Source organism: Triticum urartu, chromosome 6, assembly GCF_003073215.2.
Source record: "Triticum urartu cultivar G1812 chromosome 6, Tu2.1, whole genome shotgun sequence".
Lineage (NCBI taxonomy): Eukaryota > Viridiplantae > Streptophyta > Magnoliopsida > Poales > Poaceae > Triticum > Triticum urartu.
The window spans coordinates 132,194,284-132,266,372 of NC_053027.1; the positions used below are offsets into that span (position 1 = coordinate 132,194,284).

A 72,089-nucleotide genomic window follows, 5' to 3' on the forward strand; every position below is an offset into this window, starting at 1 on the left:
GAAACGTGGGGGTCGTGGGGTCGTGGGCGCAGTAAATCCCACGACCGCCCCCTCGGCTTCGCAGCCCATGAGGCTATAAGTAGGGGGGAGGGGGCGCGGCAGAGCATGCGCGCCCCTCATTCCCACTACTCCTTGCTCTTCTCCTTCTTCTTCCTCGCTCCACCGCGCGCCCAAGCTTTGCCGAACGCCGCGGCAATCAGCTCGCGATGAGTTCTTCTTCTGCCTCCGCGCCTCCCTTGGTGCATTCCGGCACCTGGGACGGCTCAGGAGTTCACGACGACCACATCGAGTTCCTCCGCAAGACTCGTCGGCTCCCCGGCGAAGATTACGTGCGGGTGCGTCTTGCGCCGAGGGGGAGATTTCCCCAGCGCCGGAGGAGGGTGAGCGGGTCATCTTCCGCTCGCACTGCCTGCGCGGATTGGGGCTGCCGGCAAGCAGCTTCTTCTGCTCTTTTCTAGAGTTTTACGGCCTCCAGCCGCACCACCTCACGCCCAACACGGTGGTGCTGTTGTCCGCCTTCGTGGCCTTGTGTGAAGGCTTCCTCGGAGTCCTCCCCACCCTCAAGCTCTGGGGGGAGTTCTTCTTCTCCAAGCTCGGCACCCAGGCTGCAGGCGTGCCGGCTCAATGCGGCGCGTTCATCGCCGTGCGGAGATTGGGGGCCGACAACCCCTTCCCCACCATCAAGCTGATAAAGTCGGTGAAGATGTGGCAGCGATCGTACTTCTACGTCAAGAGCGTCTTTGCGAGGGGCGATTGGGTCAACCTGTCGGCTTTCGAAGCCGGCCCGCTGGCTGGGAGACTGCCCAACTGGTCGTACCGGGCCAAGTCGCTGACGCCTACGGGAGCCGATGCCGTCGCGCGACTCCGAGTGCTGGCGCAGTCGGAGGGCTTGACTGGTCCAGACCTGCTGGCCGCCTTCGTGGCGCGCCGAGTTCTCTCGCTCCAAGGTCTCCCCCACATGATATGCCAAATGAGCGGGACCGTGACCCGAGTCGGATGTGCACCAAGGACATGCCTCACGAGGAGGTGGCCTACATGGTGAACTACCTCTCGGACAGCAAGCTCCTGGAGGACTGGCGGTTTGGCAAGGAGCCGTACTCCCGCGCCAACCCCCCACCCACAGTGAGTTGCCTTTTCTTTCTTTCTTTGGATTGTCTTCTTTCTTGCCGAGTTTGTTTTCTGCGGCCTGACCAGTCGGCTTTGGTCAGAATCCCCTCCTCCATCCACCAGCCGGCACCACGGGGCTGGCCCGTGAGTTCCTTGCCGACCGGGTAGAGAGCAACGTCGACGACCCCAATCTGGGGGCGGCGGCTTTGGAAGACGACGCGAAGGGAGGCAGCGGCCCGCGGCTCGGGGCCAGCCCAGAGGACTGGCCTGATGATGAGGAGGAGGTCGCCCCCTGCCATCGGCTAGGAGCCAGCCACCCCGGCGCGGGCCCTTCTGCCGCGTCGGGTGCTCCAGGCGGTGGAAAGAAGCGTAGGGCTGTGCCGACCTTGTTCGGCAGTCGGCTGAAGAAGCCCAAGAGTTCGGCTGCGGCGACCCGGCGGGACGAGGCGGCTGCAAAGGCCAACCGCTTCCGTAAGGAAGTGAAGAAGCCGCCACTGGTCTCCACGTGAGTATTTCGTCTCAACGCTTTATTCTTTCTTTGTGGCTTTGTCTGAGTCTTTTACTTGCTTCCCTTGCTTCAGGGCTCCCCTCACTCTTGAGAGGGTCGTCGCCGCCTCCGTCATGGGGTCAGCGGAGACGTCCGCCTCCACTCGGCGGATTGACCACGCCGCCGACCTCCGGGAGGCGATGGAGCGGAATGCGCAGGAGAAGCGCAACGAGGAAGAGGCCGTCCGCCTGGAGAAGGTGGAGGCCGATAAGGCGTCGGCCTCCGCCAAGAATAAACTGGCCGAGGCCGAAGCCGTCGCCGCGACGAAGCGGCAGGCTGAGGAGGCCGCGCACCGCCAATCGGTGGTGTTCGTCACCCCGCTGAATTCTGCGCCGCCGCCTCCGGAGTTCACGGGGCAGACTGGGGAAGCCGGTGGCGAGAACCCCATCCTAGAGAGGGAAGGCGGCGGCTCCTCCACGCCGGATGTGATCGTTCCGCCGCCACCTCCGCCGCCGTCTGGGAGCGGGCAAGGCGAACAGCCGGCAGATCCGCTGGTGCCACCGACTGAAGACGAGGCCGTGGCAAGGCTACTCCTTCAAGTCAGCTCGCCAACGCGCCGCCATCTTGAGAAGGAGACTTCGGCGCCACGCCCCTTGGAGACCGGCACCGCCAGCTCGGCGATCCCAGACGCCGAAGCGACGAGCGCCGCGCCCATTGGGTGGGTGCGAGGAGGCGGCACGGGGCCGCTGAACCAGGCGCTTCTGGACGTCCAGACGAAGCTGCGAGCTGAGGGTGACGCGATCCAGAATTGCACCAAGGCATACCTGGCGTCGCGAGCGGCTGTCCGGGTATGCTTTCTCTTTGGTCCTCTTTTTTTCTTGTTTTTTGTTCCTCTTTGTGGGGGCGCGCCAGCGCACCCACTGGGTGTAGTCCCCGAGTTTCGGGTCGGGTGCTGAGCAGGCGGCCCGGAACTCCAATTGGTGAGTTCCGGGTACTTACTTTTGTCTGAAATATTTTGTCGGAGGACTACCACAACCTCCGTGTTACTGCCTTCAACCGCAACGTTGAAGAGCTGGGCAAGCGGACCGCCGACTTGTCGGAGAGCCGGAGTGAGTCCTTTTTCTTCTTTGCGGGGGCGCGCTGGCGCACCCGCGGGCTGTAGTCCCCGAGATTCGGGCCGACTGCTGAGCAGTCGGGCCGGATCTCCCCGACGACTTTCTTTACTGATGACTTAACGCCTTCTTTCTTCCTTCTCTTCAGAAGCCAACGCTGTTCTTCAACAGCAGCTGAGCGAAGCCAACTCCGTGTTGCGCGCCAAGGGGGAGGAGTGTAGCAAGCTCGCCACAGAGCGCGATCTGCTGGCCACTCAATTGGCAGAGCAGAGGGAGCTACTTGCGAAGACGCAGAAGGAGGCGGAAGAGGCAGAAACCGCCCTCCTGGCCGAGTTCGCGAGCGAGCGCTCCTCCTGGACTGACAGAGAGGCAATGCTGGCCTCCGGCTTCCATGAGACTGAAGACATTGTTGATGGTGAGTTTCTTTACTTTCTTTCTTTGAGCTGCCGATTATAAATCATGCCGACTCCCGGTTTTTGACTTGTTTCTTCGTTTCTTCCGTCTTGGCAGACTTCTTCCCCGGGCACTCGCAGGCCGCCATCCAAGCCATCGAGGCTGACCATGAAGGTTGGAGGGCGGAAGGTGCAGAGATCGCCGCCGACGCCCCCCGAACCCTTGATGAGCATATCCTGAGCATCGAGGCTCGCCTTCGGCCGACTCACCGGATGCTGCGCCGGCTTCAACGTGTCGGTGCCCAGGCGATTCCTGCCCTGTGGCCGGACATGCAGGCTCTGTGCACCCCCAGTCGGACTACCGACTGGCTGGAGGTCGCAGCTAGTCGTCTTGAAGCCTACAAAGGTTCCTCGGCCCGAGCTGGAGCGCGCCGGGCCTTGGAGTTCGTCAAGGCATGGTATCCGGGGCTGGACCTAGACCGGCTGGCCACACTCTGGTCAGAGGCCCAGCCGGAGCTGGCAGCTGCGGAAGACGCCCTCGTCAAGCGTGCTGCGGCGATCGCCGAGTACACCGACACCAGCATCTTCGTCCCCGAGTGGTCTGAAGACGGCGAGGAGGTATCGCCGGAGTGGTTTGGGATGAACCCAGACTACGGCAAGGACTCGGCGGAGGTGATCGGTTCCAGCACCGAGGAGGAAGGCGAGGCGGAGGATGGAGGCGAGATGGAAGAACCAGAAGACGGAGCGAACGGCCAGCCTCAGCTCGACCGTGCCTCCAGCAATGAGCCGCGTGCGACCGAGCCGACTGCCGTCGGGGGCGATCGAGCCGAGACTGCCCAGCCGGCCGCCCCAACGCCTGACGCTGCCGTCTCCTCCGACCCTTCGAATCCGTCTGCCGCATCTTAGGCTGCCGCCTATTTTATCTGCTTTAGTAGTCTTTGAAGAACTTGTTAATTTGCACAATTCCACCCGCGGGGTGTATTTTGAACTTCTGCTCAAAGATTCGGCCAAGGGCCTATACTATGTAAATATTTATTCGAATTCTATCTTTTCTTGCTCATTGCTCTTTTGGCTTTTTCCTTGCCGCTTTCCCTTTCTAGGTCTAGAAATTTTTCCTTTCCAGAGCATTGTTTGATCCGAAATAATATTTGCAATCCGTGAAACCTGTTTGCTCTACACTTAGCCAAAAACGGCGTTTGTTGACTCTATTTCAGTCATAGTAGTTTGTGTAACCGGTTTAAGATAACACCGGCTGTCGGCACTGCCTGCTTTTGGCGACTTAAGACAATTTTCATCATCGTTAATACTTGTAGCTGTTTAAACATTATCACACAACCACCTGTAGGTCATTAGGCCCCTACTTAAACCGCCATCTCAGACAACCCAATAATATTTATTCTCCGGGTTATAATAAACCGGAAAATTTCCTTTATCTTGTTGTAGGCTTCAATTTACTCAATGGCACCCAAAGCTGTTAAACCTCCGATTACCTGCAACTAGGTCCCATCCATTGTTACGGAGAGCAAACTGTCAGAGTTTGTGAAGTCCGGCCATCTGCCCAAGAAGGACGTCATGTCTTATCGTGCTCCTGACCCGTCTGAAGAGAAACCTCAAACCAATGAAGGGGAGGTGATCATTTTTACCAATCACATGAGCCGGGGATTTGCTCCTCCCGGTTCAAAATTCTTTCGAGACGTTTTGCACTTCTTTGACTTAAGACCTCAAGACATCAGGCGCAACTCCGTGTCAAATATCTGCAACTTTCAAGTTTTCTGTGAGGTTTACCTTTAAGAAGAACCCAGCCTACTCCTGTTCAGGGAATTGTTCTATTTGAACCGGCAGAATGAACGGGCCAGCGGGCCCAGTCTGGAGCTTGGGGCATATCAATTCAAAGGCGGAGAGACTGCCTGTTCCCTTACGCTGAATTGCCGAGTCATCCAAAGGACTGGAACCAGACATGGTTCTACTACCAAGATACTTCTCCGGCTGGCGAAAATCCACTGCCCGGCTTCCGCGCATTGCGCCTTGAACCTACTCACCCGCTGCCGGATAAGTTGACAGCTATTGAACGCCTTCCACTCACCCCCAAAATCAAGAGGATTAAATCTCTTTTAGGGAACGGCTTAGATGGCATTGACTTGGTCCGAGTCTGGATTGCTTGGAGAATAATTCCGTTAAGCCGCCGCCCTGGCTTAATGTGTAATTATTCAGGCGAGAAGAATGACCCTCAACGTCATAACCCTGACGACTTACCAGATGACGTAGTGGAAGCTACAACTCAGTCCTTGTTGAAAGAGGGCACAGTGAATAGTAATGCCTTCGGCTTACTACCTTTTTACCAGAAGAACCCAGCCCCTGCAGTAAGTTTCCAGCCATCGGGTTATGTTTCATCATGTTAGGCTGTATTCTTACGCATAACTAGTTATAACCTTTTACAGGCAAATGATAACTTCTGGAACACGCAATATGATCATGAGGCGGCCAAGAAAACCAGGGTGGCCAAGAGAGCCGAAAAGAAAACCACCAAACCCTCCACCTCAAGGAAAAGGAAGCCAAGCGCCTCTGAGCTGTTTCAGCTTGATGATACTGATGATAACGAGGAAGAGCTAACCTTTGAATTTCCCTTTCTCCTTTATTTCTACCTTACTGATGCTAACCTTCTTTCAGGAAGACACGGGCAACAGCCAACCCGTTGAGGAAGAGGTAATTGTAATCTCCTCCGACTCCGAGCTTCAGCCGCGTCAGAAAATTCAAAGAGTAACCCGGAAAGTAAGATTTTCACATCCTTTGGCTTACCAAGATCCTGACTTTCTTTTGAAGCGACAGATTTATGAGAGCCGGAGGCAGACCCGGACCAGCAAAGATGCGGAGCTCTCCTCCGGCTTACCTGATGTGACCAGGAAATGCCAGACTGAGGTTATCTCTGATTTACACCTTCTTTTTCCTTTGGCGGGTTTCATTTGTCAGCCCTCAATTATTCTGACTCCAACTATCAGGATATTTCACCTTCCTCCGGTGAGTCTATGCCAACATGCCAGCCTTCAAAACTGCTCCCGGGTAATATAAACTTGTTGTACCTTATGCTTTATTTCACTCATATCTGATGTATTTAACTTGTCTACCTTTTCCACAGTGTGCAAGTAAAGCCCAGCAAAAGGGCAAAAAAGAATAAGCCGCCTCAAGAGCCGGTTGTGACTGAACCAGAGCTGGGCACAGCTGCTCCTGACGCCTCTGCTCACAAGCCGCTGCCTCAACCGTCTCATGATGTTCCTATATCTTCCTTTGACCCGCCTACTGAACAAACCTTCAACGATTCTGGTAACCCGGAGGCTCCTAGCCCCGCCAAGGCAAATGATCAGGAAGTTGAGATTCTTAAGACTCAGTTTGTTGAGCCGGCACAGCCGTCTGTACTTGCCAAGTGTTCTAAAGAGGAATTGGTGGAACACCGGAAGTCCAAGCTGGACGTCACTGACTATACTCATTTGAGTATTGGAGAGATTGTCTCCGACTATATCAATCAAGTACAAAGTAGCCGTGACCTGGAAATTGACATGGTGAAGCAGATACAGCAGAAATCTGAGGTATGACTTATGCTAGCTTACTTTCAATCACACTTACTGTACCAGCCCCCAAGTCTATTGCTTATGAATAAATATGCTGTAGATTTAGAAAAATTGTTAGAGCTACTTTCCCAGCTTAAAGAAAAAATAGTTGAACCGGATGTAACACAATACCTTTAACTTGCAATATACATTAGCCCCCAAGTGCCAAAAATCTTTGCTTGCAAGGTATTTGGGACTTAACATCCAGGACCGGCTTAATAATTTAGAAAGCTTCGGTATACATTAGCCCCCAAGTGTCAAGTATCTTTGCTTGCAAAGTGCTTGGGACTTAATAGTACTTACCGTAACTTTGACTACTATCCGGTGCAACGCAGGCCACCATAAGTAAATTTGAATTGGAGATTGCTGATTTGAAGAATCGCCTGGCAACCCAGGAAAGTGAAATTGAAAAGGCCAACTCCAAATTTGAATTCAGCATCTCTGAACAAGAGAAGTTGAAGCAAAATTTTGAATCGGAGAAGGCCGCACTGATAACCCGGGCCGAGACAGCAGAGGCATCGCTTGCGGAAGCAACGGCCGAACTGTCCGACTTAAAGCGCCAGATATCTCGAATGGTTTCGGCAATCTTTGGTGAGTGACTTACTCAGACCTTAAACACTGCAAAACTCCTTGAATGACCATTCTAATTGTCTCCTCTGACTCACCTTATATTTAATAACGCAGGCCCCAAGAGCACAAATCTGAAGCAGAACATGGTGATCAAGCTGAAGGCGGTTTATACTCTGGCAGAACAACTCTACACCGGGTCACAACATGCTCTGGCCGTTGTGGCTTTATCAAACGATGTTCCTTATCTCCTGCAAGATGTACTGAAGCGGCTTGCTGTGCTACCTCAGTGAACCCAAGAGTTAAGACGGGTATCTGCAAGAGCCGGAGCTATAGCCGCATTGAGCCGGGCCAAGGCGTGGCTTCCAGAACTAGACCTCGCTGATATTGCTCTTGGGTATCCAAGTTTAAAGGAAGATGGCACCGTGTTTAATGATAAGGATTTCACCGCCTGTGTGAAGGATATACGTCTGGTGGCCACTCTTATTGGGAACGATACTGACCTCACCAAGTGTCAGCCGGGTTATGACAAGGAGAATCGGAGAATCCCCGCGCCGCATTATGATGCTGTCAGCTTGATCCCTCCAACCCGTAAGCACACCTTTGCTCCTGAAGTCGACCCAACCGGTTTAATAGATGATGAAGCTGAGTTTGAAGCCTTGAGTGGCATTGACTGGGCCTCATCATCCTTCCAGGACAAAGCAGCCGGCGGAGAGACGAAGAAGGATAACCCAGAGGCTTCAAGTCAACCCCAAGAGTAGCTTGTCAGGTGCCGCCTGTTTATGTCATCATAGAAAACAATGCCGCATCATTCAGACTCGGGGAGTCTTGTAACAAAGTAGAAGATACCTTGAGTTTTGCTATGCCTTTGCGCATGCTTATGGCCCTTAATTCTTGCATAAGCTGCCACCATTATTCTCTTTGTAGTTTGAATGAATTGGTTATGTCCTTTGCGAAAATACCTTGCATTGCCCTGTAGTGCTCACAGCTGTTTTTTCCGGCTTATATAAACCAACCCCTGAGGGTAAACTTAACTCCTGAAAATTGGCACATATAAGTTCACCTAGTTCTTAACAACCTGATGTAACTAACATTAATTCTAGAAGACTGTAATATATTCCATTGTATTTTCAAGAGGGTCACAAGATACCTAATGTTGGCACTTGTAAAATATGATGAACAAAATTCAAGGGTTTCTGATTCGAACACGATCAGTGACCCGTTCCAAAGGGGTTGAGCTAAGATTCGGATATGATCTGTTAGCCCCCAGTGGCTGTGGCGATGCCGATCAAGTGGGTATCGACAGCTATGTTCTCTTTGGTTCGAATACGACCTATGTTTGAACAGGAAGCCCCCAAGTGACCATAAGAGTTGTTTAATGACGCTGATTCGAATACGATCCACGTCAGACCCAAAAGGAGTTAAGCTATGATTCAGATATGATCAAGAAGCCCCCAAGTGGGTTTGGCGGTATGCCGATCAAGTGGGTATCGACAGCTATGTTATCTTTGGTTCGAATACGACCCATGTTTGAACAGGAAGCCCCCAAGTGATCAACGGCTAGATTCAGATATGATCATAAGCCGGACCAAAGGAAAGCCGGATTCAGATATGATCCGCTTCTCCTTGGTTATCTCCACCACCTGTCAAGGAAAAACACATAAACCTTTTTTGGGAGTGGAAAAAGGACAGAGGTCCTGCTTTATTGCTTTATGTAATATACATAGTATAAGTATATACACATTAGAGCTGACGGCTCAAGTATAATAAGGCCGAAGATGGGTGATATTCCACGGCCGACGGGTCTCCTCCTCCGACTTACGTGAGTCTTTATGCTCTCGAACGTCGATAAGGTAGTATGATCCATTGTTCAGATTCTTCCTGACCACAAAGGGTCCTTCCCAAGGAGGGGATAGTTTATGTATGTTAGATTGATCCTGGATGAGTCGGAGCACTAAGTCGCCTTCCTGAAAGGTTCTGGTTTTAACCCGGCGGCTGTGGTAGCGACGCAGGTCTTGTTGGTAAATCGCCGAGCGGGCTATTGCCAAGTCTCGCTCTTCATCCAACAGGTCAAGTGCATCTTGCCGAGCTTTTTCATTGTCTTCCTCAACATAAGCCGCCACACGGGGTGAATCGTGACGGATGTCACTTGGCAGGACCGCCTCTGCTCCATACACCATAAAGAAAGGCGTGTAACCCGTAGATCTGTTAGGGGTAGTATTGATGCTCCAGAGTACAGAAGATAACTCCTCCACCCAACAACCCGGCGTCCGCTGTAAAGGGACCAAGAGCCGAGGCTTGATACCCTTCAAGATTTCTTGATTGGCTCGTTCTTCTTGGCCATTTGATTGAGGGTGAGCTACAGCTGAAACGTCAAGCCGGATATGCTCTCGTTGATAGAACTCTTCCATAGCTCCTTTGGAAAGGTTAGTACCATTATCAGTTATGATGCTGTGTGGAAAACCAAAGCGAAAAATCACCTTTTTCATAAACTGGACTGTTGTGGCTGCATCACACTTACTGACTGGCTCTGCCTCCACCCACTTTGTGAACTTGTCAACTGCCACCAAGAGGTGAGTCTTTTTATCCTTAGATCTCTTGAAAGGCTCGACCATATCAAGCCCCCAGACTGCAAACGGCCAGGTAATTGGAATTATCCTTAACTCTTGAGCCGGCACATGGGCTCGTCGTGAGAATTTCTGACATCCGTCACATTTACTGACCAGGTCTTCCGCATCAGCATGAGCCGTCAGCCAATAGAACCCATGACGGAAGGCTTTGGCCACAAGAGATTTTGAGCCGGCGTGATGACCACAATCACCTTCATGAATTTCACGAAGGATCTCCTGACCCTCTGCAGGTGACACGCAACGTTGAATCACTCCAGTGACGCTGTAATGATGTAACTCGCCATTGACAATTGTCATGGACTTGGACCGCCGGATGATTTGTCTTGCCAAGGTCTCGTCCTCTGGCAACTCTCCCCGGGTCATGTAAGCCAAATAAGGCACTGTCCAATCCGGGGTAACGTGAAGAGCCGCCACCAGCTGTGCCTCCGGGTCTGGTATTGCCAGATCTTCTTCTGTAGGTAACTTAACGGAAGGATTATGCAAAACATCAAGAAAGGTGTTAGGCGGCACCGGCTTACGCTGAGACCCCAACCGGCTTAAGGCATCTGCCGCCTCATTCTTCCTTCGATCAACGTGTTCCACTACGTAACCCTTGAAATATCCGGCCACAGCATCGACTTCACAACGGTAAGCCGCCATGAGGGGATCTTTAGAGTCCCACTTGCCTGACACCTGTTGAACCACAAGGTCTGAGTCTCCTAAACATCTTACCCGGCTCAAGTTCATCTCTTTGGCCATCCGGAGACCATGGAGCAGGGCCTCATACTCAGCTGCATTATTAGTGCAAGGAAACATAAGCCGGAGCACATAACAAAATTTGTCACCTCGGGGGGAAGTTAATACAACTCCAGCCCCCGAGCCTTCCAACTGTCTGGACCCATCAAAGTGAATAATCCAATAAGTGTTATCGGGCTTCTCCTCCGGTGCCTGTAGCTCTGTCCAGTCGTTGATGAAATCCACCAAAGCTTGAGACTTAATGGCAGTGCGCGGTACGTATTTCAGACCATGAGGCCCGAGCTCGATGGCCCATTTGGCGACTCGTCCTGTAGCTTCTCTGTTCTGAATAATGTCTCCCAAGGGGGCAGAACTTACCACAGTGATAGGGTGACCTTGGAAGTATTGCTTCAGCTTCCGGCTTGCCATGAACACCCCGTAAACAAGTTTCTGCCAATGAGGATATCTTTGCTTTGACTCGATGAGTACCTCACTGACATAATAAACTGGCCGTTGAACCGGATGTTCCTTACCAGCCTCCTTGCGCTCTACCACAATCGCCACACTGACGGCTCGTGAATTAGCAGCCACATATAACATCAAAGGCTCTTTGTCAATGGGATCCACAAGAACCGGCGGCTCGGATAACTGCTTCTTCAAATCCTCGAAAGCAGCATTAGCAGCATCACTCCAGACAAAGGTGTCTGCCTTCTTCATTAATTGGTACAGCGGTAGGGCCTTCTCACCTAACCGGCTTATGAATCGGCTCAAAGCGGCAACATGACCCGCCAATCGTTGAACATCATTAATACATGCCGGTTTAGCCAAAGAAGTGATTGCCTTAATCTTCTCCGGATTAGCCTCGATGCCCCTGTTTGAAACCAAGAATCCCAAAAGCTTGCCTGCAGGCACACCAAATACACACTTCTCCGGGTTAAGCATCATTTTGTAAACCCGGAGATTGTCAAAGGTTTCTTTGAGATCAGATATCAAGGTTTCCGCTTCTCTGGATTTCACTACTATGTCATCCACATAAGCATGAACATTGCGCCCGATCTGATCATGAAGACAATTCTGTACACACCGTTGATAAGTTGCCTGGGCACTCTTGAGCCCAAACGGCATAGACACATAGCAGAAGGCTCCAAACGGGGTAATGAAAGCCGTTTTCTCCTGGTCTTTAACTGCCATCTTGATCTGATGATAGCCAGAATAAGCATCCAAAAAGCTCAAACGTGCACAACCTACCGTAGCATCAATGATTTGATCAATACGGGGAAGAGCAAAAGGATCAGCCGGACAAGCCTTATTTAGGTCCGTGTAATCCACACACATCCGCCAGGTACCGTTTTTCTTGAGTACAAGCACCGGGTTAGCCAACCACTCCGGGTGAAAATCTTCAATAATAAACCCAGCCGCCAAGAGCCGGGCGACCTCTTCTCCTATAGCTTTTCGTCGCTCTTCATTGAATCGCCGCAGAAACTGCCTGACCGGCTTATACTTCGGATCAATATTAAGAGTGTGCTCAGCGAGTTCTCTCGGTACACCCGGCATGTCAGAAGGTTTCCATGCAAAGATGTCCCGGTTCTCACGGATGAACTCGATGAGCGCGCTTTCCTATTTAGGATCCAAGTTGGCATTGATGCTGAATTGCTTAGATGAATCGCCCGGAGTGAAATCAACAAGCTTAGTATCTGCAGCCGATTTAAACTTCATGGCCGGGTCATGCTCCATAGTCGGCTTCTTGAGAGAAGTCATATCCGCCGGGTCAACGTTATCTTGATAAAATTTGAGCTCCTCTGCTGCACAGACAGACTCGACGTAAGCCGCATCGCCTTCTTCACACTCCAGGGCCACCTTTCGGCTTCCATGCACAGTGATGGTACCCTTGTAACCCGGCATCTTGAGCTATAGATAAACATAACACGGCTGTGCCATGAATTTGGCATAGGCCGGCCGCCTGAACAAAGCGTGATATGGACTCTTGATTTTGACCACCTCAAAAGTTAACTTTTCCGCCCTAGAATCATGCTCGTCTCCGAAGGCCACCTCTAGCTCAATCTTCCCCACAGGATACGCCGACTTACCGGGCACCACTCCATGGAAGACGGTGTTGGAAGTCTTTAAATTCTTGTCAGTTAAGCCCATGCGCCGAAAGGTCTCGTAATAGAGGATGTTGATGCTGCTACCTCCATCCATGAGCACCTTAGTAAATTTATAACCACCAACCTGCGGTGCCACCACTAGGGCCAGTTGACCCGGATTATCGACCCGGGGAGGGTGATCGTCCCTGCTCCAGACAATAGGCTATTCCGACCACCTCAAGTAACGAGGGACTGTCGGTTCAATAGAATTCACAGCCCTCTTATGAACTTTCTGATCACGTTTACACAAACTTGTGGTGAACACGTGATACTGCCCACTGCTTAACTGTTTCGGATGGCTCTGATAACCCGACTACTGCTGCTGCTGACCTCCTTGACCAGACTGTTGTTGATTATAACCACCCTGTCTTCCCTGAAAACCAGATCCTGAACCACCGCCCGGGCCATGAAAGCCGCCGGCTCCTGAGCCGCCGCCTGGGCCTTGATTGCCATCAAACGTATTAGAATTCTTGAAAGCTTTCATGATTGCGCAATCCTTCCATAAATGAGTCGTTGGTCGTTCCCGGGTGCCGTGTTTCGGGCAGGGTTCATTGAGTAGTTGCTCGAGAGACGGACCTGATCCACCAAAACGGGGTGGCTTTCCTTTGCGCTTCTGATTGTTACCCTGCGCGTTGGCCACAAATTCCGGGTTACCGTCCGCTTTTTGCTTATTACCTCCTTGACTCGCCGGGTTATGCTGCTGACCCTTTCCATGACCGTTCTTCTTTCCCTTCCCTGTCTTTTCCTCATCAGACGCGGGATCCTTGGTACTATCAGAATCGGCATACTTGACTAAAGCCGCCATCAGCGTCCCCATATCGTTGCAATCACGCTTAAGGCGCCCCAGCTTCTGTCTCAGAGGCTCAAAGCGGCAATTCTTCTCTAGCATGAGAACTGTTGAGCCGGCATCCATCTTGTCAGACGAATGTATTATATCCTTGACCCGGCGCACCCAATGAGTCGTAGATTCACCTTCTTCCTGCTTACAATTTGTCAGATCCACAATTGACATAGACTGCTTGCAAGTATCTTTGAAGTTCTGGATGAAACGGGCCTTTAGCTCCGCCCATGAACTAATGGAGTTGGGTGGCAAACCCTTTAACAAAGAATGGGCCGTTCCGTCCAGCATCATGGTGAAGTATTTAGCCATCGCTTCATCACTAACCTCCAGCAGCTCCATAGCCATCTCGTAACTTTCAATCCATGCCCCAGGCTGTAAATCGGTCGTATAGTTCGGCACCTTCCGAGGTCCCTTGAAATCCTTGGGCAGACGTACATTACGTAAAGCCGGTACCAGACAAGGAACTCCTCCGGTTCTAGTAGCAACCCCCGCTTCAACGGAAGTCGTCGGCTAAGCCGGTGAGTTCTGTTGGGCTGCTAGTTGAGCCGCTTGGTGAGCCGCCCGCTCGTCCTCCTGACGTATCCGATCCTGAACCGGGTTATACCCGCCGGGCTGGTTCCGGCGCTGAGCGTTACTTGACAAGGCTTCTGACTCCATGTGTCTACTGTAACTCGGGCTCCGATTTTGACGAGGTGGAGCTAACCAGGGCGGAGGAGTCGAGTGAATCCTATCCCGTCTATAGGAGTAGGTTTCTTGCTGAGCCAGGGCTGTTTGGACAAGTTCCCTGATCTTCCGGGTTTCCACCGCTGTCGGATCATCCCCATCTACTGGGAGAGCCGCCAAACGTGCTGATGTTGTGATTAAGTTCTCCGTGGGGTTGGAGAAGTGACCCTGTGGTATTGGTACATAATTGGGCGGTGCCATATTGCCGTGAGGAGGGGCGAAGTAGTAGATCAGTCCCGGCAGCACGACGGCGTGGTGACGGTGTTGGTGAAGAACAATCTCCGTAGGGCTTCGCCTAAGCACTACGAAAACTATGATGGAGGATAAACTAGAGGGCACGGGGTTGCTGGCACATGGCTTGGTGTTTCTTGATGTGTCTTTGGTGCTAGCCTTGCCCCTCTATTTATAGGTTGAGCCCTGGGGTCGAAACTTGGAGCAAAAACCTCCTCAAAGTCGATTTTGCCCGAAAGGCAAGAGTCCCACTCGGACTCCAGGACCAAACGCCACAATCCTTGGCCTCTGGACGCCATGGGCCTCGGCATCTGGCCCAGGGCCAGACGCCAGGGTCTCCGGTGTTTGGCCCCCTGGCCTCCGAAAAAATCCTTTTGCACCGACTTATAGCCCCGTGGGCTTGACCCCTTGGCCTAACCATATCATCCAATATATGAATCTTTACCTCCGGACCATTCCGGAGCTCCTCGTCATGTCCGTGATCTCATCCGGGACTCCGAACAACATTCCGTTACCAACATACATAACTCATAAATACTATATCGTCAACGAACGTTAAGCGTGCGGACCCTACGGGTTTGAGAACTATGTACACATGACCGAGACACCTCTCTGGTCAATAACCAATAGCTGGACCTGGATGCCCATATTGGCTCCTACATATTCTACGAAGATCTTTATCGGTCAGACCGCATAACAACATACGTTGTTCCCTTTGTCATCGGTATGTTACTTGCCCGGGATTCGATCGTCGGTATCTCAATACCTAGTTCAATATCGTTACCGGCAAGTCTCTTTACTCGTTCCGTAATACATCATCCCGCAACTAACTCATTAGTTGCAATGCTTGCAAGGCTTATAGTGATGTGCATTACCGAGTGGGCCCAGAGATACCTCTCCGACAATCGGAGTGACAAATCCTAATCTCGAAATACGCCAACCCAACGAGTACCTTCGGAGACACCTGCAGAGCACCTTTATAATCACCCAGTTACGTTGTGACGTTTGGTGGCACACAAAGTGTTCCTCCGGTAAACGGGAGTTGCATAATCTCAGTCATAGGAACATGTATAAGTCATGAAGAAAGCAATAGAACAAACTAAACGATCAAGTGCTAAGCTAACGAAATGGGTCAAGTCAATCACATCATTCTCCTAATGATGTGATCCCGTTAATCAAATGACAACTCATGTCTATGGTTAGGAAACTTAACCATCTTTGATCAACGAGCTAGTCAAGTAGAGGCATACTAGTGACACTCTGTTTGTCTATGTATTCACACAAGTATTATGTTTCCGGTTAATACAATTCTAGCATGAATAATAAACATTTATCATGATATAAGGAAATAAATAATAACTTTATTATTGCCTCTAGGGCATATTTCCTTCATAAACATTTGACGAACAAGCGGATTATGAAAGTTCAGATCATGGTTAGGATAAATAGGATGTTTGTCAAGGAATCCTAGGATGAAATACATAGTAAGACCATTTTGGCATTTTATCGTGCATCCCACAAGATGTTTTAGGTCCCCAACATAAGCATCAGAAGCTTTTGAATTTCAGCTGGAGACCATTTCCTGCAAAAGAGAGTTAATTCTTCTTAACCACCCACACCTTATGGGGTGTCTTAGAAGCAATGAGTCTAAGTGCAGCATCTGAGAATTTAGGTTGTGGAGCCCTAGCAAATAGCCTTGCAAGAGGTGAATAATACTCATAAGAATAAGCAGAATAGTTCTCGGTCTTATGAACATAGCGGTTTGATGAAACACGCTCATATTCATACGTCTGAGTATGGTTTCCCTACAAAAAATTGGCGTTAGGGTGACTCTGATGAGTCCACTTTTTGTATGAAGCCTTTGGACCATATGAAGCCTTTGGTCTGGGGTTTGTCTTCTTCCCAGGTGGGGTCATGATGACATTCACAGGAAGCTTCTCAAGACAACTTTTGGGCACCCATATCTTCTTCAAAGGTGGTCCATTCCTGCAGTTAGTACCAATATACCTGGCAAACACTTCACCATTCTGATTCTTAAACATTTTATAGTTTGCATCAAAGGATTCATCAATGATAATCAGGTTAGCACAAGTGAAACCAGATAAGGTAGATGGATCCACTGAAGGACCCTTTGCATCAACCCATGTGGTTTTGGGGTACTGCTCAGGCTTCCAGTATGAACCATCAACGTTCATTTTCCTCTCGAACCCAACACCCTCTTTCCTAGGGTTTTGGTTCAGAATATGTTCCTTGAGGACATCACAAAGAGTCTGATGCCCTTTGAGGCTTTTGTACATCCCTGTTTCGAGCAATGTCTTCAACCTAGCATTCTCATCGGCAATAGTAGTGGTATCCTCAGAAGAGGGGTTAGTTTCCACATCAGCAGTTGAAGACATAGCAACAGTAGCAGTAGTAGAACATTCAGCAACAGAGATAGCATTATCACGCTCAAGACATTTTAAATATGGTGGCTCAAAGTCTTCCTGAGCGGTATTGATCTGTTGAGCGCGAAGTGACTCATTCTCCTTTTGAATATCTTCATGAGATGCTCTCAGGTTCTCAAGTTCTTGCTTCCTTTGAAGATAATCATAGGAAAGCTTCTCATGAGTGGCTGAGAGGGTTTCATGACGACCTTCAAGTTCTTCGTACTTAACATGAAGATTTTTAATGTCTTCAATTAAGGACTGAGTTTGAGTCATTTCTGTGTCCAACAGGTCATCGCTTTTGTCTAGCAACATTTGAATGTGTTCCATAGCATTTTTGTTCTGTTGCAATTTTAGCAAGTGTTTTGTAGCTAGGTTTAGATCCACATTCAGAGTCATCTTCACCGGATGTTTGAAAGTAAGCATCGCGTGAGTTTACCTTGGCACCACGTGCCATGAAGCAGTAGGTAGGAGCAGAGTCATCCTCATCATCAGCATCAGCGTTGGCAACGATGTCATTGTCTTCAGTGTTGAAGATGGACTTGGCGACATATGTTGAAGCTAGAGCCAAGCTTGCCATGCCTGAATCTGACTCCTCCTCTGACTCCACCTCTGCCTCCTCAGAAGTAGACTCCTCTAAATCCATTTCCTTGCCAACAAACGCACGAGCCTTGCTTGATGAGCTCTTCTTGTATGATGAAGGCTTCGATGAAGACTTTGAAGAAGACTCTGAGGATTTCTTCTTGTTGTTGTCATCATAATCATATTCTTTGATCTTCTTATTCTTGGTCTCATTGTCCCACTGTGGACACTCAGAGATGTAGTGACCAGGTTTCTTGCATTTGTGGCATGTTCTCTTCTTGTAGTCACGAGAGGAAGCTTCATCATTTCTTGAGCTGGATCTTGAAGACTTTCTGAAGCCTTTCTTCTTGGAGAACTTTTGGAACTTCTTCACGAGCATAGCTAGCCCCCTTCCAATGTCTTCGGGATCACCAGAACTGCAGTCAGATTCTTCTTCAGATTAGGAAACAACATTTTTCTTCAAAGCATGAGTTCGGCCATAGTTGGGACCATAGATATCTCTTTTCTCAGATAACCGGAACTCATGTGTGTTGAGCCTCTCAGGTATGTCAGACGGATCGAGAGTCTTGAAGTCAGGACATTCTTGAATCATCAGGGCTAGGGTGTCGAATGAGCTATCAAGTGATCTCACGAGCTTCTTGACGATTTCGTGCTTGGTGATCTCAGTGGTGCCAAGCGCGCGAAGCTCATTTGTGATATCAGTGAGGCGATCAAACATGAGATGGACATTCTCATTGTCAGTTCTCTTGAAGTGGTTGAAGAGGTTGCGAAGAGCATCAATCCTTGAGTCTCTTTGGGTTGAGACGCCTTCGTTGACCTTGAAGAGCCAGTCTCAGACTAGCTTTGCAGTTTCCAGAGCACTCACACGGCCATACTATCCTTTGGTCAGATGACCACAGATGATGTTCTTGGCGGTCGAGTCCAGTTGAATGAACCTCTTGATATGAGCAGCGGTGACACCTTCACCGACCTTGGGAACGCCGTTCTTGACGACATACCAGAGGTCGACGTCAATGGCTTCAAGATGCATACGCATCTTATTATTCCAGTAGGGGTAATCAGTGCCATCGAAGATAGGCCACGCAGCGGAGACCTTGATTATCCCTGTAGTTGACATAGCTAAAACTCCAGGTGGTTAAACCGAATCACACAGAACAAGGGAGCACCTTGCTCTGATACCAATTGAAAGTGCTAGTTATCGACTAGAGGGGGTGAATAGGCGATTTTTATGAAAGTCTTCAAAACACGAGGGCTTTGAAGACAAACAGTAGAAATGAACCTATTGATATGTAGCGGAAGGTAGACTACACTAGACAGACCATAGTCAAGTAAGCAATGAAGTGAAAGCACAAAGACTATCAGCAGCTAGGTAGTATGGATCAGGATGGAAGAAAGTATGAAGCCTAACAGTAAATAGACTTCAAGCAGTGAAGACACTCGGATCATACAATCAGGCAATGACTTTATGAAGACAAATTGTAAAGTAAAGAAAAGTGAAGGATAGAACCAGTTGCTTGGTGAAGACAAGAATTTGGTAGACCAGTTCCAGTTGCTGTGACAACTGTACTTCTGGTTAGGGAGGCTGAGATTTAACTCAGAAGACCGCGTCTTCACCTTATTCCCCTTGAGCTAAGGACACCCAGTCCTCGCCCAATCACTCTCGTAAGTATTCGAGGTAGACTTCCAAACCTTCACATACTTCGTTCACCGGCGATCCACGATGACTCTTGGATGCTCAACGCGACGCCTAACCGGCTGGAGGATTCACAGTCCTCAAGTGTAACAAGTCTTCAGGTCACGCAGACAGAAGGACTTCAATGATGCCTAACACTCTTTGGCTCCGGGTGTTTAGGGCTTTGTCCTCGCAAGGATCTCTCTCTCTCTCTCTCAAACGCTTCGGAGGTGGGTTGCTCTCAAATGACAAAAGCTGTGCACTAACTCTGAGCAGCCACTAATTTATGGTGTAGGGGGTGGGCTATTTATAGCCAGGAGGCAACCCGACCTGATTTGTCTGAAATGACCCTGGGTCACTAAGGAACTGACACGTGTCCAACGGTCAGATTTCAAACACACGCGGCAGCTTGACTTGGGATACAAGTAAAGCTGACTTATCTAGCTCTGGATAAGATTTGATCTCATTGTCTTCGCTCGAATACATAGAATTTGGTTGAGCATCACATCAGTCACTCTGACTTTGTTTACTTGGACCCCACTTAACAGTACAGTGGTTCCTATGACTCAACAAAGAAGAAAGGGAAACTACGAAACAACTATGTCTTCGCACTCCATAGTCTTCATGTGAATATCTTCTCATGTCATAGTCTTCAAAGTGAATATCTTCACAGACCACCATTGTCTTCAATGTCTTCACACATTTTTAGGGGTCATCTCTAGTAGGTAAACCGAATCAATAAGGGACTACTACCTGTGTTATCACGCAATTCTCACAAACACATTAGTCTCTCAACCAAGTTTGTCGTCAATACTCCAAAACCAACTATGGGTAGCACTAGATGCACTTATATTCTCATTTTTAGTTAATTCAGTTTTCTTTGTTTTGGACTATTTCATTCTTTCTGAAACATGTTCAAAATTAGAAAAGTTGTTTGGTATAGCAAAAAAAATCAAGTATTTCTTACAATTTTACAATATGTTCTGCAATTTCAAGGATGTCAAGAAACAACATGCTCTCTCACGGAGCCTTCTGGCCTACCTGAACACTCTCAGTTCAACATGCTCTATTCATAGACGTTCTTGAAATGACCTCAAATTTTGAAAATGTATGGGGATGTTCATGGTAGGTATCCATGTTAGGGTTGAATGATTTCAACACCGTATGCATATTGCGACACGTCCAACCATTTATCAGCCTTTTTTGACTGAGAGAACTCCGGAAAATGTAAAATTTATCAAAAACTAAAACAATTTAGCATGGTGTCCTAAATTTTTCATACAATGCCATGGAAAAAAATTAGGGCACTTTCAAGGATATCAAAAAACAACGTGCTCTCATATTGACCCTTCTGGCCTTTAACCGAACACTCTATGTTGAACATAGTTTATTTTTGGACATTCTTAAAATAACCATGACTTTTGCAGGCAGGTGAGTATGCCCATGGTAGACATCCATGTCAGGTTTGAATGATTTCTGACACCGTATATAAGTTAGGACACGTCTGAGCATTTATTGGCCTTTTTGGACCGAGAAAACTGCAGAAAAATGCAAAACTTGTTGAAATCAAAGCACCTTGGTATGTTGCCTTGAATTGGTCATACAAGGCATGAAAAAACTTGGGGTCATCAGACAGATGTCAGAAAAATATTGGCGCCATTTTTATACAATTTTTTAAAATGTGAATATTTATATGTTTTGAGAAAAATTTGAAAAGGCTATCAACTTTTGAAATTTTGTACAAATATTTGAAGGCACGAGCATTTTTTGGAAAAAAGGAAAGAAAAACGTAACAGAAAACAAGCGGAAAAAATAGTGAGAAAAAGACCGCCCGACATATTCTCGTTCTATCTTTTTTTCGTTTTTTGTTTTATTTTACTTTATTATATTTCTAGATATTCTATCTTAAAAAATACTTTACATAAAACATTTCCAAAAACTTTAATCAAGTGTTTAAAAATGTTAAATGTGTATAGAAAGGGTGTTTCTCATGTATACGAAAAAGTATAAAACAAATACAATGTGTATGAAAAAAGTTGATGTAATTAAAAACAATGTTAATCAAGCATTTGGAAAATATTAATCAAGAATCTAAAAAATGTTGAATGTGCATGAATAACTTGCTCGTGCCTTCAAATATTTGTACAAAATTCAAAAATATTTTAAATGTTTTTCAAAAAATGTTAATCAGGTATTTGAAATATTTAAAATGTTTATAGAAAAAATGTTAATCTGGTATTTGAAATATTTATAATCCTTGAAATTGGTCATTTTTTAAATGTTTATAGAAAACATTTTTTATATTTGTAGAAAACATTTTTTATATTTGTAGAGAACATTTTTTTAATCAGTCACTTTTCAATTTCAAGGATTATAAACATTTTTCTATAAACATTTATAATCCAGATTAATATTTGTATTAAAAAATGTTAATCTGGTATTTGAAATATTTTAAATGTGTATAGAAAAAATGTTGACCATGTGTTCAAAAAATGTTATTTTGATATTTGAAAAATGTTAATCAAGTGTTTTAAAAATATTAAATGTGTATAGAAAAAATATTTCTCATGTATTCATAAAATGTTAATCAAGCATTTAAAATGTTACAATGTGTATAAAAAATGTTAATCCCAGCATTTGAAAAGTGTTGAATTTGTATTTGAAAAAAATTTAACCAAGCATTTGAAAATTGTTACATGTGTATAAAAAAAGTTGACCATGTATTCAAAATTAACCTTATATTTGAAAAATGTCAAATGTACATTAGAAAAATGTATTAGATATGTACCAAAATGTGTATAAAAAAGTGAAACCCAAGAGAGAAAACATGATGAACAATGAGAAAGAAACAAACAAAACCAAAGAAAAGAAAATGGCAATGAAAACCAAGAAAGAACAAAGAAAACCAAAGGGAAAGAGAGAAAAAGGGAAAGAAAAGAAAAAAAACCAGTGAAAATAGAGAAAGAAAAGAAGAACCGGTGAAAAATACAAAGAAAACCTAGAAAAAAACAAGTGAAAAACTGCCTTTTTTACCCTCAAGTAAGTCATGTTACTATTATATCACAAAGTTGGCAATGGCTCGTAGTGCTGGTTAGCAACCAGGAGACCCGACATCGATCCCTCCTTCTCCCTTTTTAACTCCCTATTTCTTGTAAGAAAGTGTGTCGTAATGGGCCGGCCCATTACTGTATCGCTTCAGCGAGAGATCCTTCCACGTACGTCGTATATGTTCCGGTAGGCAACCCACCATACATACGAAACCGGGTACGATTTGCCAAAGTCTATATTGCCCTTTGTACATTTAGTGGAGGGGGTTGTACCGAAGTGAGGCTCAAAACAAAAATTGCTCTGGTACAATAGAGAGAGTTGCCATGCATGTCCAGGAATTTACCATGCTACAACAGGACAATTTGCCATGCTATGCTGATAAGTTCTCATACCTAATTTCCAGCAACTGCATGCTTAGAGCAACTCTAGCAGAGTCGCCATATTTGTGATCGTCATCCGCCATATGAAGTGCGCCCATACGGATATGGAGGCTAGGGAGGCGACGCACAAACTCAGAGCTTCATGTTTACTGCATTCATAATCATGAGACCCACTTGTCAATGGGACATCATTTTCCCCAAACCTCTGTAATCCCACATGAGGTGGAGGTTACCTGAAGTTTTCGCGCCACATGCGCTTTAGATGCAACTGTCATATGAAGCGCGCTCAAAAATTCAGCCCAAAGTTGCCATATATGGAGGTTAGGAGGTCATATATGGAGGGCACTACATAAATTATGGTAATCTTGTCAGGCATGGTGACTCTGCTAGAGTAATTTTTGGGATCAAAATCGTCATCATAGCGGTTATTATGGCGATGGGGACGATATAATGACTCTGCTAGAGTAGCTCTTGCTACATGGACAGATGACATGCTACATGGGGTCATTCCCCAAGAAGGGTGCACGGGAGGGAGCAGTGTGCCCATGGGGATTGGCATGTGTCACTACTTTAAAATTCGTGCACTAAATCAGATGCACGAGGGGCATTCCGTGCTAAAACCACTTCTACCAAACATCAACTCTACAAGATTTCTATTATTTTATTACGCTTTAGATATATCAAAAGTTTTAAGAGTTCCCTCTCTAACTGAAAAATTAACAAGCAACTGCCCACTTTAAAGATGAAGGCAACACACTAAAATTAGTAGATGGTGAATGAGAAAGCTGACCAAGCTAGCTTATTGTATACTCATAGGTGTCCAAGCAGGGTGGTAGAAGAACATATGCTCAGACACATCCTCTTCTCGCGAGAGAAAAAAAAACATGTTTTTTGCTTTTTCGGGAGCCATAATTGTGCCTCTCGTGAAAGCAAAACTGTGCCTCCATAAGAAGCAAATCTGTGCCTCTCATGGAAGAAAAAAAACCGATTTATGCCTCTCGCAAAAGCAAAGTTGTGTCTCCACAAGATGCAAATTTGTGCCTCTCGCGGAAGAAAAATAATATGTTTTTTCCTTTTTCGAGAGGCACAGCTTGCAGAAGCAAAATTGTACCTCCACGAGAAGCAAATCTACGCCTCTCATGAAAGAAAAAACATGTCGTTTCTTTTTCCGAGAGACAAATCTGTGCCTCTTACGAAAAAAACCACATTTTTTCATTTTTTTTCGAGAGGCACACTCGTGGAAGTAAATATGTGCCTCTCGCGGGAGAAAAAAAACATATTTTTCACGCAAAAACAATTCGTCCAAAACTTAGGGAAAACCGAGCAAAACCGAAAGGCTGAAAAAACAAAAACAAAATCATTTAAAACCTAAAAACGCGTACAGAAAAATAAAAATAAAATAAAATTCAAAGGGAGCGACCCTTGAGAGGCTCCCGCACAGGATACCCCTCAATTAGTTGCTCTGAATATAACAACCACGAATGATTTAGACTTTGTTAATTCTGAGTTATGTGAGAATTAACAAAACTGATTATTTTATTACGCTCTTGACAAATTACTAGTACCGGGAGTTCCCTCTAACTGAAAATTTAACAAGCGGCTGCCCACCTTGGTCAATACCTTTTGAAACCGCTAGAGTCTATAGCACATCATTAAATACATCATTACTTCAGGATGAAGACAATGCACTAAAACTGGGCACCATGTATACTATTAGATGGTGAAGGAGAAAGTTGTCCAAGCAAGTAAGCTTATTTGTATACTGAATTACTGATAGGTGGCCAAGGAAGGTGGAAGAAGGACATATGCTCAGACGCGCATCCTCTTGGCATCGCCTTCAGGCGCGTGCTTGTCGGTTCCATTGCCTGGTTTACTGACCTAGAAACAGAAAATGTGAAGTGGCGTATCAGTGACGGTGCTACAATAGCAGACGATCCACATGACAATATTCTCTTAAAGCCGCTTGCTCACATTCTCCTCAGGGACGATGGCGAATCGCTTCGAAGGAGGGACCCAGACTTTAGCTGAAAATATGAAGACATGTCGTAAACTGAACATCAGGAAATGCATGTGCACAGACCTTCCAGCAGAGTTTGATGACTATTTTTTTTTCGAAAAAAAATTGTAAATGCAAACCTTTGTCTAAAATAAATGTAAATGCAAACCTGTCATTGGAACAGCGTTTGATGACTCCAGCTGCTTGCAAGCAGTCCCGTCCAGGCTCAGGGCATCGATCATCTTGGGTGTGTTCCTTCACAAGGTGCAATCGTTTTGTCGATTCATTTATCGTACATTATATTATATAAGAAAAAGAATTGATTGGCATGTACTTGATAAGTGTTTACCTGTCGATTATTTCACCATGACCAAGCTGTCCACTGGCACCCCTGCCCCATGAGAAAACATTCTTGTTTTCTGTCAGGGCAAGAGTATGCCTCCATCCGCAGGCAACCTGTGCAATTTTCTGCAATCCACATACCCATATGTAAATGAGACTAAAGAACAAAACTAGATCATAGCATCGAATGTGGAATGCATCGTCACATGATTTAATGAAACAAATCATAAACGTTGCAGCCCCAAGCCACAACCATATCCTTTAGTTAATTTTTATGAGAAAACGATTGTGCAAAAAATACTTGACGCACCTGTTCATCCGGAAAATTCACCTCTACTGGGGAACAGTGATCCACATCATCTCCAACACCAACTTGGCCAAACTACATTTTGAAAATACGGGTCAGGGCAAGAAGAAGAGAAGTGACAACAAGATGTAACCAGAATGGTTTTGTTTCACTGTACAGGTGTAATTTTTCAAGCTAAATCGGTACCCAAAACAAGACCAGCATCAGATAATGAATTGGATACAGGCTGCTAGCAATGGCATATAGCATAAGCTCACGCTTTCAGTGGGTTTTCCTTATCGAACATGCTTATGTGTGTTGGCAGTTGTGTTTGGTAGCAAGCTGAAGCGGTGGGTTGGTTATGTCAAGGCAAAACAATAATAGATGAATTTCCAAAAAGGTGATAACTTATAAAGATGCATAATAAGGAGACCAAGTCCTCAACTTTCATTTCTCTATGTTCTATGAATCACATTATACATTAATAGAGGTGTGTGCTCATAGAATAGAATGATGAACATCATATGCAATGACCAAATGAATTTGATGTTCATACATAAGAAATGATGCAATGAAAGCAAAATTAATGCAGATAAGGGAACCATATATTATATGAAGAAAAATACAAGTATATGACTAATCACCTTGTTCCACCCCCATCCGTAGAGTTTCCCATCTGAAGCGACAGCCATTGTATGCCTCCACCCACCTGCAATCTACACCACCAGATCATGTCTTAATAAATAAATAAATAAAATTCATATGGTGATACTATTCATGCATTTGATTCAAAGGAATGGACCATTGGGAAAACGTAGGAATTTCTCCTTTGGGTTGAGTTCCGTAGGAAAAACAAATAAATTCCAATCCACTTAAGCCTCTTTTTTACATGCATGTCCACAAAGAACAAGACAAATTCCATAAGTAGAACAATATTAAATCCATCTTACCTTTGAATATGAACCTTATTTTAACCATAATTTTTAGGATCCCTGTGTTTTTCCTATTCCTACAAATCAAACACCCGCTTTTATAGAATTATGTGTTTTCACGGTCCTCTGCTTTCCACATGCAATCCTATCCTATTCAAGGGTATTTCCTAATCCCGTGTTTTGAAACCTTGTGAATCTAACAGGCCCTGGAACTTTTCAAAAAAAAAAAAAATTGAACCCTTTGGAAACCATTTCCCCAAGTTCTAGCAAGTGGACCCTAGTAAAAACCATTATGGAAGGTTAGTATGTTGTATAAGGGAAACTCTAGTCGATCCTCAAAATTTGATTCACAAAAGCACGCTTCAAAAACCTAACCCTAAAAAACTCTCGTATTTTTGGGTGACATTCTAATTGACCCCCAAAACTTAAATCCCTATAACTTTTATTTCACTAGTTCTCACTTCCTTTTTCTAACTTAAAGTCCATTTCACCCACTTTTTGGCAACTTATTAATTCAGAACTTCATGTAAATCATTCATATATTTCAACGATATTCCAACACAACACGTCATCCAAGAATGAATCATATAGTAAAAAAAATCAAGAAATGGACCGTACGATGATATATTACATTGTTATTCATCCCACGCAAGTTGCCACTTGTGCTTTATGAGCTCATTTGTAGTTCCAGTAGCATCCCTCCTGAGAGTGCATTTCCCTCCCTAAGTGATTTTGGTGTTGAAGGCAAAAAAAGCAGTCTAATCGTGTGCTTGAGCTACACAAATATATTTGGAAGTGGCCCAAGAAGGTTAGGTTTCCCTCTGAAAGAAAAAAGATTGAAGAGCGTGTTCCGGCGATTTATTTTCTTTGGGTCGTAGGAAAACCATACTATTAAGAGAGGGCCACGTCGGAAGGTATGGGTGAAATCAAACACGTGCACAAAACCAAATTTGCACCCACATTTCCTTCCCGACATTCAAGGAGTTCTCCATTCTAAACTGTCGGTTCAGGTTTTCACTACCCGGTAGTACCGGGGTAGTGAGCAATAGTACCGCTCCCTTCATGGGAGCAGTATTGCTTCTGGCCACCCATAGGCATGTAGTACCGTGCACAAGGCCAGTAGTACCTCTACGCTGTTGGGGCAGCACTACCAGACCAAGTGCTAGGCCTACTAGCTAGTTCATTTTAGCTGGTACTACCGTACCCCGAAGCAGTTATACCGCTCAACCTTTGAAGTGTAGCTCAACGGGGGTCACGGTAGTACTGCTCTCAGGTTAGCGATAGTACCCCTTAGTGTAATTTCTGGCATAACGGTTGGATTGGGGGGAGCTATATAAAGGGGATCTTCTTCCTCCTTCTGACCTACCTCTTTCATCTCTCTCTCTCTCTCTCTCTCTCTCTCTCTCCTCCTTTGATGCCCAAAACTTTATCTTGCTCGATCTCTCTCCCTAGCCAAACAAACTTGTTGACCTTCTAGGATTTGGGAAAGAAGACATAGATCTACACTTACACCAAAGGAAATTTTATTCCCCCTACTATCCCTTATGGATCTTGTTACTCTTGGGTGTTTGGGCACCCTAGACGGAAGAGGTCACCTCGGAGCTCAAATCCATTGTGGTAAAGCTTCATGGTGTTGTTTGGATCCTCCAATTAAGTTGTGGAGATCGCCTCAACCCTGTTTGTGAAGGTTCCGGTTGCCGCCTCCAAGGGCATCGAATAGTGGAATCATGGCACGTTGCATTGTGCGAGGGCACGGATAGAATAAGGCGAGTCATTGTGACGCTCGGTGAGTTTCATGCCGCCACACCTCTCCAACAGAGACAGACCTCCCCCAAAGGAGGGAACTCCGGGAACTACATCATCACGTCACTTGCGGTTACTTCTTTCCTTGTTGCAAACTAGCTTTATTGTGTATTTTTCTAGCTTGCTGTTTTTTGTGAGCTTGGCGTATAGGTTGTCCATCTAGTTGTATATCTAGATAAACTATATTATTGTTGTATCCCTTAATTTTGGAAAAGAGAATAAAAATGGTTAGTCGCCTATTAACCTTCACCTCCTTTGAGTGAACCAAGGATCATGCATTTTGATTGCATAGCAAATGGGTAGAAAGAGCCCCCTCGACATTTTGAGGCATCGCCTGAATAGGTAATCTGGCTACACCGCACTATCGACGAAGTAATCGGTCATCATCTTGGCATGATCATCTATCCTATTGCGCCAAATGTACCTACAGCCTCGCCGAAGACATGCTTTGATCCTTCTTCATGCATTATCATCAGCAAGTCCATTATGAAATCTTCATCATCTTCCTCCTCCTCAGACGATGATTCATCAAAGAAATCATGAACATTGATGCTCATCTACCAATATGCCCTACTCGTTTAGAAATTGTGGCATAAAAGGGGAAAATAGAAGAAGATTAGAGTAGGTGCACCAAGTTGGGCAAGTCGTCGCGCGCACGGTGGGGGGGGGGGGGGGGGGTTGGCACGGGGCGGTTGTGTGAGAGGGCTTTGCTGGTTCTCCCGGGCACGGGCTGAGAGCTCGCTAATGACGGCTTCAGTAGGTGGCAGTGCTCGAGCTTGGTTGCCGAATGAGCTTGTGGTCGAGCTTGGTTGTTGCCATAGTCATCTAGACGATGGGATGACTTGGTGGAAGGAGGCTGCCTCGCATGGAGGCTTCGACGCCGGCGAACTCTCTGAAAGGGCGGGGACAGTAAAGGCCTTGAGGGGGAGGGGCGAGCGGTTGCGATTTGAACTAGAATAGTCCCCCCGCCTGAATTTCCCAAATTAGGTAGGAGGAGACTTTTTTTGCTCGACACAAAATTTTTCTAGGATTTAAAAATATAGGATCCTGATAAGTGCCACACGTGTGGCACGAAGCAATTTCGCCCTGACGTTTTTTTATGGCAAGTTTAGTTACTCAAGGATAACAATTTTAGTTGTGAAGCATAACAACTTTCTGTTTGATGGCAAATTCTATTTTTTTTATTTTTATGGCAATTTCAGTTGTAAAAATGTTAGGACGGTGTTACTACTTGTCACACGTGTGACACTTATCATTTCGGAAAATACATTGGGATTGGTTAGAGTATGTTAACTCGCACAAACGGCAGTTTTGGGGAGTTAAGATTTCTTTTTTGATCGGTTAGAGTTGTCCATTTTTCTTCGCGGGAGATTAGAGTTGCGCTTAGATTTAGTACCTGAGAAATGGAAACGTCCTTGAGGGCCTCGAGCTTGCGTGGAACCAGATGGTCTTCGAAATCACCATGGCCTAGCTGGCCATACTTGCTCCACCCGTACGTGTACAGGCCACCAGACGACGACACACTGACCGAGTGGCGCCACCCACATGCAACGAGCACCATCTTTTCTCCCTGCGAGATTAGAGACAGGCACGAGCACTTGTTCAGAACGCAGAAACTTACAGTAAACAGTTGAATCAGCACAGTATCGGGAGAAGATTCCGCAAAAGATTACCCACCTCAACGGAAGAAACCTTTTCCGGGACTAATCGGTCGTCGCGGTCGCTGAGACCTAGGTTGCCGTACCGACCCCAGCCCCATCCGTAGAGATGGCCATCTTCAGTTATGGCCGTAGTATGCTCGGCGCCAGCAGCGATCATTTTTACGCAGACACCCTGCACACATTCTTCTGTCAGTCTCGGTGGCGGTGCAGGGTTTGGTGTACAAGCCAGGAGCATGATTTTGCTCTCCTTTTTGTTAGTATGTAAAGCAAACTTCCATAAAGGTAATCCACAGATGAGCCGACACTCATTTGTTCCAAATAAACAGAAAAAAATAGCAAGAAAAAAAAACTGAAATTGTTTGGCACCCGATGCCCGAGTGCGCTAGGAGCATGCAAATTGTCATGATCTGGATGTAACTTTTATTTATGATGTTCATTGTACTGTTATGATTGAAGATGAATAGATTCGAAGTTTTTCCGCACAAAAAGCATGCAAATTGTCATGGTGAAATGATAATCGAGGAGCTCTACACACTAAAAACAAAATTGGGCCTTCAGGGTGTCTATTTTCTAAGTTTTATTGAGAGCCAAAAAAAATCGTCTACATCTCCTTGAACATTTTTTCGCTATGGAAATCTGCACGCTCCTAGCGCACGAGCAGCTTGGATGTCAAAAGATAACAATTTTTAAAAAATATTTTTGCTATCTTTTTACTGTTCATGGAGGCGTGTAGATGAGCCCAGGCTCCAAAACGACAGTCCTCACTACCACATTGTATACTTTTTTTAGCCAAAACTGTAGAACAATTGTTCTACGATATTTTATATTATCATAAAAAAAGTATGTATAAAAGCAAAACTAGTTACCACATTGTATACTGGATAGCTATAAGATATACTTCTACTCAAGTAGAATCCAGACATACTGACCCATGCAAGTATGATATTCAAAAATAAATAATCTATGCAAAAAAAAACTTCTGCTTCAAAATGCCTCTCCTAAACAAACCAACGAAGGACATCTCTTCATAGTAAAGTGTAGGGTGGTCTTTTTTAAAAGTACATCGCATGTATTGAGCACGCCTTGTGTACGCACCGCTCGATCCTATTCAACGCCCCCCCTCCCCCCCCCCCCCCCCCCCCCCCGCCCCCCCCCTCCTCATACTTCGGGCCTGGCTCATTTACTCCTTTTCTTTTTTGTTAAACCTAAAAAAATGGTCTTGCCACGTGATTCCAACTCTTGACCTCCTGATTAAGTGCAATTGTACTAACCAAGTCAGACAACTGACCTGACATACCTAATTTACTTTTTTTTCTTCTTCAAACTAATGCTAAAAACACACACAACTTTCTTGTTTGGTTTTTCTTTTGTATTCTTGGTTATTGTTTCGAGCGGATTTTTTTGTTATTTTCCTTTTCTCTTCCTTTTTTTTCATTTCACTTTTCCTTTTCAAAAATTCATGAACTTTATTTTACAATCGTGAATTTTCTTAAATTCATCAACCTTTCGAAGTCATGAACATTTTCTAAAATTTCTGAACTTTTTTTAAATACATGAATTTTTTAATGTATGAACTTTGTTTCAAAAGCATGAAAGTTTTTCAAATCCACAATCTCTTATCAACTTTTACGAACTTTTTATCGAAGCACGTGAACTTTTTTCAAATTCCTGAACTTATTTCCAAATCTGATTAAAACATCGAATTCAGGAACTTTATTTTCAAAATCGTTAAACTTTTTATAGTGATTTTTTAATCTGCAGAATGTATCAAATTTGAGAATATTTTTTTCAAAATCAGTGAACTTTTTCAAACCCCGAATGCTTGGGTCAGCCCATCAGGCGCCTAGCGGGAGCGATGCCGTTGCCTAGCTGGGCCAAGACTTAACCTTTTCTTAGTTGTTTCCCTTTTCTTTTATTATTTTGTTAATTATTTTTCTCCTTTTTGAAATTTATTAATTATTGAAATCGATTTGAAAAATTGAAATATTGTCTGGAATACCCAAAAACTTTCTTGCTTTCAAATATTGTTTAATTTTTTTGAAAGTATTCAAGAATTTTCAAAAAAATTCCCCTTTTTTGAATCGTTTGTTCACAAATTTAAGAAATGTATGCTTTTCAAACAAAGTTGGTAATGTTTTTTAAAGTATATGTTTTACTATTTTGTCCAGAATTTTCAGCTATTGTTAGGATTTTTTTAACAATTTTGGAAAAAGTGTTCGAGTTTTTGAAACTTTTGTTGATAATTTTAAATTTAAAAATTGTTGAAAAAAAATCAATAAATGGTTTAGGACATAAGAAAATGTTCAGGTTGATTTATAATGAAGGAAATTGCAAATAACATAATTATTCAAATTAGGAAAAACTACATGCTCACGGACGGACCCTCCTAGCGGGAAAGTATCTAGTGCTCCCAGGCCTAGGGTGCTCCCAGTGCTCCGATGCGAAAAACATTTTTTAAAATGTTCAAAAAATTCTGAAAAAAATGCAGCACATTGATGTATCTTGTCACAAAATTTCAAATCAAAATTCAAAACATTGCTTGAGATACAAAAATGACAAATGTTTGTACATAACATAAGTTGGGCTTTAGTTTTGGCCCATTATCACATTGATGTCAAATTTGTCATTTTTGTATCTCGAGCAATGTTTCGAATTCTGATTTGAATTTTTTTGACAAGAGACATCGATGTTCCGTCGATGTGCTGCATTTTTTTCAGAATTTTTTGAACATTTTAAAAAATGTTTTTCGCATCGGAGCACTGGGAGCACCCTAGGCCTGGGAGCACTAGATACTTTCCCCCCTTCTAGCCTACCCAAACACCCTCCGTTGAACATGGTCTATTTTTGGACATGCATGAAAAAATCCAACTTTTTCAAGCAAGTTGACATTCCCATGGAGGCATCTATGCCAAATTTGAACGAATTCTGACACCGTATGCAAGTTGTATCACGTCTGACCATTTATTGGGCTTTTTTCAGCGAGAAAACTTTAGAAAATGCAAACTTGTCGAGAACTCAAACAACTTAGCATGGTGCCTTGAATTGGTGATACACGACTATGAAAAGAATTCGGGGCCAATTCAATGATCTCGAGAAACAATGCGCTCTCAAACGGAGCCTCCTGGCCTACCCGGACATCCTTAGTTGAACATGGTCTAGTTTTGGAAAAATTTCAAATGATCCCAAATTTTGCCAGTAGGTGGGCATGCCCATGGTTGTCATCCATGACAGGTTTAAACGAATTCTGACACTGTATGCAGGTTCCGTCATGTCTAGCTATTTATCGACCATTTTTTACCTAGAAAACTCCAGAAAATGTAAGATTTCTCGAAAACTAAAACAACTTGACATGGTGACTTTAATTGGTCATATAAGCTCATGAAAAAGGGGCCATTTGACGGATGCCAAAAGAAACCCACTCCCAAACGGGCCCTCCTAGCATATCCGAACCCCCTCCGTTGAACATGTTTATTTTCGGACGTGCATGAAATAACCCTAACTTTTTCTCTCAGGTGGGCATGGCCATGGTAGGCATACATGCCATGACGGATTGAACGAATCCTGACACCATATGCAAGTTGCGTCACATCAGACAATTTATCGGGGTTTTTTCACCGAGAAAACTCCAGAAAATGCAAAACTTGTCGAAAACACAAACCACTTGGCATGACGACTTGAATTGGTGATATATGACTATAAAAAATTGAGGTCAATTCAAGGATGTCGAGAAATAACATGCTCTCAAACAGAGCCTTTTGGACTACCTGAACACCCTCTGTTGAACATGGTCTAGTTTTGGACATTCTTAAAATGACCCCAACTTTTGCTACCATGTGGGCATGCTCATGATATGCATACACGCAAGGTTTGAATGATCTCCGACACTATATGCAAGTTGCGACACATATAGTCATTTGTCTGCCTCTTCTGATTGAGAAAACTGTACAAATGCAAAATTTGCCGAAAACCAAAACAACTTAGCATGGTGCCATGAATTGGTCATACAAGGTAATGTAAAAAATTGAGGTCATTTGCAGATGTCGAGAAACAACGTGCTCTCAAACAGAGCATTCTGCCCTGCCCGGACACCCTACATCGAGCATGGTGTTTTTTTGGGACATTCTTGAAATGACCACAACTTTTGCCAATGGGTGGGCATGCTAATGGTAGGCAACATACCAGGTTTGTAGGAAAAAAAGTATTTAAAATCATAATTTAAACATGTACTTATAACTGTTATTTTAAGTTTTTAACATAACTAATAAATACAAAAGGATAAAATTGAAAGCAGTAAATAAAATCATTTAATAAATGTTTGACAACAATCATAATTTTAAACTATAATTTGAAACATTTCCTTAAAACTGTTATTTTGGTGGTCCAAACAATATGACTGGTTTCAAAAAAGAAGAATAAAGTTTAAATGGAGAAAATGAGTTAACGAAAGGAGAGAAGAATAACAAAAATATAGAAAAATTCAAACGCTTAGGCCTTGGCCCAACTAGGTGATAGTATCACTCCCGTCCCGCGCATGTTGGGAATTTGTAAATAAAACTATTTGCATTTTGAAAAAATTGTTCACCGTTTTGAAAAATGTTTGGAAATTCAAAAATTGTTCATGTTATAATTTTTTTATTGAAATTTCAAAAACTTGTTCATGTTTTCAAATTTTGTTCATATTTCAAAAAAGTTTGGGAATATAACAAATGTCCGCGCTTTTCAATAAAAGTCAGAAGTTCAAAAATCATTCTTATGTTCAACTTTTGTGCACAAATTTAAAAAAAATTGGGATTTCGAAAAATATTTCCGCTTAAAAAAATTCTTCACATACCCAAAAAGGTTTGCCTTTTCAAATTTGTGTCGGAGTTTATAAAAATGTTCATGTTTTTAATACTTTTTTCGTGTTATTAAAAAGGTTTGTAATTATCAAATTTGTTTGAATTTTTATTAACCGTTTAGGATTATTAATTTTTTAATATTTTTTTAAAAATGCTCATCCCAAAATTACTTCACATTTTTTGAGAAATATTTTGTAATTTCGGAAATTGTTTATAATTTCAAGGAAGTTTGGAGTTTCATAAATTATTTGTTTTTTACTAAAAAATATTTGACATTTCCAAATTGTTCACCTTTTTTTCAATAAAATTTTCAATTTTTTCAGACATGTTTTTGTATATGAACACTATTGTGTGTTCCTATAAAATTCGCGCTATATCAAAACACAAGCAGTTGCTGGGTTGAGTGGCAAGCAGTTTGCTCCAATAGTGCGAAGTCCTGAGTTTGAGTCCTCGTGATGTCCCCTTTTTGCATTATTTTTTGTACATAACACCCCCCCCCCCTCTTCATAGTATTTTTTCTATATAAAACGGATGGATGTGACTTAATGGGCTGGCCCAAGCGCACGAGAACTGAAGAGCCTCGTACATGGTGTCTCCGTATGGAGTTTCTAAAAAAAAATTGTCTCCGCATGGCGTATACGTTGTGAAAGGTTCATATTGTTCTTTACAGGTTTATTAGTGAAGGGGTTGTACCGAAAGCGGGACTCAATAAACAAACACTCCACAGGCTTCACAGACTTGTTCTTTGCTACCTGCTCTAAGTACCCAACAGCAGTCATGCATCGGCGGCGCCAGAGGTATTCACGTGTATTCATATAAATACCTAAGATTTGGTCCCAAAAAATTAATACATGTCTTATTTAACGGCCCACAGCCCATAGCCCACACAGGATACCGGCTACACTCATCCCGTTCACTCGATCCAACCCCCACTCGGCCGTTCCCCAAGTCCCCAACCTAACCTAGCGACTGCGGCCAGCGGCGGTGGCGGCGGCGAGTAGCGGCCAGCGGCGACGGCCAGTACTGATTGCAAGTAGCGGCAAGCGGAGCCGCTGAACGGGCGACCAGCGGCAGGCCGGCAGCGGACCAGGTTCTATTCTCCTCTTCTCCTAGTTCTAATTCCTATGGGCTTATGCGGCAGCGCCTGGTCAAATTGTAGCAGCGCCTGGAGCATCACAGAGCGAGCTAGTGCTGGATTTGTCCTAGTTCCCAATTCCTAATTCCCAGTTCCTAGTCAAATCACATGCTCCCAATTCCTAATTCCTAGTTCTATTATCTGTAGGTGGATTGGTAGTGCAGTCAAATTGGACAAATTGCTGCTAGTGCTGGATTTGAATGCAACGAGCTACTGCCTAAGGTGGGTATTCCGGGTTAAAGTTTTGGGGACAAATTGCTGCTTGTGTTGCTGTCAAATATGCACATCACTCTGCTACTGCCTACTGAGTGCGCGAACATATTATTTGGTTGAATAATTCGGTACAACTCCTCTGCTATTCATGATGTTGTAGAATGATTTTTGTGTCAGGACAAATTGCTTGTGCTGTAAAATGCATTCATATTTATTTGTTTAGAACGATCCGAACACTAGTTTGCTACACGACCAACTTAGTAGATTACTAGATTGTTGATGTATTTTTTCTGATCTTGTATCACAGAAAAAGAAGAAGAAGGGTGTTAGTATTGTTGCATTGTGGGAAAGGGCTTCCAAGGCAAATAAAAGAAGTTCGACATCTACTCCTCCTGATGTTGAAGTTGACAATAGTAGTATCATTCCTCCTACTATTGAGAGCAATCTGCAACTGGCACATGAACCTGATGATGGCCACCCAGAACCTGAGAGTGCAGCTGGCTCCCCAACCCCAATTGTAGAAGATGATGAAGCAAATGATGAAGTTCAATTTGAAGTAGATTTGGAAGCACTTGAGTCTGATCCTGGGAAACAGATCTCCATCTCTAGGTACAATGTCAATGACCAGGATAAAGTTAGAAGGAGATACATCGAGTTGGGGGCATGTCAACCAAAGAATCATAATTTTGAGTATAGAGATATAAGTGGATTACAGCATCGCTTTTCTCCTTCTTGGTTTAAGGATTACAAGTGGCTTGAGTATAGTGTGGACAAAGAAGCCGCTTTCTGCTTCGTTTGCTATTTGTTCAAGGATAAAACAAGATGTCCCGGTGGAGATGCTTTTGTGAAGAAGGGATTTAATATATTGTAAGAAGGATATCATCACTTTATTAATCAAAAGGTACTTATGTATTCATGTTGTTATCGTCTGATACATTGAAATATTGCTATTGCCGTTATGCTAGTGTTATTTTGTTCATATATTGCTAGTGTTGTGTTGTTTGGTTCATATACTACATTTGGAGCCAAAAAAAATTTGGATGAATACCCAGCCTTCATTTCCTGGCGCCGCCACTGCAGTCATGTCAAAAAAGAAAGTACACAACAGCCAACATAGGTCTTTCATTTGTATTTTTTAACTAAAACCACGACAAGAATTATGAAACGGAGGAAGTACTTGCCTGAAAAGCCTTGATCTTTTGCGGGAGCAGCGAGTCTTCATTGTTTCCGAGACCAAGTTGGCCGTTCTGATTGCGCCCCCAGCTGAAACAAATTAAGCAGCAGCACAAGGCAGTAGCTGAAACACATCAATACATGGCACAATACTGCATGTCAACCTACCTAGCTACCGATGCATGGATGGAACTTTATTGCGTTCGAGGATAATACCACTCCACTTATTAAGGTTTTGAGGGAACCGACACCTACCTATGCACTTGTCCGGTGACGGTGACGGCGAGGCAGTGGCTGTCACCGCAGGCGATCTGCTTGATCTTCATCCCCTGCAGGGCCACGACCGGCTGTGGGTTGAACACATCGCTGGAGTTGCCATGCCCCAGCCTCCCGAAGTCTCCCCTGCAGCACCGCACACCCATCGCAGCCTCGTCACGCAGTACAGTACGAAACTACTGTAGAAGTAGAAGAGATCCCGGAAGAGGGGGCGGCGTGCGGCGTACCATCCCCAGCTGTAGAGCTGCATCTCGTCGTCGGAGTAGGCGGCGGTGTGGTCGGCACCGCAGACGACGGACGTAATGCGTGGCACGTCGAAGGAGGTCAGCACCGTCGGCACCGGCCGGTCCTCGGAGTCTCCGTGGCCCAGCTGCCCGTCCTCGCCCCGGCCCCAGGAGCACACCATCTGGCCCGCTGAAAAACGACGGCCCGCTCCATCATCAGACCGACGAGAAGCTTAAGGCAAGGCGGCGGTTTGACGGCGCAGAGCAAGAGGAGTGGCGGCTTACAGAGCAGTGCGACGGAGTGGTTGGCGCCGGCGGAGATGAGGACGACGGACTGCTCCGGCGCCTCCGGGACCGCGTCGTCGCCGGATGCCTCCGCCTTTGCGTCCATGAGTGAAAGAATCCACGGGTCTCGGCTACTCGCTCTCGAGTCTCGACTCTCGACCAGGTGGAGTGGAACTACGGAATGGAAGCAGTGCATGGGAGTGGTACAAGTAGAGGGGGAGCAGGACGGGATGGGACGGTTAACCGGACGAATTAATGTCACCGGGTAGCTTTTATCAAAGCAAGGTACCTTCGCTGTTTCACTCCACTATATGCGCACGACGCGCCTTGCTCCTCGGTCGACTTTGTCCGAGCGCATCAATGGCGTCGGGCCGTGGCGCCGCCGCATCCGCTGTACCCGCGTCACCCTGAGGCTGCATCTGCATGGGGCTCTCTCCGGGTCTTCCTGCCTGCGTCACTGCAGATGGAAGATATCTCTTGATCTCTTCCCGGATCGACATCCACGTGCCTTGCCCACGGAAGGAGCCTGAGCAGGGCCTGGCCTGTAATTATGATTCTGTGGGTTTCTTGTTCGGAAAATCTATAAAACGCACGCACGCGCTTGTTGTCCTGTTCCACGCGCTACGGAATCAACTTTTCTTTGTAGTTGCGGCACATTTTATTCAAGTCAAATGATAGTTACATCCCCGAACTAGTTCAGCTAAGAGAAAATTCAGAGGATTACTGTCCCAAAATTCAGGTAAGAGAGACCATATTAAAACTGCTCTTTATTGCCTTCTCTAGATTTCGTCCCATATGCCTAAGATAAGACTGTTTTATCAACCACTGCACATGCGTACAAATACACCTTGTCCAAAGTCCTACACCAAGCACAAAAATATGAGTATTACTTCCTGCTGAATCGGTTCTTATCCCTTTGGGTTGACATATGCCCGGTTCCACATCTTCCCATGCGAGGAGGTCGAAGAACCAAGCAATCTCTCGACTGGCCACAAAGGGAGAGGAGCGGTCGCTCCAGGGCTACACTTGTGGATGCCACATCGTGTGACATGATAGTCGTCGACACGGTGGGAAGCCGCTCCGCCCCTACTCATGATGTTGTCACCATCGCGTCGAGATGTTGCTCCACCCCCTGCCATCAAGATTAGGCACCATGGCCTTTGTTGATGTGTCGAGACGCTACTTTGCTCAAGGTCACATAGGCCACCATTGCCGTGCCATGTCTGTTAACTTTCCGCCGCCACCACCGTTGGGGATGTAAATGATGAGGTGCTGATGGTGAACCACGGACGACAACTAGCAAAGAATCATTAAGCATGGAAAAAGTGGAGGCAAAGAAAAACAGATCAAGATCAGAGGAGAGTGCCAGAAAAGAGGGGTTACGACAACTTTAGTCAATCCCTTAAAAAATGGTTAACTCCTTAAAATATTCTGTTTTGAGGAGTTAACCACACCTAGCAGATCTCCTATCTGGTTAACTCCTTAAATTTTGAGAAGATAACTCCCAAAAACTTGCCCTTTCTCATTTTAAGCGGCCACACACATCTCAGGAAACCCCCCCCCCTCCCAACTCCTACTTGCGGCGCCACCTCTTCCTGCCTTCGTCGCCTAATCTCTACTATAGATCTTCATAGCATTGGCTGGTTAAATAGTATCATCACATACACGTTTCCGCTCACAAACGGGCAACTTGACCAATCAGTGATAAACATAACCATAGACGGACTAGCCAGTCAGTGTAACCTCTCCTATTGTCTACAAGTTGTAGATTACCACTGACTAGCTCTAGAAATGTGTTCGTTAGTGATGCAAATATTCTGGATGGCGTCTTGGGGCTGCACTGCTAGTAGCCCAGTAACTACTAGCAGTGCAGCCCCAAGCTACACAACAATACAAATAGCATTATCAAACACAAATATTTCCAATATTCCATTACATATGCACATATACAAAAGAATATAATTTATTTCATGTCATACACATACATTGCATTGGGTATCCTCACATACAAACAGTTTCATATAATGATCTTTGTATTGGTACATTTTCACTTACAAGATTGGGCATCCTTTGTTGATTTCAAGGCAACACACTATTGAATACATCCTTCTTGTTGATCGATGATCCTTGTTCCACTTTAATATCCGGAGAAATAAAAAAAATAAAGCATGATGTATTTCATAGCCAGATAACTTCTCAACCATGAAGCAAGATGCTAAATTTAAATATGAATAGAAAAAATTTATATATATTGATGAAGTAGAGCGAGCTAGTTCGTAATATCATACCATGTCTTACTGACCCTTAGCTGATGACATTTTGAGTCAATAATTGGTACGACTGTAACAACTAATGACATGAAGACTCCACCTTTTTGTATAGTGCCTCAGAAAAGGTGAAATGTCATTGTCGTGACATTTCTTTCTCACTGTACAAAACACTTGTAAAGCACAGAGTGATGTACATTCCACAAAAATGTCAGAAAAGCAACGAGGTGAATAGTGTCCTCTATGCAAGAAAGAGAAAAATATACTCAGATAAGCACAAATAAAAAGTAAAAACTCAATAATTGATCAACTAATCTATCAAAGCTATCCACCCAATACTATTAGTTACTCCAACTTGTAATTCAAATACGATGTATAGCACAATTCATATTGCAAACAATATTTTCACATTCATAGGAAAAATATTTGAAGACATATCACAATGACATAGCAATTAGGACATTATTCTTTTTTAACTCTTAGCACAATGGCGGTAGACATAGCAATTGGAACATTGTTCTTTACGTAATTATTAGCACAATGACATTATCACGTAGCAATAGCAACACAATATTTTCATAACTCTTAGCACAATGATAATTTAACATGTCTATATGAATATAGTAAATGCAACATAAATATATTTAGCCATTGTAATACAAAGTATACACAATTCTTATTGCAAACAATATATTCACATTCATAAAGAAAACTAGTTTGGAGACATTCACACAAAACTTACAAATTGTACTAGAACTCACCACTGTGGCCATTGTTGCGACCATAGATCATGCAAACAATGTCGGGGTCAACGACATTGCTAATTATGGCATGCAAACTCTTAAAATATTTGAATAATCAGGAATGCTTGCATGACGATCTGGTACTGTCGGGGTTCAGGAACGACACCTATGGGATCCCTTGGGGAGTCCCTTCTACGGTTGGCGGGGCGTGGGGCCGTGCAAAGAGCAGGTCTAGAAGATTAACGCGGGGGGATTTTTACCCAGGTTCGGGCCGCAAATGATGCATGAAACCCTAGTCCTGCTTTTTGTGCATTTAGTGTTCTTGAGCTCTTGAACTACCTGCGGCGTGGCTCATCTTTGTTGGCGAAGCTTATGAGGCTTCGAATGGTGGCCCTCCACTCGTCGAGCTTCTTCGCAGCCGGAGGGAAGTCGAGGAGTAGTTGCACGCGCGCCAGCGCTTCAGCTGGCGTGGGTGGCCGCGAAAGTTGCGTGGACCGTGACGTGCCCCGACTTCTAACCACGTTAGAAGGAGCTCTATCACGGTCTCGCTGTCGCGCGCCGTTTCCGCCAGCGTCTGGGCGCGCATGGCGGCCCGGTGCGTCTTGAGAGTGACGCAAAGGGCTCTTCCCGCGGGCGGTGTCCGGAGGCACCGACGTCGCGGCGTTGCTCGTCACGCGCGGCCTGGGAGATCGCGGCGCGGGCCGCTGGCGTGGGGCATCCGAGGTCGCCGCGCCGCCCGTGGGTAGCACGGCCCCGCCCCTGGGCCCAGCGGGCGTGCGGCTCGTCGTCTCGGGCACGCACGACGCTACTCGCCCGGCTCCGATTGCCAGAGTGCCGTGGATGCTCGCGGGCCACGCCTCTGCCATCATCTGCGCCCCGCTCCGTCGCCCCCCGCGCTGGGACGAGTGGTTCGGCCCCAGACGAGCCGATCGCTGTGATCGCCCTCTTCTTGGGAGCCATCGCGACGAAGGAGTCGATGAGTTGACTTCAAAACCTGATTTTCACAGCCTCAGCGCCCCTACCTGGCGTGCCCAAAGATGTCGGGGGTCTCAGGAACGACACCTATGGGATCCCTCGAGGAGTCCCTTCTACAGTTGCGGGGCGTGGGCTGTGCGCAAAGAGCGGGTCTAGAAGATCAACACGTGGGGGATTTTTACCCAGGTTCGGGCCGCAACGGATGCGTAAAACCCTAGTCCTGCTTTGTGTGTATTTAGTGTTCTTGAGCTCTTGAACTAGCTGTGGTGCATGCCTAGTCCAAAAACTCTGAATCCTTCCTCAGTACGCCTCGGGCCTCCTTTTATATGTCAAAGGGGTTGCCACAGTGGCACACAGGAGGTGAAAGTATGTACAGTGTACAAGTCTATCGCTTGGCACCGTAGGACAAACACATTTAATGCGCTGTCGATGTGCCCTCTTGCTTTATCGGGGATGGCAAAAAAGCTCGTCCCGTCCGTCGCCGCCTCGCCTCGCTCTGACGCGCGTCCAAGCTGATGAGGCCTGCAGCGCCACGTTGGCTGGCTGCCGAGCTGGTGCGGTGGCAGGATCTTCGCGAAGATCTGCATGCCACCACGCAGGTGCTTGGCTTGTTGGCCTAGAAGCTGCATGCCGCCACAGGCGATCGCCTAGCTGGCGGGCTAGCCGCCACGTCGGAACGGGCGCGGGGTAGCGAAACTCTGGCAAGTGCGGGCCTGGCCTCGGCCCTGCAGACGCCCCCGGTAAGGGCCTTGTCAGGATCTTGTGGGCGTCCTCGACAAGGGTCTTGCCGGGGACCTGCGAGCCTCCTCGACAAGGGTCTTGCCAAGGGTCTATGGTCGTCCCCGGCAAGATCTTGCCAGGGGTCTTCGTCTTTTGGTTCTCATGTAGGCTTGCAGGCCTTCGGGCTTCACTAAGATCTGCATGCCACCATGCAGGCGCTCCCGAGCCTTGGTCTTGACATTGTCGATGGCGTCCTAACTCTCAGGCTCAAGGGTGGCAGTCTTGCTGGTGTTGGGCAAGTTGCCCCGACAATGCTCTTGCCGGGGCTACGTAGGCCGCCCCGGCAAGGCTCTTGCTGGGGGAAGCCCATCTTGTCCCTTTGCTCTTTATGCTTCTGGCTTGAGTGCTGCCTCGGCAGCCTTGTACCTTTGCTTCCTCTGCCCCGCCAAGCATGGCCGCAGGCGTGGCTATGACTGACCGTGCACAAGTAAAGGGGTACAGAAAGACCCCTACTTTTGTACACCGACAGGAGCCCCTGGGCCTGGGCCACACATAAGCGCAAGGCGTTGTTGAGCCAGGCCCAGAAAGGTGCGCGGGCAGGCATGGCGGATTGTTATTCGTAGTAACTCCTTCACTAGTTGCGCTTCCCCACGACTCACATTGAGTGCGTGGTGTGGGGGTCATGCGTGGGACGGTTGCAGCGTGCTTGCGTCACCTTGTGGTGAAATAGTAAAGAGGCGGTCCGTGTCTTCCCTATAAAAAAGAGGGAGCCGCAGGGGTGTGGTGTCGGATTACGGGTTCCGGCAAACCCTTGAGGTTCAAACTCTGTGGTACGCACGAAGATCTCTATCCCCCTAGCTCACACTCTCACCAAAATCTCAAAGCCTAGTTCGCTGAACCCGAGGAACAAGGGACACAAGAGTTTATACTGGTTCGGGTCACCATTGCGGTGTAATACCCTACTCTAGTGTGGTGTGGTGGATTGCCTTCTAGGCTGGGGATGAACAAGTACAAGGGAAGAACAACCTCCTGAGGAGAGGTGTTCTTGAGCTCGATGAGCTTGTGTGTGTGAGGGTGATCCGAATGATCCGTTCTTTGCTACGGTGGTGGCTAGCCCTATTTATAGAGGCCCGGGTCCTCTTCCCAAATATTAGGCGGGAAGGGATCCCACAACGGACAATTCGAAGGGGGGCAACTAGTACAAGTTATCCTGACAAAAGGTGGTCTTCGCCTGCCAAAGGCTCTGGTGGTGACGTCGTCGTGGGCTCCGTGATGACCTTCGTCCTGCCGTCCTGCTGGTCTTGGTCTTGTTGCACCGATATGGAAACCTTTGCCTGAAGCCTCGGGACTCCTCGCCTGCGCCTGCCTCTTTAGCACCAAAGAGGAAACTAGTACTCTACGCCCGCTGGCGCCCGCCTAACCTTAGTCATCACGGCTCACGTCACGGAAAGCTCACGAGGTGCCCCTTGCTTTGATCTCTCCGCTCCTCACGAGCCAGCCTAGTGAGGCTGCCCCTGAGGAGGTCTTGTGTCGTCTGCCTCGCGAGGCTTGGCCCCTCACGAGGGTCTTGAGTGTTTGCTGATGAAGATGGGCCGTACCAGGCCGCTGGTGGAGCCACGCCCTAGGCCGCAGGCAGGCAAGTCTGGGTACCCCCGTTCCCAGGACGCTGACAGTAGCCCCCGGGACCAAGGCGCGCTCGTACTTGGCTTCAGGGTGAAGCCAATGGTCAAGTGCGGAGCGCCGCGGGCCCCAATAGCCTGCGACCTTAATTGACGTGTGGCGATTGACCGGACGTGGGCGTCTCCGCTTCCCCATGCTGCCTCATCAACCGCCCGACTTGACGAGTCCCTATTGCATGCAGAAAAAGGTCATCATTACCTTAGATCATGGAGGCCGACGGTTGGCCTCCCTTGGCTATAAATGAGTGAAGGAGCAGGGCCCCCGTTGCTCGTCTCTTCCTCCATTCCGCCTGCTTCTCCTGTTCTTCCTCCTTGCTCCACCGCCTTGCAGTGTCATCCATGGCGCCGATACGGAGGTTCTCCGTCGCCAGAAGGGAAAAGCTCCCCGCGAAGAGCCGGGGCCGCTCCCGCCGAAGAAGAGGCTGGCTCGCTCACGTGATGTCATTGTGAGGTCGGAGGTGACGAGGCCCTGGCACGAAGGACCTCCCCCCGGCTATCTGCCGCCTTTGTACGCCCAGACAGAGGGCTCCGGAGGAAGAGGTGATGACTCACAAGTATAGAGGATCTATCATAGCCGTTTCGATAAGTAAGAGTGTCGAACCCAACGAGGAGCAGAAGGAAATGATAAGCGGTTTCCAGCAAGGTATTCTCTGCAAGTACTAAAATAAGTGGTACCAGATTGTTTTGTGATAGGATAATTTGTAAGGAGCAACAACTAACAAAAGTAAATAAAGTGCAGCAAGGTGGCCCAATCCTTTTTGTAGCAAAGGACAAGCCTGGACAAACTCTTATATAGAGAAAAGCGCTCCCGAGGACACATGGGAATATCGTCAAGCTAGTTTTCATCACGTTCATATGATTCGCGTTCGGTATTTTGATAATTTGGTATGTGGGTGGACCAGTGCTTGGGTACTGTCCTCACTTGGACAAGCATCCCACTTATGATTAACCTCTATTGCAAGCATCCACAACTACAACAAAAGTATTAAGGTAAACCTAACCATAGCATGAAACATATGGATCCAAATCAGCCCCTTACGAAGCAACGCATAAACTAGGGTTTAAGCTTCTGTCACTCTAGCAACCCATCATCTACTTATTACTTCCCAATGCCTTCCTCTAGGCCCAAATAATGGTGAAGTGTTATGTAGTTGCCGTTCACATAACACCACTAGAGGAGAGACAACATACATCTCATCAAAATATCGAACGAATACCAAATTCACATGACTAATAATAGCAAGACTTCTCCCAAGTCCTCAGGAACAAACGTAACTACTCACAAAGCATAATCATGTTCATAATCAGAGGAGTATTAATATGCATATAGGATCTGAACATATGATCTTCCACCAAATAAACCAACTAGCATCAACTACAAGGAGTAATTAACACTACTAGCAACCTACTAGTACCAATCCCGGACTTGGAGACAAGAATTGGATACAAGAGATGAACTAGGGTTTTGAGAGGAGATGGTGCTGGTGAAGATCTTGATGGAGATTTCCCTCTCCCGATGAGAGGAGCGTTGGTGATGACGATGGCGATGATTTCCCCCTCCCGGAGGGAAGTTTCCCCGGCAGAACAGCTCTGCCGGAGCCCTAGATTGGATCCGCCAAGGTTCCGCCTCGTGGCGGCGGAGTTTCGTTCGAGGAGATGGCTTATGATTTTTTCCTCATCGAAAGACTCCATATAGCAGAAGATGGCCATCGGAGGGCCACCAGGGGGCCCACGAGGTAGGGGGCGCGCCTAGGGGGGTAGGGCGCGCCCCCACCCTCGTGGGCAGGGTGTGGCCCCCCTGGTGAACTTCTTGCGCTTAGTATTTTTTATATATTCTGAAAACATCTTCCGTGAAGTTTCAGGACTTTTGGAGCTGTGCAGAATAGGTCTCTAATATTTGCTCCTTTTCCAGCCCAGAATCCTAGCTGCCGGCATTCTCCCTCTTTATGTAAACCTTGTAAAATAAGAGAGAATAGGCATAAGTATTGTGACATAATGTGTAATAACAGCCCATAATGCAATAAATATAGATATAAAAGCATGATGCAAAATGAGCATATCAACTCCCCCAAGCTTAGACCTCGCTTGTCCTCAAGTCAAAGCCGAAATCGAAAAATATGTCCACATGTTTAGAGATAGAGGTGTCGATAAAAGTAAAATACGGACATGAGGGCATCATGATCATTCTTAGAACAACAACTTACATAATTCTCGTCATATGATTTCTTATGCTAGAGTAATAATTCAATCACAATTTCAAGTATGAATCGTAAACTTCATTGAAAACTAACAAACTATAATCTCAGTCATTGGAGCAATTGCAATTTATCATAACATAGGAAAGAGTCAATATATAAGAGCTTTTCAGCGAGTCCACATACTCAACTATCGTATAGTCTTTCACAATTGCTGACACTCACGCAATACTTATGGGTATGGAGTTTTAATCGGACACATAGAAAGATAGGGGCTTATAGTTTTGCCTCCCAACGTTTTACCTCAAGGGTAATGTCAACAATAATAGTTCATGAAAACTCACATCCAATTAGCCATATATACCAGGATCTTTCCAACATACTGTGCTTGCCAAAGGATAAAATGTAAAAAGGAAGGGTGAAGATCACCATGACTCTTATGCAAGGAAGGAGATAAAAGTAAAAGATAGGCCCTTCACAGAGGGAAGCAGAGGTTGTCATGCACTTTTATGGTTAGATGCACAAAATCTTAATGCGAAAGAATGTCACTTTATATTGCCACTTGTGATATGGACCTTTATTATGCAGTCTGTCGCTTTTATTTCTTCCATATCACATGATCGTATAAAGCTTATTTTCTCCCACACTAATAAGTCATACATATTTAGAGAGCAATTTTTATTGCTTGCACCGATGACAACTTACTTGGAGGTTCTTACTCAATCCATAGGTAGGTATGGTGGACTCTCATGGCAAAACTGGTTTAAGGGTATTTGGAAGCACAAGTAGTATCTCTACTTGGTGCAATGTATTTGGCTAGCATGAGAGGGAAAGGCAAGATCAACCATGTTGGATGATGCATGACAATATAATTTATCTCAGATGTAAGAAAACATAACCCATTACGTTGTCTTCCTTGTACAACGTCAACTCTTTAGCATGCCATATTTTAATGAGTGCTCACAATCATAAAAGATGTCCAAGATAGTATATTTATATGTTAAGACCTCTCTTTCTTTATTACTTCCTATTATTTGCAACGGTGACCAAAACTATGTTTGTCAACTCTCAACAACTTTTATTCATCATACTTTTTCTATGTGAGCTCATTACTCTCCATAAGATCCATATGATCTCTTTGTTTCCTTTTTTATTTATTTCTCTTTTCTTTTATTCACTTAGGATCATGGCAAAATAATCAAGCCCTTGACTCAACACTAATCTTTATTATATATAGCTCACGGACTCGATTACATAGAGGGATCATAAAGCAAAACTCAAAACTAGATCATGCCATAAACTTTATTCTACTAGATCAAGATATTACCAAAAGGGTCGAACTAAGAAAAATGGTAAAGATAAAAGTGATGGTGATACGATACCGGGGCACTCCCCCAAGCTTGGCAGTTGCCAAGGGGAGTGCCCATACCCATGTGATCATGTCTCTCTTTTCAGGGATGGTGATGCGATATTCTTGGCGATGATGCCCCTCAGGATACGATTCTCCTCCTCGAGATTATTGACTTGCTGCTTGAGGTCCATTATTTCCTTTCGGAGTTTTCCTATAACAGCCAAAGCTCCCTGCACCCAAGGGTGCTGCATAGCTGCGAGAGAACCAGTGACACTCTTTTTCATATTCTCATAAGAAAGAAATCTAACATTGGAAGGGATAACCGAGTTTGGAATAGCCGAGCTCTGCAGTTCTCCCATTGTGAATCCAGCTCGGAAGCGGGAAGTGACTTCTTGATCCTCTTCCATGGCATCTATCCTCTTCAAATCAGCCTCCATCTCTTCCTCCGTTGCTGGCCCAAAGAGATCAACGTTGTTGTTTGTCATTGGTCTCGGTGCCGGATGAGACACCCGACTCTCCCCGACTGACTCTTGCGAAGACATCTTGCTCTAATCTGCAGCAGCAACATCTCGAAACACAAACAGAGGATAATTGCGTGATACGGGAGTCAAAACCCGCGGGAGATTATATAATGAATTTTTACCGACCAAAATACGTATTGTGCAAGAAAACGGAGTCCGGAGAGCGCACGAGGTGCCCACGAGGTAGGGGGCGCGCCCAGGAGGGTAGGGCGCGCCCTCCACCCTCGTGAAGTCCTTGTGTCCTTCCCGGACTGCTTCTTATTTTTCTATTTTTCTAAATATTCCAAAACGGAGAAATATTGCCTTAAAAACTGTTTTGGAGTCGGTTTACTTACCGTACCACATACCTATTCCTTTTCGGAGTCTGAAACGTTCCGGAAAGTGTCCCTTATGTATTCCTACGGGGTTATGGTTTCAATAACATTGGTTTCAACATTTATGGGATTACCTGAGATATAATGCTTAATTCTTTGACCGTTCACCACCTTCGGATTCGTTCCTTCGAAGTTGTTGATTTTTATGGCACCGGAACGATAGACCTCCTCGATAACGTAAGGACCTTCCCATTTAGAGAGAAGTTTTCCTGCAAAAAATCTTAAATGAGAGTTGTATAGCAATACATAATCACCTACATTAAACTCACGCTTTTGTATCCTTTTATCATGCCATCTTTTAACTTTTTCTTTAAACAAGTTGGCATTTTTGTAGGCTTGGGTTCTCCATTCATCGAGTGAGCTAATATCAAATAACCTCTTCTCATCGGCAAGTTTAAAATCATAATTGAGCTCTTTAATAGCCCAATATGCCTTGTGTTATAGTTCGAGAGGTAAGTGACATGCTTTTCCACAAACCATTTTATACGGAGAGATACCCATAGGATTTTTATATGCAATTTTATAGGCCCATAATGCATCATCAAGTTTCTTGGACCAATTCTTTCTAGACCTATTGACAGTCTTTTGCAAAATTAATTTGAGCTCTCTATTACTCAATTCTACTTGACCACTAGTCTGAGGGTGATAAGGAGATGCAATTCTATGATTAACATCATACTTAGCAAGCATTTTACGGAAAGCACCATGAATAAAATTGTGAACCACCATCAGTCATTAAATATCTAGGGACTCCAAATCTTGGAAAAATGACTTCTTTAAGCATTTTAATAGAAGTGGTATGATCAGCACTACTAGTTGGTGTAGGATCGAAAGTATGTCTAGAGGGGGGGGGTGATAGACTACTTGACCAATTAAAAATCTATCCTTTTCCCAATTTTAGTCTTTGGCAGATTTTAGCTATCTTAGCACAAGTCAAGCAATCTTAACACAATTCAAGCAAGCATGCAAAGAGTCTATGAGCAGCAGAAAGTAAAGCATGCAACTTGCAAGAATGTAAAGGGAAGGGTTTGGAGAATTCAAACGCAATTGGAGACACAGATGTTTTTGTCGTGGTTCCGATAGGTGGTGCTATCGTACATCCACGTTGATGGAGACTTCAACCCACGAAGGGTAACGGTTGCGCAAGTCCACGGAGGCTCCACCCACGAAGGGTCCATGAAGAAGCAACCTTGTCTATCCCATCATGGCCATCGCCCACGAAGGACTTGCCTCACTAGAGGTAGATCTTCACAAAGTAGGCGATCTCCTTGCCCTTACAAACTCCTTGGTTCAACTCCACATCTTGTCGGAGGCTCCCAAGTGACACCTAGCCAATCTAGGAGACACCACTCTCCAAGAAGTAACAAATGGTGTGTTGATGATGAACTCCTTGCTCTTGTGCTTCAAATGATAGTCTCCCCAACACTCAACTCTCTCTCACAGGATATGGATTTGGTGGAAAGAAGATTTGAGTGGAAAGCAACTTGGGAAGCTAGAGATCAAGATTCATATGGTGGGAATGGAATATCTTGGCCTCAACACATGAGTAGGTGGTTCTCTCTCAGTAAAATGTGTATTGGAAGTGTAGGTATGTTCTGATGGCTCTCTCCACGAATGAAGAGTGGGTGGAGGGGTATATATAGCCTCCACACAAAAACTAACCATTACACACAATTTACCAATCTCGGTGAGACCAAATTGAGAAACTCGGTCGGACTGATTTAGCAAACCTAGTGACCGTTAGGATTTTCGGTGGGACTGAGATGCAACTCGGAGGACCGATATGGTTAGGGTTAGGTCATAACGTAATCTCAGTGTGACCGATTACACAAACTCGGTGGGACCGATTTGGTAATAAGCTAACCAGAGAGTTGGTCAGGTAAACTCGGTGGCACCGATTTGCTCATTTCGGTGGGACCGAAATGTTACAAAAGGGAAACAAAGAGTTTACATTGCAATCTTGGTGGGACCGATCGCTCATCTCGGTAGGACCGAAACGTTACGAAGGGAAACAAAGAGATTACAACCCCATCTCGGTGTGACCAAGATCCCTATCGGTGAGACCGATTTGCCTAGGGTTTGTGGTAGTGGCTATGACATCTGAACTCGGTGGCGCCGGATAGAAAGAATCGGTGGGGCCGAGTTTGACTTTTGGTTTAGGTCAAATGTGGATGTTGGAAGGTAGTTGAGGGTTTTGGAGCATATCACTAAGCACTATGAAGCAAGAACCTCATCAAGCAACACCTCATCCCTCCTTGATAGTATTGGCTTTTCCTATAGACTCAATGTGATCTTGGATCACTAAAATATAAAATGTAGAGTCTTGAGCTTTGAGCTTGAGCCAATCTTTTTGTCCTTAGTATTTTGAGGGGTCCACTTTCCTCATCCATGCCATGCCATTCATTGAGCTTTTCCTAAAATATTAATCTTGGAATAATGTTAGCTCAATGAGCTATATGTTGTTAGGAATTACCAAAACCACCCAGGGATAGTTGCACTTTCAGTTGGAATAGCTTCTACCCACTTAGTAACGTAATCAATAGCAACTAAAATATGTGTATAACCATTAGAGGCAGGAAAAGGTCCCATATAGTCAAAGCCCCAAACATCAAATGGTTCAATAACGAGTGAATAGTTCATAGGCATTTCTTGACGTCTACCAATATTACCAATTCTTTGACATTCATCACAAGATAAGACAAACTTACGGGCATCTTTGAAGAGAGTAGGCCAATAAAAACCAGGTTGCAATACCTTATGTGCAGTTCTATCTCTAGCATGGTGTCCTCCATAAGCTTCGGAGTGACACTTGCGTAGGATCTGTTCCTGTTCATGCTCAGGTACACAACGTCTGATAACACCATCTACTCCTTCTTTATAAAGATGTGGGTCATCCCAAAATTAATGCCTCAAATCATAGAAGAACTTTTTCTTTTGCCGGTATGAATTTGGCAACAATGTAATTAGCATAATCAGCATACCATGGAGCAGTATGAGAAGCATTTATGACATTTAGTTGCTCATCAGGAAAGCTATCATCAATAGGTAGCGGGTCATCAAGCACATTTTCTAACCTAGACAAGTTGTCTGCAACGGGGTTCTCAGCTCCCTTTCTATCAACAATATGTAAGCCATATTCTTGTAGCAAGAGAACCCATCTAATAAGTCTAGGTTTAGCATCTTTCTTTTCCATAAGATATCTAATAGCAGCATGATCAGTGTGAATAATTACTTTAGAATCAACAATATAAGGTCTGAACTTATCACAAGCAAATACAACTGCTAAGAATTCTTTTTCAGTAGTAGCATAATTTCTTTGATCATTATCTAGGGTTTTACTAGCATATTGAATAACATTTAATTTATTATCAACTCTTTGCCCTAGAACAACACCTACAGCATAATCACTAGCATCACACATAATTTCAAAGGGTAAATTCCAATCAGGTGACTGAACAATAGGTGCATAGATCAATGCTTTCTCAAGTATTTCAAATGCTTCTACACAATCATCATCAAATACAAATGGTATATCTTTTTGTAATAAATTAGTCAGAGGCTGAGAAATTTTTGATAAGTCCTTAATGAACCTCTTATAAAATCCGGCGTGACCAAGGAAACTTTTTATACCTTTGATGTCCTTGGGGCATGGCATCTTTTCAATAGCATCAACCTTGGCTTTATCAACTTCAATACCTCTTTCAGAAACTTTATGCCCCAAGACAATACCTTCATTAACCATAAAGTGGCACTTTTCCCAATTCAAGACAAGATTAGTTTATTCACATATCTGCAAAACTCGATCAAGGTTGCTCAAGCAATCATCAAAAGAAGATCCATAGACGGAGAAATCATCCATGAAAACCTCACAAATCTTTTCATGAAAGTCAGAGAATATAGCCATCATGCATCTTTGAAAGGTAGCAGGTGCATTACATAAACCAAAAGGCATACATCTATAAGCAAAAGTACCAAAAGGGCAAGTAAAAGTAGTCTTTGATTGATCCTTGGCTGACGCAGGTATTTGAGAGAAACCAGAATAACCATCTAGAAAGCAAAAATGTGTATGTTTGGATAATCTTTCTAGCATTTGATCGATAAAAGGTAAGGGGTAATGATCCTTTTTAGTGGCCTTATTTAATTTGCGGAAATCAATTACCATCCTATAACATATAATAATTCTTTGAGGAATCAATTCATCTTTATCATTAGGAACGACAGTAATACCTCCCTTCTTAGGGACACAATGGATAGGACTTACCCACTGACTATCAGCAACGGGATAGATTATACCTGCCTCAAGGAGCTTTAGTATTTCCTTTCTTACCACTTCTTTCATTTTAGGATTCATCCGTCGTTGATGATCACGAACTGGTTTAGCATCTTCTTCCAAATTTATTTTATGTTGACATAGAGTGGGACTAATGCACTTAAGATCATCAAGAGTATACCCAATAGCAGGACGGTGCTTCTTCAGAGTTTTCAATAATCTGTCTTCCTCATGCTCTGAAAGGTTAGCACTAATAATAACAGGATATATCTTTTTCTCATCAAGATAAGCATATTTAAGAGTATCAGGCAACAGTTTAAGCTCAAACACGGGATCACCCTTGGGTGGAGGAGGATCCCCTAGGATTTCAACAGGAAAATTGTGTTTCAGAATAGGTTCCTGTTTAAAGAATACTTCATCTATTTCCCTTCTTTCATTCATAAACATATCATTTTCATGGTCTAGCAAATATTGTTCTAAAGGATCACTAGGAGGTACGACAATAGAAGCAAGACCAATAATTTCATCCTTACTAGGTAATTCTTCTTCACGGTGTTGTCTACTAAATTTAGAGAAATTAAATTCATGAGACATATCATCTAAACCGATAGTAACAACATCCCTTTTGCAATCTATCTTAGCATTAACAGTGTTTAAGAAGGGTCTACCAAATATAATGGGACAAAAGCTATCTTGTGGGGAACCAAGAACAAGGAAATCAGCAGGATATTTAGTTTTCCCACACAAGACTTCAACATTTCTAATAATTCCCATTGGTGAAATAGTATCTCTATTGGCAAGTTTAATTATGACATCAATATCTTCTAACTCAACAGGTGCAATATCATGCATAATTTCTCTATATAAGTCAATAGGTATTGCACTAGCACTGGCATCCATATCACATAAGCCATGATAACAATGATCTCCTATTTTAACAGAAATAACAGGCATGCCTACCACAGGTCTAGGTTTATCTTTAGCACAAAGTTTAGCAATTCTAGCCGTTTCATCACAGAAATAAATAACATGCCCATCAATATTATCAGCCAAAAGATCTTTAACAATAGCAATAATAGGTTCAACTTTAACTTGCTCAGGAGGTGTATATGTTCTAATATTGCTTTTACGAACCACGGTGGAAGCTTTAGCATGATCCTTTATCCTAATAGGGAAAGGTGATTTCTCAACATAAGAAGTAGGAACAATAGGATCATTATAAGTGATAGTCTTTTCTTCAACTTTAATAGGTGCAGCTACTTTTACTTCTATGGGAGGATGATATTTAAACCACTTCTCCTTGGGGAGATCAACATAAGTAGCAAAAGATTCACAGAAAGAAGCTACTATCTCAGAGTCAAGTCCGTATTAGTGCTAAATTTATGGAAAACATCGGTATCCATAAAAGATTTAACACAATCAAACTTAGGTGTCATACCTGACTCCTTACCTTCGTCGAGGTCCCAATCTTCAGAGTTGCATTTAATTATTTCCAATAAATCCCATTTGAATTCAATAGTCTTCGTCATAAAAGAGCCAGCACAAGAAGTATCGAGCATGGTGCGATTGTTATCAGAAAGCCGAGCATATAATTTTTGAATAATCATCTCTCCTGAGAGCTCATGATTGGGGCATAAATATAACATTGATTTAAGCCTCCCCCAAGCTTGAGCGATGCTTTCTCCTTCGTGAGGCCAAAAATTATATATATAATTGCAATCACGATGAACAAGATGCATAGGATAAAACTTCTGATGAAATTCCAATTTCAATCGTTTGTAGTTCCATGACTCTGTATCATCACATAGCCTATACCATGTCAATGCATATTCATCCAAAGATAAAGGGAAGACCTTCTTCTTAATAACATCTCCGGGTACACCTGCAAGCTTAAATAATCCACAAACTTCATCCACATATATTAGGTGCTAATCAGGATGCGTTGTTCCGTCTCCTGCAAAAGGATTAGCAAGCAATTTTTCTATGATACCCGAAGGGATTTCAAAGCAGACATTTTCATTTTCACTAGGTTCAGTAGGTTGAGGAGCAACTCTTTGCTCTACTGGTCGGGGTGAAGATACCCCGAACAAGCCCCTCAGAGGATTACTTTCCATAGTAACAAGTGACAGTAAATTTCAGCACACTATATAAATTTTCCTTACCAAATTCCACCTACAAAAGGTGCTCCACTCCCCGGAAACGGCACCAGAAAAGAGTCTTGATGACCCACAAGTATAGGGGATCTATCGTAGTCCTTTCGATAAGTAAGAGTGTCGAACCCAACGAGGAGCAGAAGGAAATGATAAGCGGTTTCCAGCAAGGTATTCTCTGCAAGTACTGAAATAAGTGGTAACAGATAGTTTTGTGATAGGATGATTTGTAACGAGCAACAAGTAACAAAAGGAAATAAAGTGCAGCAAGGTGGCCCAATCGTTTTTGTAGCAAAGGACAAGCCTGGACAAACTCTTATATAGAGAAAAGCGCTCCCGTGGACACATGGGAATATCGTCAAGCTAGTTTTCATCACGTTCATATGATTCGCATTCGGTACTTTGATAATTTGGTATGTGGGTGGACCAGTGCTTGGGTACTGTCCTTACTTGGACAAGTATCCCACTTATGATTAACCTCTATTGCAAGCATTCGCAACTACAACAAAAGTATTAAGGTAAACCTAACCATAGCATGAAACATATGGATCCAAATCAGCCCCTTACGAAGCAACACATAAAATAGGGTTTAAGCTTCTGTCACTCTAGCAACCCATCATCTACTTATTACTTCCCAATGCCTTCCTCTAGGCCCAAATAATGGTGAAGTGTTATGTAGTCGATGTTCACATAACACCACTAGAGGAGAGACAACATACATCTCATCAAAATATCGAACGAATACCAAATTCACATGACTACTAATAGCAAGACTTCTCCCATGTCCCCAGGGACAAACGTAACTACTCACAAAGCATAATCATGTTCATAATGAGAGGGGTATTAATATGCATATAGGATCTGAACATATGATCTTCCACCAAATAAACCAACTAGCATCAACTACAAGGAGTAATTAACACTAGTAGCAACCTACTAGTACCAATCCCGGACTTGGAGACAAGAATTGGATACAAGAGATGAACTAGGGTTTTGAGAGGAGATGGTGCTAGTGAAGATGTTGATGGAGATTGCCCTCTCCCGATGAGAGGAGCGTTGGTGATGACGATGTCGATGATTTCCCCCTCCCGGAGGGAAGTTTCCCCGGCAGAACAGCTCTGCCGGAGCCCTAGATTGGATCCGCCAAGGTTCCGCCTCCTGGCAGCGGAATTTCGTCCGAGGAGATGGCTTATGATTTTTTCCTCATCAAAAGACTCCATATAGCAGAAGATGGACATCGGAGGGCCACCAGGGGGCCCACGAGGTAGGGGGGAGCGCCCAGGGGGGTAGGGCGCCCCCACCCTCGTGGGCAGGGTGTGGCCCCCTGGTGAACTTCTTGTGCTCAGTATTTTTTATATATTCTAAGAACGTCTTCCGTGAAGTTTCAGGACTTTTGGAGCTGTGCAGAATAGGTCTCTAATATTTGCTCCTTTTCCAGCCCAGAATCCCAGCTGCCGGCATTCTCCCTCTTTATGTAAACCTTGTAAAATAAGAGAGAATAGGCATAAGTGTTGTGACATAATGTGTAATAACAACCCATAATGCAATAAATATCGATATAAAAGCATGATGCAAAATGGACGTATCAGGAGGCAGGGGCCGACGCCCGTCGCGCCACGGCCACAATGGCCATGCAGTAGTGGCGCGCGCTGCCGCCCCGCGAACCCCCGCCGAGGGTTCCTCGCGTGAGCTCGTGGTGTGGGCGGAGATGCCACCGCGCACGTGGATTCGGTTCCCGCCGTTCTTCACCGAAGAGATGCCACCGAGGGGGCCACTAGAGTTGTGGCCGCAGCACGCCGGGTGCGACACCCCGGCGACGGGGGCGGAGCTTGAGGTCGTCTCCCCAGGCAAGATCTTCATGACCCATAGATGGGGAGAGGTCACCCGCGTCTGCCGCGCGGAGGGGGCGCTCGTGATCCATTTCGAGTATGAAGGTGCCTCCACGCTGTTCTTCAAGGTCTTCAACGAGGAGGGAAATCGCCTGGAATGCTGCCCTGGAGGGGCCCGTCATGACGGTGCCACGGCAGGCGCTCAGCCCGCCCTTGGACTGCCGACAGCTCCTCCAGCAGCAGCGGCGGCTCCTGGGGGTCCAGCGACTCTCCTGAGCCTGACGAGACTCCGAAGACGAGCGACGACAGCTACGTGCCCCTGAGCTCTCGCCAGGCCCGGAGTGCAGCCGTGGCATCCGCCCGTCGCCGCCGTTGATCTGGATGTGGTTGGCGTCGACCTCCCGTGGCCCACTGTTGATGATGGCATCAGCGGTGACGCCTGTAGATAGGGCTCCTAGAAACCTTCTTCTTTTGTTCCCTGCAAGGAGTCGAGACGAACCTCATGGGGGCATGCAAAGGATCTATAATGTCTTTTGTTAATATTTTCCTTATTATGGAGATCTACGGCTGCATGTCTTGCTTCAGCTTAGTCCCCCCTTTCCAACCTCGCGGTAGCTTCGTGCTCTACGCCAACAGGTCCCGGTCTCCAGGCAGGCTGCAACAGTCGCTAGTATGCCAGGTCGCGATGCCGTGGTCAAGGACAGGAGGTGAGCGGCCTGAGGTATAATAAGAGCTCCTGAGGCGCGATGCTCAAGAGGTCCCCTTTAGCGTGCAAGCAACTACCTGAAGGTAGGAAAGGAAGTCGACGTTGCCGTAGCAAGGCTGCAAAAGATGGGAATCATGTGTCGCATCGCTTGGCTGATCCGAGTGCGAGACTTATCTTAGCGGTCCAAAGTCGATTCCTTGTGCCGCGCCAACTTCGTGCGTCAACTGGGTCGGGCTCGTGCGAGCTTCCCTCTCCTTTCATGTCCTTCTATGTGCTCTGCGCCCTTATATGTCTCCAACGCATCTATAATTTTTGATTGTTCCATGCTATTATATTACCCGTTTTGGATGTTTATGGGCTTTATTATACACTTTTGTATTATTTTTGGGACTAACCTATTAATCGGAGGCCCAACCCAAATTGCTGTTTTTTTTGCCTATTTTAGAGTTTCGCCAAAAAGGAATATCAAACGGAGTCCAAATGGAATGAAACCTTCGGGATCATTATTTTTGGAACAAACATGATCCAGGAGACTTGGAGTGGACGTCAAGCAATCAACGAGGCGGCCACGAGGCAGGGGGAGTGCCCACCCCCTGGGCGCACCCTCCACCCTCGTGGGCCCCTCGTTGCTCCACCGACGTACTTCTTCCTCCTATATATATCCATACACCCCCAAACATCCGAGAGCACAATAGATTGGGAGTTCCGCCACCAGAAGCCTCCGTAGCCACCGAAAACCAATCTAGACCCGTTTTGGCACCCTGTCGGAGGGGGAATGTAACACCCACGATGCGGCTATATCTCCCACGTGTCGGGGCATGACTTAGAGGCATAGCCGCATGGTAGGATTGTCGCAAGAGGGGTAATCTTCACACAATCCCATGTACTGAATAGAAAGGGATAAAGAGTTAGCTTACAATCGCCACTTCACACAAATACAAGTTAAACAAACATCATCCAGAATACAATCAAGGTGCAATTACGGAACCAATATAAAAGAAGATAACCGCAAATGCTAGATCCCCGATTGTCCCGACTGGACTCCACTACTGATCAATAGGAAATGAAACAAAACAACTATCAAGATCTTCATCGAGCTCCCACTTGAGCTGGGTTGCGCCACCTGCACTGGCATCATCGGCACCTGCAATTATTTGGAAGTATCTGTGAGTCACAAGGACTCAGCAATCTCACACCCGCGAGATCAAGACTATTTAAGCTTATGGGTAGGATAAGGTAATGAGGTGGAGCTGTAGCAAGCACTAAGCATATATGGTGGCTAACATACGCAAATAAGAGCGAAAAGAGAAGCAACGCAATGGTCAAGAAGCTAGAAGTGATCAAGAAGTGATCCCGAAACTACTTACGTTCAAGCATAACAAGAACCGTGTTCACTTCCTGGACTCCGCCAAGAAGAGACCATCACAGCTACACATGCACTTGACATTGTAATTAAGTTAAGTGTCAAGTTCTCTACAACCGGACATTAACAAATTCCCATCTGCCACATAACCGCAGGCACGACTTTCGAAATTTGAAACCCTCCAGGGGTGTCCCAACTTAGCCCATCACAAGCTCTCACGGTCAACGAAGGATATTCCTTCTCCCATGAAGACCCGATCAGACTCGGAATCCCGATTATAAGACATTTTGACAATGGTAAAACAAGACCAGCAAAGCCGCCCGATGTGCCGACAATCCTGATAGGAGCTGCACATATCTCGTTCTCATGGCAACATCGGATAGGTCAAGCTACGAGTAAAACCAGCCCTCGAGTTGCCCCAAGGTGGCCCCGCAGGCTGCCCGGTTCGGACCAACACTTAGACAAACACTGGCCCGAGGGGGGGGGGAGAAATTAAAAATAAGATGACCCTCGAGAGCATGACTCCCAAGGGAAAAGGTAGGTGGTGGTGAGGCAAATGGTAAAACCAAGGTTGGGCCTTGCTGGAGGAGTTTTATTCAAAGCAAACTGTCAAGGGGTTCCCATAACACCCAACCGCGTAAGGAACGCAAAATCAAGGAACATAACATCGGTATGACGGAAACTAGGGCGGCAAGAGTGGAACAATACACCAGGCATAAGGCCGAGCCTTCCACCCTTTACCAAGTATATAGATGCATTAATTAAATAAGATATAATAATGATATCCCAACAAAATCCATGTTCCAACATGGAACAAACTTCATCTTCACCTGCAACTTGCAACACTATGAGAGGGGCTGAGCAAAGCGGTAACATAGCCAAACAACGGTTTGCTAGGAAAGGTGGGTTAGAGGCTTGACATGGCAATATGGGAGGCATGATATAGCAAGTGGTAGGTATCGCGACATAGCAATAGATCGAACAACTAGCAAGCAAAGATAGAAGTGATTTAGGGGGTATGGTCATCTTGCCTGAAATCCCGCAAGGAAGAAGAATGAGTCCATGAAGAAGACAAACAGACGTAGTCGAATGGATCCTCACCACTCCGGAACGAAACCAAAGCTAACGCGATAAGCAACCCGGAAAGAAGCAAACGACATAGTAAACAACCAACACATAAGCATGGCATGATGCACAAACAAGTATGATGCATGTACGGTTAAATGAAACATGGCATGGCAAAGTTCACAAACAATACTACAAATTAAGTGGAGCTCAATATGCAACGAGTTGCATATTGACGGAGCACCACAACAATTATTTAGTTCTCTCCCATTTAAGTACTCAACAAAATTAAATGTTGGTTAGCATGGCAAGGGGTGAAGCATAATAAAACTACTTAACTAGGCAAGTTTAAATGAGGCCGGAACAACAAACAACAAGTCCAGAAAATCCTCATGTGCATATATTAGATTTGGTACTGTTCTGCCCTAAACCATATTTCAGAGTTATTAAACATGCAAGATGAGTGCACCATGTTAAACTAGGCATTTTCCACCCCATTTACATATACAGTTTGTTAAGTTTGGAGCTACGGTTATTTAGTTATGAATTAAAGCATTTTAACATATTATTAGAGCAAATTTAATCAAACAACATTTTAAATATTTTTAACATGGATGAAAGTGGCATATTATTAATCTACACAAAATTCTAAGCATTTTTCATATTTAAATCATTTTAATCCGAAGCACGGTTGTGGAGTAATTAAATGCATGAACTAGAAGGGTTTTTCTGCAAAACTGAAAATCCTGGAAAATAGCTAAATTCGTCCCGAGGGAAAAAACACTAAATGAGCCGTGTTGGGGATATTACTACTGGGCGTAAACCGGCCAGGAGTAGCCGGATTAACTTTATGAAGATTAGAAGCCCATGAAGACGTAAGAATGATGGCGCTTTATGAAGGCCCAAGGCCCAAAGGCGAGTTAAGGCCTGTAGATGTAAACCGACCTTATTATACTTGCATTGTAAGATAGGAAGTATAGAGACCGAACCGGACATGTTTATGATCCAGCTTCGGGACTCTGTAAACTGGCGGGCATCAACCTATGTATATAAAGGGATGACCCGACAGCGGTTTAGGGACAACAGACAACAACTCGAGAGCCAGTCAAAGCGGATTCGCTCCCTGGTCATCGAAACCCTAGCAATACCAATCACAACTAGACGTAGGCTTTTACCTTCATCGAAGGGGCCGAACTAGTATAAACTCCCCGTGTCCCCTTGTCCGGTTTAACCCCTTTAAGCTAACCCGTTGCGATGGCTCCACGACTAAGTCCTTTCACGAGGACATCTGCCGTGACAAACCCACGACAGTTGGCGCCCACCATAGGTGTCATCCATGGAGCAGAATATGAGGACGGACCGGCATCCGACGGAGAAACCGTTGTCTGCTCTAACGACGAGTCTTCTGGAGAGACCGAATCGCTCTATCAGTTGCAGGATGGACGGATTAGTGGAGGTTCCGAGGGCCACAGTATTCCGGACTCCCCTGATCTACCAAACCGGGCCGCTATCTTCATGGCCGGCACACAATCAGTGCCCCACTCATCAACCACCACAGCAATGCTCTCCGGTTCAGCAACAACCACGCCGGCGAGGGCAGGGAGCTCTGCGCCACCTCTGGCTCAAGTTCTGTCTGATTTGTTCGACGCTTTGGCAACATTGATGGCCACGGAGGTGGACGCAGCAGCCCGAGATTAGCACAACGCGGAGATCTCAAAGGTGAAAGATCAGATAACTCAGGCTAAAGCGGACCTAGCGGCAAAGAATGCTAGGATGGCTACAGAACGGGCCGAGTTGGAAGCTCAGGCCTACCGGCTTAGGCTAGATCAGAATGCTTTAGAGGAAGTCATGAGAAGAAGGTACCGATCGCATCTCCCGCCGAGTTATGAGCCAAGAAATCTCTTCAATACGCCAGGAGCAGGAACTAGTAACCAGCCAATATTAAACCGGATGGAGGCGCCAGGGACAGGAGCGCCGGTTTAGCCGCGCACGATGGACCCGCCCCGTCAGAACAACGTTGTGCCATAGTATGTTCCAACACCCCCTGGGCATTACTCCAACCCGTTGGACAACATTGTGGCCGCCGCTTCACGGTTGGCAGTCCTCCCGACCGACGACGAATCACCAGTTGCGGTTGAGGCACGACGGGCCAGAGATCTCCTTCAAACAGCTCTAAACCAGCAGCAGGCATATTCGCACAGTCGTGAGAGGATTCATTCCACCCCCCATCCAAGCCGGAGCTACAGCAGGCACGTTGAGGATGAACTGGCCGTGTCAAGCAGTGCACGTCGCCGTAACTCACCGCGAGGGTACAACCCGGCAGGGGGAGGTGCTAATGCGCAGGATGTGGTGGTTCATGGTCGCGCACGTCGAGAGGCCGAGTTAGCAGCTCTGCACAGAGCCCATCAACCTACTCAGGTTCACCCTACCGCTTCAGTAGAACTAGGTGTGGTATTCAGTTCCTTAGGGGTGCCGTGTCTTACCCCCGCTTTGCGTAATGTGAGACTGCCCAAGGATTTCAAAGGACCTCGTAAGGTACCCAATTACACCGCCGATCTGCAACCAGAGGCATGGGTTGAAAGTTACGAGAAGGCAATGGAGATGTTAGATGTGGATGAAGCGGTATGTGCTAAATACTTCACCATGATGTTGGAAGGAACGACTCATACTTGGCTGAAGATCTTACCAACTAACTCTGTCGGATCATGGGCCGAATTGAAGCACCAGTTTATCCAGAACTTCAAAGATACTTGTAAGCAGCCCATGTCAAATGTGGATCTGGCCGCTTGTTTCCAAGAGGATGGGGAGTCCACGACCCATTGGGTAAAGAGGGTCTTAGCTATTTTGCATTCATCAGATCGTATCAATGCAGATACCGCAATACTAACGTTGGAGGGCAATTACCGTTTTCTACCGCTCAAATAGAAGTTAGGAAGGCTCAAACGCCACTGCAATGATATGTCAACGCTTATGGCCGCTTTGGTTAAATATACCGATTCAGATAATACCAAAGACCCTGACTCAGAGGAGGACAAACCGGGGAAAGGAAAAAAGAATGGCGACACCAAGGGTCAGCAGCATAATCCGGCAGGCCATGGGAACAATGGTAAGCGCAAGGCCGACAACAATTTGGACTTTGTGGCTAACACCAATGCTCAGGAGAATGGTCAGTGCCGTAAGGGAAAGAAGCCCCAGAGGGGCGGAGGTTCAGGCCCCAATTTGGAGTGCCTGTTAAATCAACCCTGTCCAAAGCATGGATCAAAGGAGAAGCCAGCATAGCATCTTTGGAAGGATTGTTATATCATGCGAGATTTCAAGAACTCCAATATGTTTCAGTACGATAATGGCCTGCCCGACGGTTCAGGAGGTGGTTTCCATGGGCCGGCTTACGGAGGCGACAACTCCGGTTCAGGATTTCAGGGAAATCAAACCGGACACATCAATCAAGGGAACCAAGGCAACCCGGGAGGTTACAACCATTTGGGGAACCAGCAGCAGCAACAGCAGCAGTCGGGTTATCAGGGCAATCCTAAGCAGTTAAATAGTGGGCAATATCATGTCTTCACCACTAGCTTGTGTAAGCGTGATTAGAAGCTTCACAAGAGGGTAGTGAACTCAGTTGAACCGGCGGTGCCTCAGTATTTGCGCTGGTCTGAGCAACCCATTTTATGGAGTAGAGAGGATCACCTGCCCCGGGTTGACAATCCGGGTCATCTGGCCTTAGTGGTGGCCCCTCAAGTTGGGGTATATAAGTTCACTAAGGTACTCATGGATGGGGGAAGTAGTATCAACATTCTATATTATGATACCTTCCGCCGTATGGGGTTGACAGATAAGAATCTTAAACTGTCAAACACCGTTTTTCATGGTGTGGTGCCTGGTAAGTCTACATATCCGGTGGGCAAGATAGCCTTAGAGGTGGCTTTTGGAGATGATCATGATTCAAGATTAGAAACATTGACTTTTGAGGTGGTGAAAATCAAAAGTCTGTATCACGCTTTGTTTGGGCGGCCGGCTTACGCTAAGTTCATGGCGAGGCCGTGTTATGTTTATCTATAGCTTAAAATGCCAGGTCATAAGGGGACCATCACAGTACACGGGAGCAGGAAGATCGCTTTGGAATGTGAGGAAGGTGATGCGGCTTATGCTGAGTCGGTTTGTGCCACGGAGGAGCTGAAGTTTTATAAAGACCAAGTTGATCCGACAGATATGACTTCTTTGAAAAAGCCAACTACGGAACACGGTCCGGCGTTGAAATTTAAATCGGCCACAGATACTAAGATGGTTGATTTTGTTCCTGGCGATTCATCCAAGCAGTTCAGCATCAGCGCTAACCTGGATCCCAAATAGGAAAGCGCGCTCATCGAGTTCATCCGTGAGAACCGGGACATCTTTGCATGGAAACCTTCTGACATGCCAGGTGTACCGAGGGAACTCGCTGAGCACACACTTAACATTGATCCTAAGTTTAAACCGGTCCGACAGTTTCTCCGCCGCTTCAATGAAGAAAGGCGCAAGGCTATTGGTGAAGAGGTAGCTCGGTTGTTGGCCGCAGGGTTTATCGTGGAGGTCTTTCACCCGGAGTGGTTGGCTAATCTGGTGCTGGTTCTTAAGAAAAACGGCACTTGGCGTATGTGTGTAGATTACACAGACTTGAACAAGGCTTGCCCTGCAGATCCCTTTGCCCTCCCTTGTATTGATCAGATTATTGATGCTACGGCGGGTTGTGACCGTTTGTGTTTTCTGGACGCTTATTCTGGCTATCATCAGATCAAAATGGCAGTTAAGGACCAGGAGAAGAAGACTTTTATAACTCCCTTTGGAGCCTTCTTCTATGTCTCCATGCCTTTTGGGCTCAAGAGTGCCCAAGCGACTTATCAACGCTGTGTTCAGAATTGTCTTCATAAGCAGATTGGGCGCAATGTTCATGCATATGTAGATGATATTGTGATAAAGTCCAGGAAGGAGGAAACATTGATAGATGATTTGAGAGAAACCTTTGACAACCTCCGGGTTTACAAGATGATGCTCAATCCGGACAAGTGTGTCTTTGGTGTCCCGTCAGGCAAACTCTTGGGTTTTCTGGTGTCAAACAGAGGCATTGAGGCTAATCCAGAAAAATCTCAGCAATTACATCTTTGGCTAAACCGACATGTATCAATGACGTTCAACGTTTGGCCGGCCGGATTGCGGCTTTGAGCCGGTTTATCAGTCATCTTGGGGAGAAGGCTATCCCTCAATATCAGATGCTCAAGAAAACAGATGATTTTGTCTGGAGTGAGGCGGCTGATAAAGCATTTGAGGACCTGAAGAGGCAGTTAGCTGAACCGCCTGTGCTTGCAGCCCCGATCGATAAAGAGCCGTTATTGCTATATGTGGCTGCTAATGCCCGAGCTGTTAGCGTGGCTATTGTGGTGGATCGCAAGGAAGCTGGAAAGGAATATCCGGTTCAACGGCCGGTTTATTATATCAGTGAGGTGCTCATTGAATCAAAGCAGAGGTATCCACATTGGCAGAAGCTGATGTATGGAGTGTTTATGGCAAGCCGGAAGCTCAAACATTATTTCCAGGGTCATCCTATCACAGTGGTTAGTTCAGCCCCTCTGGGAGATATCATTCAAAATAGAGAAGCAACTGGCCGGATTGCTAAGTGGGCTATTGAGCTTGGACCTCACGGGCTCAAATACACACCTCGCACATCAATTAAATCCCAAGCACTTGTGGATTTCATCAATGATTGGACAGAGTTGCAGGCACCAGAGGAAAAGACAGATCACACATATTGGACTATTCATTTTGATGGATCCAGACAATTGGAGGGCTCAGGGGTTGGAGTCATACTAACTTCCCCACGAGGTGACAAGTTTTGTTATGTCCTCCGTTTAATGTTCCCTTGTACTAACAATGCAGCTGAGTATGAGGCCTTACTCCACGGTCTTCGGATGGCTAAGGAGATGAACTTAAGCCGGGTTATGTGCTTTGGGGATTCAGATCTGGTGGCTCAACAGGTGTCTGGCACTTGGGATTCTAAAGACCCACTCATGGCTGCATATCGACGAGAGGTGGACACAGTGGCTGGTCACTTCAAGGGTTATCAGGTGGGCCATATAGACCGGCGAAAGAACGAAGCGGGGGATGCTTTAAGCCGCCTTGGTTCTCAGAGTAAACTGGTCCCACCAAATGTCTTTCTTGACATACTGCATAATCCGTCGGTCAAGGTACCAACAGAGGAGGAGTTGGCTATTCCTGATCCGGAGGCTCAATTGGTGGCAGCTTTGCATGTCATACCGGATTGGACAATCCCGTACCTGGCTTACATGAACCGGGGCGAGTTACCGGAGGATGAAACCTTGGCCCTACAGGTAATCCGTCGTTCCAAGTCAATGACCATAATCAACAGGGAATTACATCGTTACAACGTGATAGGGGCAATTCAGCGTTGTGTCTCTCCTCAGGAGGGTTGTGATATTTTGCGAGAAATCCATGAAGGGGATTGTGGTCATCACGCCGGTTCAAAGTCTTTGGTGGCTAAAGCTTTTCGCCACGGTTTCTATTGGTTAACAGCTCATGCTGATGCTGAGGATTTAGTTAAACGATGTGACGGTTGTCAAAAATTTGCACGCCGTGCTCATATTCCAGCTCAGGTGTTGAGGATGATTCCAATAACGTGGCCGTTTGCAACTTGAGGGCTTGATATGGTTGGACCCTTCTAGCGATCCAAGGACAAAAGACCCACTTGTTAGTGGCAGTTGACAAATTCACCAAATGGGTGGAAGCAGAGCCAGTCAGTAAGTGTGATGCGGCCACGACGGTTCATTTCATCAAAAAGGTGATATTCCGGTTTGGCTTTCCACACAGTATTATAACTGATAATGGTACTAATCTATCAAAGGGAGAGATGGAGGAATTTTGCCAACGTGAGCACATCCGGCTTGATATAGCATCGGTGTCTCACCCCCAATCTAATGGTCAAGCGGAGAGGGCAAATCAAGAAATTTTGCGAGGTATTAAACCCCGGCTTATGGTTCCTTTGAAACGGACACCGGGTTGTTGGGTTGAGGAGTTACCTTCTGTGTTATGGAGCATCAACACCACACCCAACAGATCTACGGGTTACACACCTTTCTTCATGGTTTATGGAGCGGAGGTAGTTCTTCCTAGTGACATCCGTCACGACTCGCCCGTGTGACAGCTTATGTTGAAGCTGATAATGAGCAGGCACGTCAGGATTCCATGGACCTGTTAGATGAGGAGCGTGATCTTGCAGCAGCACGTTCGACGATTTATCAACAAGATCTCTGACGTTATCACAGCCGCCGGGTTAAGACCAAAACTTTTCAAGAGGGCGATCTGGTGCTCCGGCTCATCCAGGATTAGACTGATATGCACAAGTTATCCCCACCTTGGGAAGGACCTTTTGTGGTCAGCAAGAATCTGCACAATGGGTCATACTACCTCATTGATGTTCGAGAGCACAAAGACTCATGTAAATCGGAGGAGGAGACCAAGCGGCTGTGGAATATAGCTCTTCTTCGGCCTTACTATACTTGAGCCACAGGCTCTTCATATGTACATATTTATGACAATGTATATATTATATAATAAACCGGAGCCTCGAATAAAGCGGGGTCTCTGTTCTTTTTACATCATGTGTGTGCTTACAAGAGTTTCTACTGACAAAGCGGAGTTTTGTTAAACCGGTCTCTGCAGCCGCACGGATATAAAGAAAATCACTAGGGGGCTTGGTCATATCTGAACCATAGCTACACCTCTTGATCGGTTTGAAACCACAAAGGGATATCACTAGGGGGCTTGGTTGTTGTCACACCATAGCTACACCTCTTGATCGGTTTAACACCACAAATGGATATCACTAGGGGGCTTGGTTGTTATAACACCATAGCTACACCTCTTGATAGGCGTTAAGCCAAAAAGGAAATTATGTGGAGCCAAAGAGAGTCTGTTGCATTAAGCACAGTTCAAACATAGGTAACCACCGAGCACAGCTCACATATTACCTGGGGGCTCTTTGCTTCTCAAAGAACAATGAGTTTGAACCCATGTAATAGGCTATCAAGCCAGGCTTGGAAGCCAGATGTATTCACCTAAAACCCCGGGTTATCCTGCCTCTTTAAGTAAGTCACTCCGTCCAGGTAAACCTGGTATGACCCATCGAACGTTTCACAAGTCAATCCCATGGACCCTGAACTTGTCAAAGTTAAATCGGTGATTGGTTAAAGATTGAGGTCCATCTTAAAAAGGCTTTGCAAAATGGTCTAACTCAGCGGCCTGGCAGCCCATGAAAAGCCTTGCACATTTTTGTTGTTTTTGCTATTTTCATGATAAGGGATTTATAAACATTTTTTCTAAAAAACCGGTGTTCATTACAAACCGCCATGACTTTCAGCGCTTCGTTGTTAGTACATGATCAGATTCTAAACTGGTAGCGCATTGCTCCGGACTGGTCTTGACTAGATGTCACCGACCTTATACGGACAAATCAACGGTTTTTAGCCCAGTATGATTTCTACATGAATCGGCAAGAGGGCCAGGAGTTATTAACACTCCAGATTAATGTTTTTACCTCTACCATACAAGCAGTTGGTCAGCCAACGAGGTATATCACAGGTATTACTTATTTTATCGGATTACTACAAACTTTGGTTATCCATCCAAGTTGTGTATGGCTTTTGGGCATCATAACCCGTCTAGTGGTAAACCACTAGGATGCTTTCTAGTTTTCATATGCAGGAATATAAAGGATTACGCATACATGAATTCCAAAAGTGGAGCAAGTTCTCCCAATGTCAAAGCACCACAAAACATGCTCGATGGCATGACAGATAAAGGGGTTTTTGCTATCCTATTACAAGAAGCTTCAAAATGGCTCCAATTGAATAATTGTTTCTAAGCAGTGGCACACAATAGCTGGTAAACCGGCGTCCGGTTTAAGATGCTTCGTCTAGTGCAATCACTTCTTCTTCATCCCTCCCCAGACGTTGGAAATCAACCGTTGACCAATCGATTCCGGATAAAGCTTGAAACACGGCTTCTTCATGGATAAGGCTGGAGGGGTTAATGTCAGGAGCGTAAGTATGCTTACGGATTGGAGGCACAAGTTCTTTGACTTCATGGATTTCGGCAGGCTGTCTCTTCCCTTTAGTGTCGTAAGCCGGCTGGAAATGAGATAAATATGTGTCTTCTGCCAGTTTGCTGGCTATTGGCCGCATCTCCTTTGTTAGCCTTCGGAGATCATCATTGTCGAAGTTTGAACCGTCCTCCTTCACACCTGGATATCCTTTAATGATGTCATCCGCTTCAAGATCCGGAATCCATGCTTTGGCCCGGATTAGTGCGGTCAGCGCTCCTGCTCTTGCGGCTGCCTTCTTCAGTTTAGTAATCCGGGCTGGTAGCATGGCCAGCTTGTCAAGGGTTTCTTTTATCAGTGTTGATGCCGGTTTATTGTAGGCTGCAGTGCATATAGCACACTGGGATCCAGAGTAAAGCTGTTCTATTAAGGTGTAAGCCACTTTAAGCTTCATCCGCATATCAGCGCTCAGATGAGTAATGCGAGTGCCTGTCATGGTTTGATATCAACCCAACTGGTACACAATAAGATCTCATGACTTGGACAAATAGCATAAGGAGATACTTACCAAATACAACGGACGTCATGGCGTTGATTTGCCGCTTCAAACCAGTTAGTGCATCTACAACTGGCTGTCGTGGTTCTAAGTCTGACAGTGATGTAGGGGGGTAAGTATGGAGAGGCAAGATCTTAGCTATAGAGGAGTTGTAGGAACGCAAGATTTACAAGTTCAGGCCCTTCTCGGAGGAAGTAATAGCCCTACGTCTCGGAGCCCGGAGGTGGTCGACTGGATTATGCGTGTGTGAATTACAGGCGTGCGAACCCTTGTTTCGGAGGAGGGGGGTGGCTTATATAGAGTGCGCCAAGACCCCAGCCAGCCCACGATACAAAGGGTTCAATGTACATTAAGGCAGGGCGTTACTGGTAACGCTAGTAATAGCTATGATGACCATAAAAGCTACTTAATAACCGACCGTTAGCATGCGGAGCGCCTTTAGGTCACCTGACCGTCGAGTGGCTTGGTCTTGGTCGAGTGATTGCTTCTTGGTCGAGTATCTTCAAGTCTGTCGAGTGAGACACCTTCAAGTCGATTGAAAGATGATTTCTTCTGGAGATGTCCTTGGGTAGGTCAGTTTGGACAGGTCCATGACCCTACCCTAGGTACACAACTTCATCATTAGCCCCCGAATGGATCGAGGTTTGAGTGGGACATGGCTTGAGCATTTTTCGAACTCGTTTTTCATACCGCGAGCATACCTTGTTTCAGATCAATGAACCCGAGTGTTGACAGTGACTTCCTTTCCAGTCGCCTTGATCCATTCTTAATTCTTTGTCGAGTGAGTTTCTTTACTCGAAAGGCTCCGAGTGATGGTGCGGAGGAGATCTTTGGTTTGACAAGTTGTTCTGCTGCCCGCGGATTTCGTGGGATCCGAATTTTGGGAAGCGCGCGGGACGGGGGAGGCCGCATTAATCAGATGGGATAGAGCGGAGCCACCTCGATCCCCGCACCACCTTTTTCGCCACGTATCGCGCGCGCGATTGTTACGGGATTTGACAGAGCCGCCTGGGCCTACCCGTCAGCCACTCGGAAGTGGCCTCATATAAGGCGTTGGACCGGGGTCTCCCGAACAGTGCGTTCCCATTACCTCTTCTCCTCTTCATGCCCCTCCACTGTGCTCGCTCTCGCCCCAGCGCCACCGCTCCGTACGCGTCTTGCCGGTGACAATGGGGAAGGAGAAGACGACGGCTCTGGAGCGGGCAAAGAAGGCGGTGGCGAGGTCGAAGGGGAAGGCGACCAGTCGGGGCGGATCTTCCTCGTGAACCGGCCTGCCGAAGGGCTGGATCCAGGGCGACTGGATCCACTCGAGGATCACCCAAGAAGACCTCAACGACCTGGCCGAAGGGGGGCTGATCCCCTATGACTCGGCGCGGCTTCCGGGGAAGGAATCTGAGCGGCAACCTCGGGAGGGTGAGCGTGTTCTTCTTGCCACCCACGTCGACCGTGGATTTTCCTTGCCTCCTCACCCTTTCTTTCGAGGGTTTCTGAACTTCTTTTGGGCACAACTCCACCACTTTACTCACAACACAATCGTTTATCTCGCCGCTTTCATTTCTTTGTGTGAGAACTTCCTGGGTTGCCGGCCTCACTGGGGTCTTTTCAAGCACATTTTCACTTGTCGCTCCCAGACGGTGAAAAAGGCTAACCCGAGTGATGAGAGGACGCAAGTGATTCAGATGTGTGGGGGTCTTGGTATCCAGATGAGAGGGAAAAGTTATTTTCCGGCCATGATTCTTCCCGACTCAGTCCGCGGATGGCAGTCGACCTGGTTTTACTTTAAGGACCAGTCGACGCCAGGGCAGTCGACTGGCCTCCCTCCCTTTACCATGGACCGAGTAAGGAAACCCTCCCCTTTGAAGGTGCTCCCGGAGGAGAAGGCGCAGGTGAGGGTGCTGGTCGATCGAGTGGTCCAGCTTATCCGTGACGGGGTCACCGGTATGGATCTCTTGGAGGTCTTCCTTCAGCGGCGTATCCAGCCTCTTCAAGCCCGAGACCATCCGATGTGGATGTATTCGGGTCTTGAAGACTCCACTCGGATCCACCCGGAGGAGGTCGATGACAACACACTGGAGAAGTGGCTGTCGGGCATTACCGAGAACAAGGACAACCCCAGGGGAGCCAGGAGAGTCCCTCCATTCGACCAGTCTCATGCACCAGAGAAGGTCTGATTCTGAGTTTTTGCTTTGTAATTTGAATTTGCTCCTGCACACACTGTGTCGACTGACTTTGTTCTCCCCGCTTTCTTTCAGGCCATTATTGAAATGTACTCAATGCCCAATGGAGAGCAAGAGCAAGCTCTGGAAGGCGAGGCGAGCGGCGGCGATAGTGGCGAGTGGACTTCCGACGGTGAAGGGGGTGGAGGAAGCGACGACTCAAGTGATGGAGAAGAAGTCGAGTCGCCTCCTCGCCAGGAGA

General features: G+C 45.7%; 1 protein-coding gene across 1 annotated transcript; it reads right to left on the bottom strand.

Moving 5' to 3' along the window:
* Nucleotides 1–24,124: 24,124 nt before the first annotated feature.
* LOC125517230 (ultraviolet-B receptor UVR8-like) lies at nt 24,125–38,097 on the bottom strand. The gene is made up of 12 exons (XM_048682412.1): nt 37,820–38,097; nt 37,538–37,724; nt 37,290–37,436; nt 37,043–37,124; nt 29,692–29,847; nt 29,411–29,584; nt 25,924–25,995; nt 25,304–25,375; nt 25,001–25,119; nt 24,821–24,906; nt 24,627–24,679; nt 24,125–24,533 (listed from the first exon to the last, which is right to left on the bottom strand). The coding sequence occupies exons 1-12, from the start codon at nt 38,013–38,015 to the stop codon at nt 24,465–24,467; spliced, it is 1,413 nt and encodes a 470-aa protein (XP_048538369.1). The 5' UTR covers nt 38,016–38,097; the 3' UTR covers nt 24,125–24,464.
* Between the last annotated feature and the right edge of the window lie 33,992 nt (nt 38,098–72,089).

Excerpts from the sequence above, each read along its gene's own strand:
- LOC125517230 (XM_048682412.1), bottom strand. The coding sequence starts at position 38,015 with ATGCACTGCTTCCATTCCGTAGTTCCACTCCACCTGGTCGAGAGTCGA. Across the intron at positions 29,848-37,042 it reads AAAAGATCAAGGCTTTTCAG|GGTGTCTGCGTAAAAATGAT; the intron begins GCAAGTACTTCC and ends GAATGTGTGCAG. Across the intron at positions 25,996-29,410 it reads AGGACGTTTCCATTTCTCAG|ATTGCAGGTGGGTGGAGGCA; the intron begins GTACTAAATCTA and ends CTGGTGGTGTAG.